General features: G+C 30.0%; 6 protein-coding genes across 24 annotated transcripts; 2 read left to right on the top strand and 4 right to left on the bottom strand.

The window, feature by feature from the left end:
* Positions 1 to 10,742: 10,742 nt before the first annotated feature.
* Positions 10,743 to 27,242, bottom strand: LOC122635737 (hemocytin). 2 transcript variants are annotated; one of them, XM_043826292.1, is made up of 46 exons: positions 27,224 to 27,242; positions 26,684 to 26,827; positions 26,462 to 26,589; positions 26,203 to 26,362; positions 26,000 to 26,127; positions 25,828 to 25,923; positions 25,364 to 25,710; positions 24,692 to 25,274; positions 24,325 to 24,612; positions 23,744 to 24,174; positions 23,378 to 23,639; positions 23,080 to 23,310; positions 22,678 to 22,903; positions 22,382 to 22,587; positions 21,884 to 22,249; positions 21,461 to 21,799; positions 21,047 to 21,385; positions 20,614 to 20,948; positions 20,267 to 20,503; positions 19,950 to 20,178; positions 19,563 to 19,877; positions 19,351 to 19,473; positions 19,032 to 19,263; positions 18,677 to 18,949; positions 18,181 to 18,578; positions 17,659 to 18,099; positions 17,335 to 17,512; positions 16,867 to 17,216; positions 16,531 to 16,744; positions 16,074 to 16,432; positions 15,574 to 15,989; positions 15,167 to 15,465; positions 14,773 to 15,058; positions 14,596 to 14,703; positions 14,258 to 14,509; positions 13,841 to 14,177; positions 13,409 to 13,762; positions 13,209 to 13,319; positions 12,907 to 13,128; positions 12,523 to 12,818; positions 12,139 to 12,417; positions 11,796 to 12,059; positions 11,557 to 11,709; positions 11,345 to 11,459; positions 11,114 to 11,266; positions 10,743 to 10,988 (listed from the first exon to the last, which is right to left on the bottom strand). In XM_043826292.1, exons 2-46 carry the CDS (start codon positions 26,689 to 26,691, stop codon positions 10,834 to 10,836), a joined length of 11,622 nt encoding a protein of 3,873 aa, XP_043682227.1. In that variant the 5' UTR covers positions 26,692 to 26,827; positions 27,224 to 27,242; the 3' UTR covers positions 10,743 to 10,833. The 2 variants fall into 2 exon arrangements, with proteins under 2 accessions (XP_043682227.1, XP_043682225.1); XM_043826290.1 differs by lacking the exon at positions 27,224 to 27,242 and adding an exon at positions 26,955 to 27,176.
* Positions 27,243 to 27,669: 427 nt separating this feature from the next.
* LOC122635730 (glycoprotein-N-acetylgalactosamine 3-beta-galactosyltransferase 1-like) lies at positions 27,670 to 30,330 on the bottom strand. Of its 2 annotated transcripts, XM_043826277.1 has the most exons (5): positions 30,135 to 30,330; positions 29,855 to 29,956; positions 28,874 to 29,752; positions 28,485 to 28,786; positions 27,670 to 28,312 (listed from the first exon to the last, which is right to left on the bottom strand). In XM_043826277.1, the coding sequence occupies exons 3-5, from the start codon at positions 29,727 to 29,729 to the stop codon at positions 28,103 to 28,105; spliced, it is 1,368 nt and encodes a 455-aa protein (XP_043682212.1). In that variant the 5' UTR covers positions 29,730 to 29,752; positions 29,855 to 29,956; positions 30,135 to 30,330; the 3' UTR covers positions 27,670 to 28,102. The 2 variants fall into 2 exon arrangements, with proteins under 2 accessions (XP_043682212.1, XP_043682213.1); XM_043826278.1 differs by having other exon boundaries at positions 29,855 to 30,330.
* Positions 30,331 to 30,740: 410 nt separating this feature from the next.
* On the bottom strand, positions 30,741 to 52,679 carry LOC122635729 (flocculation protein FLO11-like). 16 transcript variants are annotated; one of them, XM_043826269.1, is made up of 8 exons: positions 51,586 to 51,661; positions 43,258 to 43,318; positions 41,325 to 41,381; positions 38,257 to 38,321; positions 37,859 to 37,985; positions 36,487 to 36,655; positions 35,553 to 36,147; positions 30,741 to 35,440 (listed from the first exon to the last, which is right to left on the bottom strand). In XM_043826269.1, exons 5-8 carry the CDS (start codon positions 37,887 to 37,889, stop codon positions 31,241 to 31,243), a joined length of 4,995 nt encoding a protein of 1,664 aa, XP_043682204.1. In that variant the 5' UTR covers positions 37,890 to 37,985; positions 38,257 to 38,321; positions 41,325 to 41,381; positions 43,258 to 43,318; positions 51,586 to 51,661; the 3' UTR covers positions 30,741 to 31,240. The 16 variants fall into 16 exon arrangements, with proteins under 16 accessions (XP_043682204.1, XP_043682207.1, XP_043682205.1 ...); XM_043826272.1 differs by having other exon boundaries at positions 37,859 to 37,982; XM_043826270.1 differs by having other exon boundaries at positions 51,590 to 51,641.
* A 2,472-nt stretch (positions 52,680 to 55,151) lies between these two features.
* Positions 55,152 to 58,436, top strand: LOC122635744 (ATP-binding cassette sub-family F member 2). Of its 2 annotated transcripts, none has more exons than XM_043826311.1 (9): positions 55,152 to 55,303; positions 55,688 to 55,875; positions 56,000 to 56,403; positions 56,523 to 56,686; positions 56,763 to 56,990; positions 57,067 to 57,454; positions 57,527 to 57,718; positions 57,793 to 57,996; positions 58,082 to 58,436. In XM_043826311.1, the coding sequence occupies exons 2-9, from the start codon at positions 55,695 to 55,697 to the stop codon at positions 58,223 to 58,225; spliced, it is 1,905 nt and encodes a 634-aa protein (XP_043682246.1). In that variant the 5' UTR covers positions 55,152 to 55,303; positions 55,688 to 55,694; the 3' UTR covers positions 58,226 to 58,436. The 2 variants fall into 2 exon arrangements, with proteins under 2 accessions (XP_043682246.1, XP_043682247.1); XM_043826312.1 differs by having other exon boundaries at positions 55,188 to 55,303; positions 55,682 to 55,875.
* A 2,206-nt stretch (positions 58,437 to 60,642) lies between these two features.
* On the bottom strand, positions 60,643 to 62,417 carry LOC122635780 (transmembrane protein 98-like). Its single transcript, XM_043826420.1, has 4 exons — positions 61,920 to 62,417; positions 61,741 to 61,850; positions 61,524 to 61,656; positions 60,643 to 61,444 (listed from the first exon to the last, which is right to left on the bottom strand). Exons 1-4 carry the CDS (start codon positions 62,073 to 62,075, stop codon positions 61,169 to 61,171), a joined length of 675 nt encoding a protein of 224 aa, XP_043682355.1. The 5' UTR covers positions 62,076 to 62,417; the 3' UTR covers positions 60,643 to 61,168.
* A 217-nt stretch (positions 62,418 to 62,634) lies between these two features.
* Positions 62,635 to 65,783, top strand: LOC122635745 (ubiquitin-conjugating enzyme E2 J2). The gene is made up of 4 exons (XM_043826313.1): positions 62,635 to 63,208; positions 63,292 to 63,526; positions 63,603 to 63,731; positions 63,834 to 65,783. The coding sequence occupies exons 1-4, from the start codon at positions 63,084 to 63,086 to the stop codon at positions 64,059 to 64,061; spliced, it is 717 nt and encodes a 238-aa protein (XP_043682248.1). The 5' UTR covers positions 62,635 to 63,083; the 3' UTR covers positions 64,062 to 65,783.
* Positions 65,784 to 66,569: the final 786 nt, after the last annotated feature.

The raw sequence follows: 66,569 nt of genomic DNA, 5'->3' as shown, positions 1-66,569 counted from the left end.
CGATAATAGGCTTATTAATAAATAGAAAAATATTTGTTATAGAGTCCTATTGACAAAAGGAATAGTATTTAACTATTTCGTTGATAGTTAATATTTATTAGAAGTTTATTATAGTATCATACGTTTATCATAGCTCTATTAACGAAACCATAAAAATTATTATTAATTATTTACTTCGTAATAAATATTTATTACGGTCCTACAATTGACAATAGATCTACGATAAGACCAAAATAGTACTGATTACTTGAATAGACAATAAATATTGATTACAAGTCCCCATTGATGGAAAAAGACAAATTTCTATGAGAAGAATTCGAAGGAGTTAAATGAAAATGTTATTAAAAAAGGAGATGGAAAAAAATAAAGAAAAAAGTTAATGAAACGAATAACGTCCAATGGTACTTCAACAAGATTTCTAAATAAGGAAATATGAACAAGTTAAAATGAAACAGTTTTACGACGTCGTTATTTACTTAGAGAACAAGAATAAACGTTTCCCCTTCCTTCAGAAGTAAGAATGGATTTTAACGAGCAACGAAGCACACCTGGAATCATTTCCAACCAACTTAGAAAGAAGAAAAAGAGAAAGAAAAGAAAGAGAAAGAAGAAATGATGGGAAAGAAAGAGAAGAGGAGAAAAGAGGAAGGAGAAAGGGAAACGTAAGGTGCCTATCGAGCACCATAAAAAACACATTTCTGTCCTATCGACCATATTTTATTCGATGAAAATAATCTAGAAAGAAGGAAAGAGCGTTAAGATCGATTCTAAGAGTCTTATCTCTCCTCTTTCTCTCTTCTATGTCTCTGTCTCTGTGTCTCTTTCTGTTTAACTCTCGAATGGTCTATTAACAGGATGGTTTTAATCTGGACAACCATAAAAACTTATGTGTTTCACGTCCCATTTTCACGGCTCCATTCTAACTTTCGACCACCTACGCAATTCAACGGCCGGATTCTATCTTCTGATCTAATGGAATTGTTTTATAGGAAGTATTCGCTATTTTTTTTTTTTTTTATTCTTTTTTTGTAAACATATATATATATATATGTGTGTGTGTGTGTGTAAGTATAAATACTGAAGTATAATCTACAGGAATAATTTATACAGAAACGTGCATCTGTATATGTGTAATAAAAATCATGTGTATAAAAAAAAAAAGAAGAAGAAGAAGAAGAAGAAGAAGAATAAAAGATAAAAAGGAAGAAATTATAAAAAGAAAAGAAAGAAAAGTGAATTCCAAGAGAATTGCAATTAGCAATGTCTGTCGATACGAGTATGGTGTAATTGATGTCCAAAAAAAAAAAGAAGAAAAATAAAAAAAATAAAAATAAAAAAGAATTACAACGCGTTAGTTATTCCTCGAAGTTAACAAGGTCGATGGGAGGGAGAGTACGAAGGTTGGGTGGAGGGGTGAAATAGGGTGAAATAGGGTGAGGTGGGGTGAGGAGGAGGAGGAGGAGAAAGGTAAAAAAAAAAAGTGTCATCATCTTGAACACGATCGTCAACGATGTACACGGTGGCTGACGATGTACGGTGCGGTGTAAATAAGCCCGGTGGCTATAACAACGTGGCAGAATGTCGTCCCTTCGACCGGTAACCTGCATTCTACGTGCCGTGCTCGTTACGACCCTGTTGGCCGTGCGATAACTTTCAGGTTACTGCCACCACTTACGCTCTACCCATGAACGACACGCCATTCGTACCACCATTGACCACTGCTGCCGATTTCAAAATGAAACGCGTAACAAGCTTGACCATGATTATAGCAGATCGTTAAACTTATCTCGGATTCTGACGAATATTAAATAATGATGATGATGATGATGATGATGATATAATATATTGTTCTTTTTTATTTCTTGTTCTTCTTCTTCTTCTTTTTTTTTTTTTTTTTTAGGACACACGTACAATTTCTCGTAGTATCGTTACGATGAGTAGGTATAGTAAAATGTTCGTTCGTTTAAATGGAAGTAAAAAATAAATTGAAGATCTTGGTATAATAATCTTGTTTTATAAGTTCATATGTATTATGTTAAAACGTTATAATTTTTAATTAAAATATATATTATATTGTATATTTTTTATTTATTTATGTATATATAAAATAATGAGGAGATCGAAGTTGATCTGATAAATATAATAAATTAACGATAATAAGTATTTATATATATATATATCCTGTACGACACACACACACACACATAAATGTATTAAATTTAGATATAGCGAGATGAAAACGCGAATGGATCGTATAGTGTCACAAACCATCCAAGTCCACGTGCGGTCGTCCACGAGTTCGGTTTAGGCGCGTGCGAGTCGGATTTATGGTCCCCCATTATGACGTTGACGTATCGCCTTCGCGCGCGAAGGGTCCTAAACCAAAACCCAAGGCGTATCTAAGCGCCGTGTATCTAAACCGAAACAGGCTAGCCACAGCTCGGTCACGACCACGAGAATATTCCAATGTGATCCTGCTTTTAACCATTATAACCAACCCTGTGTGTCCCTGACCGATAAAGTTAGATCCGACTTTGACCTATCTATGACGTTTTGACGTCTATCCTTGTTCTCTTATAAACCATTTCTAATCCCCTTAGTACGTAGATCACCACGTAAATTATTCATATTCTAAATATTTGATTTAATCTTCGTCATCTTCGTAAAACGATATTTCAACGTCTAGAATATTTCGTTAGATTTTAATATCGATAAAAATCGAATAAATTTTGATCGTAGTAATGACAATGACAACGATTAGCAAACATTTTCAAAGACTTCTTTCTCTGGCTCGTTATAAATTCGTAGAAATTTTAATCTCGTATATCTCGTAAATAGTTTCGATTATAAAAGAAGATATATATGTATCTCAATTCAATTATCAAATTAGAAAACAACTTACTTATATCTCGCCACGATATGTAAACGATACTTTTAAAAATAAACGATAGAAGTATCGCAAAACAACTCGTAAAGAAGCAAACTCGAATCAAGATCAATGAAGAAGAAATTTTACGACTAAGATTTACAATTATAAAACGATATACCTATGTTCACTCCTGCAATATATAAATGATACTTCTCAAACGCACATAAATAAAAATAATAATTAAAAAAAAAAAAAAAAAAAAAAAAACAACCTCGATTCTGACTCGGACCAAAATCCAAGAAAAACAAAAAAGGAAAAAGAAACGATTTGATGAATAAGATTTACGATAGAAGAGAAACTGTACTAAGTTATATCCATCGAAAACGTGAAATAGAAAAGTAACAGTGGAAAATCGTGAGGGAGAAATTTAAGTGGCCCGTCGCGCCAAAGTTATTGGCATTTTCCGTTCTGTAATGGTTGTCCGGCTTTGCAGTAAAACCAGAATCGAAAAGGGGATGAGAGAAAGAGAGAGAGAGAGAGAGAATGGGTAAGGAAGACAGCAGGAGAGGAGGGGGAAGAAGGAGAGGAGGAGAAGAGAGGGGTGGTCGAAGGGACTTACGTCACGGTCTCGCGTCGACGATTTAAAGGGCGTGCGAAGTTGGTTTTGAACGTTTTCGACGAGTGCAACGAGTGATCCTGATTCAATTTATATTCTTTCTCTCTTTGTCTCTCTCTTTCTCATTGTCTTTCTTTCTCTGTTTGGCGACTTCCGGTTGATGGGACCACTCAGTCTGGTTTCCGTTAAAGATCTCCTCGACTTTTTCTTTCTTCGTACGATGAAATAAGAGAAATGGATTTCGATTGGTTTATATATATATATATATAGGGTGTCCAAAAGATTTGGGACCAAACTAATATAAATACTTGTTACTAAATATAACTATGAGATTTTTTTTTTTTTTCTTTAACATTTCTTATAACGTGCAATAAATTATAAAATCTTCAAATGCATTTTCGAAGATGTTTGTACGAAGTTCTTTTTTTTTTTAATCTATTTGACCTCGCTAATAATAAGTAATATAAGTTTCATCTCAAACTTTTTGAACACCCTGTATGTATATATGTATATATATGGTGTATGTATATATATGGTGTTATTGTAGAACAGTAAAATATTTTCGAAAAAGGGAGAAAATGACGGGGAAAGGACAGAAATAAATCGTCTAGCATAGAGGACAACAAAAATGTATCGTATAGGACGATACGAATGTACCGGAGGCGTTATAAGTGACTAACGTCACGCGTCGCCGATTATAAAAACATCACCGTGTAGAATCAATTAGTTTTGGAATGATAGTAGAAGTTTGTAAAATAAAATCTCGAAGTATCATATATAACCTCCAAGTTAATGGACAAACAAGATTTTTATCAAACCATATCGTTCTATCGTTCTATCTCATTTACCAACTATTATTCATTATTAACAATTATTATTCGTTATTAATCAAGTTCTTCTAATTTTATATTATAAATTATCGTACGCAACCATTCCCATATTTAATAGCCATTATAACAATCACTTTTCAAGATATAAACGTACAAATATTTTAACTTCAACCTTTGTCCTTACAAAAAAATAAAAAGAAAAAAAGAAAGAAAAAAAAGAAAGAAAGAAAGAAAGCAATCAGAAATTAAAAAATAAAATAAAATAAAAACAATGACGAGAAAAATAAAAAGAAAAAAAAAAAAGAAAAAGGAAAAATTACTTCTACTTTCTTGAAACGAAAAAAAAAAAAAACAAAAAAAAAAAAATATGATTATATTTTATTATTTATTTGATATATCGTATAATCGAATAAAACTATTCGCCGTTCAAGATATTATCGAATGCTTCAGTAAATCCATGTAACAATCGAAATAATTTTTTTTTTGTTTCGATCTGTCGATTCGTCTTGCGAGAGAAAGACAGAAAAAAAAAAAAAAAAAAGAAAACGAGAGATTCGAAAGTTGCGGAAAGTGGATAGAAAACGTACGCCGACTCGAAGCCAAATACTCTCAAGGGAGAGAGCTGGGGATATTGAATATCAGATCGCATGTCTCCGACGTGTATCTTCGTTCGACGTCGAATCCCGCGGCCCGGGAAAACAAAATCCAATGCCCGAGGGAATACCACGTTAAAAACTCTACTTTTTAAAAAGGTGTTAAAGAATCGATAATGTATCGTACACATCAAACTCTATAATATCAATTTTTCAACTTACATCTTTTAAATAAAGAATTTTAAATCATTTCTTTTTATCAATTTTCAAAAGTATAAACGTTTTTTCTTCTTCGTTCTTTTCTTTTTTTTTTTTTTTTTTTTTTTTTTATAGTTTAATCAAGTAAATATTCAGACTTTATACCAAACAAAGTTTCATTTCTTTACGCGAATTTTGAATCATCTTTTTTTATCAATTTTCAAAAGGATATAGATGTTTCTTTTTCTTCTTCGTTTTTTTCTTTTTTTTTTTTTTCGTTTAATCGCTGGAATATTCAGGCCATCGTTGTTTCGTAATAAATAAGTATCGAAGAAACGAGACGTTAAGAAAAAAGGAACAACGAGTGGTATTTATATCGGACGAGAATCAATTAAAAGAAAATTTTTTTTAAATAAAAAAAGAAAAAATTGTTCCTTAAACGATACCGATAATCGACAAGATTAAATCCATCCGATTCTACAATTTTCATTGCCGTAATGTAAAAAGAAAAGAAAAGAGAAGAAAATTTCAATTACATAGTTCAAAATTCCAATGCAATTAATAATAAGAAAGAAAGATATAAACGATAAGGCGATTAAACAATTTCGTTCTAGCAAATTATAAGAACGTTTTAGATAAGAATAAAAATAAAGATAAGAACGAAAAGAAGAAGAAGAAAAAAGAAAAAGAATAAGAAAAAGAAGAACAAAGTAGAGTTTCAAAATAAAAAGAGACAGAAAGAAAGAGAAAGAAAGAGAAAGAGAGAAATAAAGAAAGAAATAAAGAAAGAAAGGGGTTAACGCTCGTTCGGTATCGCGGCCGCTAAAAGTCCGTAAAAGGACGAACGTTAAAAGGAACTCACGGTAGTATCGCTTAAGGTAGACTTTTATTCGCCCTCTTCTCGCGGGATCACCGAACAGAAGGACAGAGTTAGTCCTCAAACGATCTCCCGTTGTTGGAATCCAAGCTCTATCGAAAATCGACCCTCTTCGAAAGGCATCAAATCGAGCTTTCTACTACGTTTTTACGGAAAAAAAAGAAAGAAAAGGAAAAAAAAAAAAACGTCCGGTAACTCGCATCTCACCGCTTATAGCTACGTGTAAGTGTATATCTCTGTATGTGTCCATATATATACATGTATATATATATATATATATATATATATATATATATATATATATATAGGGAGAGACAAATGGCACCGGTTATTTCGAAAGGTCGACATGGAAGTAGTAGTATAGTAAAAGAAGGATAGGAATATGAGGATAGTGCGACCACTGAAAGAAAGAGAAAAAGAAAGAGATAGTAGTAGTAGTAATAGTAGTAGTAGTAGTAGTAGTAGTTGTAGTAGTAATAGTAGTAGTAGTAGTAGTAGTAGTAGTAGTAGTAGTAGTAGTAGTAGTAGTAGTAGTAGTAGTAGTAGTAGTAGTAGCAGTAGTAGTAGTTGTAGTAGTAGTAGTTATAGTAGTAGTAGTAGTAGTAGTAGTAGTAGTAGTAGTAGTAGTAGTAGTAGTAATAGTAGTAGTAGTAGAGTAGTAATAATAGTAATAATAATAGTAGTAGTAATAGTAGTAGTAGTAGAGTAGTAATAATAGTAATAATAATAGTAGTAGTAATAGTATTAATAGTAGTAATAATAATAGTAGTAGTAATAGTATTAATAGTAGTAATAATAATAGTAGTAGTAATAGTATTAATAGTAGTAATAATAATAGTAGTAGTAATAGTATTAATAGTAGTAATAATAATAGTTGTAGTAATAGTATTAATAGTAGTAATAATAATAGTTGTAGTAATAGTATTAATAGTAGTAATAATAATAGTAATGATAGTAGTAGTATAGTAGTAGTAATAGTAGTAGTGTAAAAGAAAGAGAAAGAAAGAGAAATAGATAGGGAGAGAGAGAGAGAGAGAGAGAGAGGGAGAGAGAGAGAGATAGAGATAGAGAGAGAGTGAGAGAGTAAATGGAGATAAATAAATAGATAGATAGATAGATAGATAGATAGATAGGTGTGTGTGGGAGGGAGAGGGAGAGAGAAATATTGAAGAAGGAGTAAACGAAGAAGAGAAAGGGCGTGGGCGGAGCTGGGTAAGGAAGATGGGATGAAAACATCGATTGCAGGGACTTGTAACACCGCGGTACGAACAGAGGGATCAGGGCGAACGATAAAGCAACCGGCCTGGAAAATGCCGGATCAGCCGGCCGATGTTTCAGCAAAAACTGTCTCCAATCGAAACGAAGAGACAATGTAATAGACGTTGCTGCTATTCTATTTAGCTTTGCTTTCTAGATTCTAAAGAAAGTATACGATGTAAAGATAAAATTGTATATACGTACTTTTTCGTCTTTAAATTGTTTTCTATGATATCTCTATCTTCAATCGTTATATCGCTAATTCGAAAATAATCCCCGTTCTAATATTGAAGATTTCTATGATGCAACTTTTGTTATGGATGATTAAAAAAGAAAAAGAAAAAGAAAAAAAAAAAAAAAGAAACGATATGATCACGGTGATAAGAATGTTATTAACGTTGATCACTCGATGATGTAAATTGAATAAATGAATGATTGATACTTAATTAAGATTATAAAAGAAAATTAAAAATGTTTTTCTTTGTAAATTATAGAAACTAATTTCTTATATAAAAAAAATATATATATATATATTTTCTTAAGATTTTTTAATTTATATTATATATCTTTATATATCATTGATCTAATCGATAAAATTAATTGCACGATTGAAAGATAAATTGTAGTATAAGAATATGTGAAGATATATAAATAAAAATGAATCGTTGAAACGATAGAAAAAAAAGATCGTAACATTATCAGTAGTTATTGCAGTGACATTTTCATTTGAATAACTTCTTATTCAATAAAATGTTTGATCTCTTGATAACAGTTACGGAGATGAGAAAGAAAAGCACTTCGTACGGAATAAATCTGTACTATATCATTGTTGATCGGTAAATTATCGACTAACGTAAAAAGACTATACGTTCGAAGGATAAAACAGTAATCTGCAACAATTAGAAGATTTACCGATCGAAGATAAACTTCGTTCAACATCTTCCGCTCGAAATATAAGTGATTTCAACGAGGAGTTAGAACAAAAGACGAATTACAAACGCAATGGATAAATACTGTACTACTTCTATAAGATTCTAGAATAAAACTGCGTAGTTTACAACTCTCTCATGCGTATTCTAATCTAATAGAAAATCAATCAGAAAATAAGAAAAATCATTGGCGAATAAATCTCCGAAGTAATTTTTTCATAAATGCTCTTTCAATAATTAATTACAAGCGATCAATCACTCGTTTCGTATGAAACCTTTTGTTCTCGGTATGATTTCAAAATTCACTTACCGTTTAAGAAGTTCTGCGATGGCTGCAAAACACTCGTTCACGATTTAGATTGAAATTGAGGTTGTATAATCCATGGATAGTCGAAAACGAGGTATAAGTTGATATCGCTGTATTTTGAGATCCTCTTCGATAATGCACTGATTCTAATTCGCGATAATTCTTTTTTAACGAATTAATAACCACTGAATTTAATTCACAAAATTTCACTATCTTTTATAAATGCGATATACAAAAAAAAAAAAAAAAAAAAAAAGAACGAATAACGCAAAATAATCTAACGATTGCGTTGCACGATACGGACGATGCAAGAACACTCGTTGTTCAAATCACAAAACACGAACGAACGAACATTGCTTTTATTTCACAATTTTTGGATTTTTCACTTTAATCACACAAACACTGCTTTTATTTCACGATCTTGATTTTTCATTTTAACCACACAAACACTGCTTTTATTATATTCCACGAGCTTGATTTTTCATTTTAACCACAGAAACACTGCTTTTATATTCCACGAGCTTGATTTTTCATTTTAACCACAGAAACACTGCTTTTATATTCCAGGAGCTTGATTTTTCACTTTAATCACACGGACACTCGATTAATTAATTCGTCGTTCACTTCAACGCGAATGCAATGAATTTGTGAATTTGTGAAAAATGAAAAGAGTATTATTGGTATCGTTGTTGCGATAAAAGATCGTTGTATAAATGACTAACGTAAGATATAAAATGATATCTATTCTAATTCTTCGTTAATATTAGCAAGAACGATATTTTACAAGAGCTACGACGCGTACTCGTCGAAATTCGAAAGAAAACTAATCTAATGACCGTCAATATCAATCGAAGGTTTATTTTTGTTGATGTTACGCGTAAGCGAAGCAACACCGATTGAAAATTTAAGTCGAAGGAAAATAAAAAAAAAAATATATATATATATATATATATATATATATGTATTTCATATTTATCACAATTCATTATTACGAATTTACTATTACTTAAATATTCATTTATTTAATTACGAGTACTTTTATATAGTTCAAATAAATCCAGACTTACTAGAAATATTAATATTAAATTTGTCACGTGTAGAAAGGAAAAATTGCGACGTTTACTAAACTGATAACCAACAAAGACAATCGAATTGTTTTCGTTTGAATAATACACGTAATTATCGATCGAATATACAAGATCTTCTTATTATTGAAATATTTCGTTAAAATTATTTTCGCTTTCTCTTGCGCTTTCTAATTTTTCATACGTTCAAACGAATCTACTATTGTTTAAACAATTTATTGAATTACGCGTATCTCTATGTCGATATAAAAAAATTATTCAAAGTATATCTAACGAATAATGAATAAAATTATAATAGAAATAATATAATTATGATATAATGTGATAAATGAAACTAAGCGTATTCACTTTGAAATTCTCGCTCTTGCATGGAGCTACGATCTTAACCCGACGAAAACCGAAAGAAAACTGTTTCAAATAGCCAAACGGTTAAAATTAGTGAAAAGTTCGTTAATGATGACGTCACATTTAACGGACGCCCACTCGAATTTTAACATTGTTTAATCCATTGGAATATTAATTTACTTCAATTTTATATTTAACGTGTATTTTTTATTACGAATTATTTAAATAAATTTGATATCGCTTTAATATTAGTCTATTATACTTCATAAACCTCGAATTACCTAAATATTAACAAAATTATTCGACTTCCGGTCGCCATTGTTTTTTTTATTTATCGAAAGATTCGTTCGAATCGATTTTATATTGACCATGTATTACGATCTTTGAAACGTTTTTCTACGAATGTCCTTGTAATTAAATATTGATTAATTATACCTCACGTATCTCATATATTGTTTAAATATTAATAAAATAATCTCAAAGTATATCATACGTAATGTTTGAACGAATATTATAAATTATTCGATTATTATAAATGATTCGATTATTATAAATGATTATATATATATATATATGTAGTAGAATTTATTATAACGTTACAGATATCTTCGAGCAATGTTAAACAATAAAAGAAATTGTTTATTCTAACTCGCTAATATGAGATAAAAGATCTGTTATGTTTATTTCTTTAAATTCAATAATATATTGATTGTTATCTGTCGAGGTCGTTCAAACGCTTTCTTTCTCGTTATATTGTTTACATGACTCATCGAAAACAAAGAAAATAAAATTCGTATCGCTCGTAACAAATGGTCATAAAAAGGTGTATCAATAGATATGTCATAATTATATTATTTATTTGTTTTATTTTTCACAAGAGAAATATATTATATAAAAATATATTAAATGAGCTTAAATCATTATCAGCTATTTTATCGATGCACACGTATCACAGGAGCACGAAATTGGTAGAAATACTCGTTTAGAAATCTTTTTCCCATTTTCACAAGTAAGCTCGATCGTAGAATCACGATATTCTTTTGGCTGACAACAATTACAATCGCTAGACTGAGTCCATGTCTCTATAATAATAAACATACAAATATATCAAATAAAAATTTTTAATGTTATTGGAAAAAAAATAATATATGAAATTTATTAATAATTGTAATTTGTTCTGTGAATATTTTAAACTTATTTGTTTTACCTTCATCAAAATATGTTTTAGAAGGACATGTTCCAACACAATTTGTAATTCCTTCTATAGGCTCTAAATTTTTACAAATTCCGAGTTCTCTGTGTTTCTCAATAAGAATACCAATAGTATCGCTCAAATTCATTTTGTTTAAAACACAGTTTCCTGTTGAGAAATATTGAAATTATTCAATTAGATATTTCCAAATTATTTCAATTAATAAATTTTCCTTTTTTTACTGACCTGTTTGACTAAGGACTGTTAAGTTACATCGTTTGCAACAACCATCGTTGTATATAGATTCTTTTGGACAATGTGTAATGTCAGGACAATCTACGGAACTCATACTAACCATAAACTGAAATTATTCAAAGAAATATATTATTTTATATTCGTTTATAATAGAACATAATATACTTAATAGATTACACGATATATATTGTACATTATAATACCTGATCATCTTTTTGCATGCATGTATATGTTGTACAATTATCATTCAATGACCACGTTGCACCTGGTTCATAAAGAATATTTTCATCCACGCAATATACTTGTTGACACTCTCCACAACATTTGTTTTCTTTTGATGGTTGATAACTCCAACCCTGTTAGAGATATAAAATCGAATATGAAATTATGTTCATTCGAATGTTTTATTTTTTATGATAATAAAAATAATACATAATCTTACTATAGGACATTCTTTGAGACAAGTTTCAATCTCTTGTTGTTTTGTAAGTCCATTTGTTCCTAGTACGCAAATTTCAGTGATACAATTATTATTTGAATGTTTCCACTTTTCACCTGGCTTATATATCTGATCATTATGACGACAAGCTGTTTTAACGATATCCGGACAACATTTATAAGGTACGGAATATCTCTCAATCTCAAATTCTTGTTCATCCGTTGGATCGATTTGAGGACATTTCTCAGTTACTGAATTTATATACAGCTAAAAATATTATATCAAATTTTCGTTATTTTTCATTATACGAATAAAAGAAAACAAATTACAATTTTGATTCACTTACACTTCCATTTATAGATTGACAAGAATAAGTAATACAATTGTCACTGGAATACCATTGTTCGCCAATATTTTTTATTTCTTCGTTTACGACACAGCCAATAGCTACACACTCTCCGCAACAATAATTGCTTTTATCATTAGATGGTCGATACTCGTAACCATAATCGCAAGAAATATTACAATCTTGTATCTTAATTTGTTTTTGTATGCCACCTGCGATTTCTATACACTCTTTCGTAATACAAGCATCTTCGTGATCAGGTTTCCATGTTTTACCAACCTGTTTAAAAAATAATAAAAATATAATATAATTTATATTAATTAAAAACAGAAATCTGGTTTATTGTAATTTTAATATGGCAAGAAGCATTAACAATGATCTTACGTTATAAATTTGATCTCCTTCCTTGCATGCAACACGTTTCAAGCTTGGACAACATTCGTCGTTCATCAAAACTTCTTCCATTACGAAGTCACTTATATCTGGATGAATTTTAACATCAGGACACTTTATCATTGAACACTTTATCTCAGGACCTGAATTTGTATCATCGCAAATACATGTTCTACAATTATTTTCTTCCCATTCTTCTCCAATTGTTTTTGATATTACGTATTGTGAGCCTGACATATTTTTTATATTTGATGTTACATTGTAAAGACAAATATCTTTTGGTGGATCTAAAATTAATATTATTTTTCATGAATTTATTACACATGTATACATTCTAACGTAAATTCAAAGTGTATAGTTATCATATATACTTACTACACTCATAATGTGGACAGCATGCATTTGTTAATCGATTTTCATTTAATATATAATAATCGGGGCAATCTGGTACCGAAGGACATATCTGTGGATTACAAATATGACCAAGTTTTGGACAACAACCACTTGTATTCATTACTTTCATCATACCAGGCTCCAATATTTCAACTTCTACATCAATGTCCTCAAACGCAGGACATTCTTCCGGTGGTAAACATTCTGTAATAATTTATTCCTCCATTAATATTAAATGTAATAAAATATATACACAAGAATGCATATATATTTGCGTTACGTACCACACACGAATTTTTTACATCCTTTAGAATCAGTATGCAATTTCATAATCTGTCCAAATCCACAATCGGGTTGCTGTACTTCTTCGCATAATGGAGACTCTGTTACTGCGACTAATAGTATTTTATAGAATGAAAAAAAGAGGAGAAATTATGAAGCAATTAAAAAAAGATAATAATAATAATAATTAGTATATACTTACTACACAAATATTTCGGGCAACAATCTGTTTCGGTACCGGGGACAAGTTTAGGCGTCATATTTTCTTCACAAATTGTATCCAACGTCGGACATTCTATCTTCTGACAATTAACTCGATTTTGATGACAACTGCATGTAGTACATTTATCCGAATACCAGATATCACCTTCTATATGACCTTCTTCGTCGCAGACTGAACATTTTTTCTTGTTAACGCAGGTGCTATTATGAAGTACATAATTTTCTGGACAAAAGCATCCTTCTCCAAACTGTACATGACATTTCTCCTTGCTTTCTTTGTTAATATTGTCACAAGTTTCGATACAACCTGAACCGCATGCTTTATATGTTAAATCTATAAACGATAAATAGTACATAAGTCTACAATATGATTAACTATAGTTGTTATATTCACAAATATAAAAAGTCATACATGGTGGACATGTATATGGACATATGTCATCTGTTCTCCAATCAATACATAAACTTGCTTCTGCACACTTCCTTGCATATGCTGCTAAATTAATACAATAATCTCCTCCAATACATAACGTATCTTGACATACAGCTAAATATGGATATGGATCAACAAAATCATGACATTGTGCAAATATTCTACTTAAAATTTGATTACACGGATCTTCTTTTAATATTGCTGAGTTACATATGGGCTCTTGTTTAGAAATGCAATTGTCAATGTTCAGATTAATGTTAAATGGTAAACTATCAACCAACCAACTTTTTCCAAACTGTTCTACGTTATCTGTGATCTAAAAATTGTAAATAATAAAAATTACAAATACCTACGACATGATTATATTAATTTATTATATATATTATTTTTTTGTACCTTGCCATCTTGTTTTTTTAAATCATCTTCTATATCATCATTACAATTTCCACATAAACCTTCAACGGCGTCACCAAATATACGCGAAGGAACTCTAACTGTGAATGCGAAATTAGATTGCATGCTAATAATTTCTAATTGAATAGCTGGTATTAATAATTTCATATCTTTTCCAGGTGTTTCCTCCAATTTCAGCCAATGCGTTTCATAAGGTAATCGTTCCACTTTTGTATTATCAATATGTACTTCAAACTATAAACAAAATAAATAATAAATTTTCTAATAATTTCAATTTGTATGATCGTAATTACATTTCGTAAGTTACAAATATACTATACCATTTTTATAACGGGTGTCCGTTCGATTTGGATAACATGCGCTTCATACAAAACAATAATGGCTTCTGTGCAAATACCAGTATCACAAATACTATTAGAAACTAAGACCTGTTATATAAAGTCGAATTAATTATTAATTATTAATATTTACTTATACATACGTAACAGTTATTTTACCTGATATGTATGATTTTTATGTCGCGAATTTGTCTTGTCGATTACATCTCTTGATAAAATGTATGTACAATTTCCTTGGAATGTGAAATTTTTTCTATCGAAGCTAATAAACTTTGAATTACCGAATCCTTCACAAATACAGTCACGACATTCAGTTGTAACAACGCAATCGTCACCATTGCGTACTGTACCCTCTGGACAAAAGCAACCCGAAAAACATACACCTTCCATAATTGGACAAGGATCGGCTTCTTGCAAATCATTGCAACTACGTTCGCATTTATTCCTATTTTTTTTTTTATAAATAAATAATTAATAAAAATTATATATATATATATATATATATATATAATTAAGAAATATTCAACGCTTTACAATATATCCAAATTTTTACCGGAAACAATCTCTATGTACGAATGGTGCCAAACAATTATCAGGACAATCATAAATATTTCTCCAAGTTGACAAATCAATATCTTGATCGTTAGCCTGACATTCCGTAACGAAAGTCGTTAATGTCCGGCAACGACAATTATCGTAAGTAGAATTACTACGTAAACAAGTGCAGGTAGTCTCTAAACATCTCGAAAGGAATTTTTCCAAATCTACCACACCAGAACAAACAGCTAAAGATCTATCTTTTATCGTATTACAAATTGTCCATCCCTGTGCTTGAATATCATGTGGACATACCTGTAAAATAAGAAGAAATAGAAAATTATAACGATTCGTTATAATAAATTTATTATTAAATTTTTAAATAATAAACGATAGCATTAAGAGTGTATTATTAATACAAACTTGAGATTCACATTGCGATGCACCTTCCATTACCCAACTATTTCCAAATTCAATTGTACTTTTAGATTGTCTTCCATTAGGCATTTGTTTATCGTTTAATGTATACCCATCAAAGTAACCACAAAGTCCATCGACCTGACTATGCAATTTTTTATTAATACCAATCTTAACATTTGTATCTGCATTCCACATAACCCAAAATCCATAATGCTTGCAAATAAGATATATAGTGTCACCGATACGTGACACTTTAAATAACTTAAATTTTTCACCAATATATCCAACTTGATTCGATGTAAAAGTATAATCATTGATGTCCATATGCATATCTGAATATAAAACTATTATTTCACCGTCAATAAATATTACTAAATTTCGTGAACATTGGATACCATATTTGTCACATTCTTTTTCCACTGAAAGCAAACAAATGTAATATAAAAATTAGAGAAATCAAATGATCATGAAATAAATATATAATTAAGATATTGTCTACTTACACGTAATATACCATTTATTTTCATACATTTCTCTTGCTAAAATATGATTGCAGACATCATATTTATATTCTAAATCATCAAATGTATTAAAGGTTCTGCCTGTAACGTTGCAAATAGCTTCCAATGGTAGTGGAGGTTCACACGTGTACTTTCGACATTTTTCAATCTTATACATACTCATTTTTTCATATTTTATTGCATAATTTGGAGGACATACTACTTTTGGACAATTCTCCATTTCTGTTTCGTTAAATAATAATGGTGGATTTATCGGGACGCAGGTAAAATGTGGACAAATCATACTTTCACGACTGTTATAGTTATTATAATCAACTGTATGATGGCGTGTCCATGATTTTCTAAAGAATATCATCATTTATAATTCCGTAAAATTAAATGGATTAACAAAAATAGAAATCACTTGATACGATGTATATCCTGATAAATTTATATTTACCTGTTATAATTTTTTTTTGTTGACTGTTTCGTAGGTTTTCGTCTACCTTTTGTATAAATATCATGATTACTTTTCGTCTCGACAATGTAATTATTTTCTTGACGAGTACTGCTTTTGCTATAAGATTTAGATGTATAATGTGAATTCCACGTGTCTCGTATAACTACCTTGTATCTTGGAGGACATTTTGGATCTTCGCATTGTACTAAAGGAACTAAATATATTTCTCTTATTATTTATCTTAAATACACGTCTGTGAATATATATATATATATATATATATATATATATATATATAAGATCACAAGGTTTAAAAATAAATAATTAATAGATTACCTGAAACAGTGCTTGTCGTAATAGAAATTGGAGTGGTTGTATATTTAATCGTGGATTCGAAATGTGCAGTAGATGATGTTTCAATTTTCGTACAATTCTTCTCGTCGTCAGGACAATCTTGAACTCCGTTACACCATAACGTTTCGTTTAAGCAAATGTTACTAGTTGGACAGTGTCTTGTACCAAGTGGACAAGGTTTACAAACGCAGCTACATAATTCTGTGACAACTACTTGCATTCCTGACTCAGGACATGGTTCACATTTTTTTGGTATACAAGAAGATATACCACCTAAGGTACAAGAACATTGCTGACAATCTTCTGATTCATAGATCGATCCAACATCATACCTAATATAATCAAAAAAAAAAAAAATATATATATATATATACGATAAAATAATCGTGTGCAGAGACGTTATTAGACTCTCTGTTAAGTTATTAATATGCTTTTTTTTTTTTTGCTTACGAAATATGACCAACAACGCATGGACAATTCTGTTTTGAAACGCAAGTTTCTCCATTCCACCAAAATGATCGATCACATTTACATTTAATATCGTTCTCCGTTAATATACCCTCGCATATGTTACATACAGATATATTCGGTTCTGTCGTTGATTCAGGCAATTCCGTTGTTACTATAGCTGAAAGAAAAATATTAATTCGTGATATTCAAAGATTGTTTTACTTTGACAATACAAATAGTCATTAATTTTTTATAACAAACGTTTGTAAAAAAATTAATAAAAAAAAAAAAACAAATAATAATGATAAAGAAAAAAAGACTTACGATACGGTAAGAAACATCCAAGTACTTCAACTTTTAATCCTATATGATCATGCCACTTCACCGGTTGTATTCGTAAAAATCTTGTTCGCAATGGTTTCTCAAATAAATTAGTCTTAGCGTTGCTGGAATCGAAATTTCCTAAAAATTCTACTTCGTTACCATTGTCATCAATGATTGGATTCCATTGACGACCATCGATACTATAAGAAACTTTGTAAACAGTTGTCCATATATTATTATCTCCTTTTGTTATAATTCCTGTTACATTTCGTGCTTCCAAAAAGTCAAATTGAATGTATTGATTCAAATTATCCAATCTTGGCCTCCATACACCTGGTGCTGATAATCTGATATTTGGTAATAAATTATCGAAAGAAGAGGATGCTGAGATTTGTGTATCTGACAATAATCCATCGTCCAATCCCATAGGATCATCGCAAACTGTTACACGATTCAAATTAATTTTCTTTTCGTAAATATAGGAATAAAATGGTAACAACATTTAATAAAAATATTTATTACCTGGTTTTATAACTTTATCGGTATATCCAATGGTCGTTGATCCAAGAAATTCTTTTACAGTTGTAAATAATTTCTCGGATATAGTTGTACCTTTAACTATATTTTCCTCGCAACCAAGTATTTCGGCTTTAATAGCAATACCATTGTGCCAAGTCAACGGATTTATTCGAATAATTTTTGCTTCGATAGGTTCATAAAATTTCTGTTCAACAGTCTTGATACCGTCGACAGGACCTCTAAATATACGTGGTTGGTTTGTATTATCCATTACATATGAAAATGCGTGACCATCGTCAGAGAAAAGAATTTGATAACTTGTTACAAATTTGTCATCGATGGGTGAACCTTTCAAAATGATACCATAAATTGGTAGAGCATGTTGAAATTCTATAGCAAGCCTAAAAAATATATCGTTATACAAGGATCTTTAGATTTTAAGAAATAAAAGAAAAACAAATATTTTTAAACATATTTGAAAACAAAGCATATATCGAACCATTGATTTTTGTCAACAAATTGTGGTTGCCAACTTTGAACAGACTCCTTTGATATTTGGCCATCAAATAATGCATTTTCAGGTTGAAATTCAACGCCATTACTACTACTAGCGTAAAGAGAAATTTTATTTGGTTCAGATTGTTGAATGAGTGGTATGTATCTATCGCTATGACATAGTTCGGGTGGAGTTACAGTACTGGATACAATAATTATATGCTTTTCTGTAGTCGTAGAAGTTGAAGACTCCGTTTCGTAATCGAACATAAGTGTGCTAAAAATCAATTATATTTCACTAATAAAATATTATTTCCTTTTATAAAAATAATAAAATTTTGCGATATGAATTTACTCACGACGATGATGGTTCGACTTGATGATTAACATTCGTACAGAACGTTTTATCGCAAGTATAATAATTATTAATACATTGACATATTTCACATTCGGTTTCTTTAACGACGGTACCTGGTTTGATACTCTGTCCGTTGTGAGATTTACAAGTGCAATCGATTTGATCAACGCACGTTTCGAAATCCTTCCAAAATTTATATAAAGGACATTCTGTTCGTTTTAACGATACACATCCTATTTATGAAAATTTCAAAAATAATATTTCTCTGTTAACAAACGATAGTTTCAAATAAGAATAATTTATAGTCAAATTTTCTTCACCTGGAATGCAATCTGTGTCTCCCTTACAAAGGCCTTGCTCTAATAAAGTATAATGATAATATTGACAAGTTTGACTACATTTAATAGCACAATCGTTCCATTTCTCATCAACTTCACATAATCCTATAGTATGAATAGATTTTAATAAAATAATATGAATAAAAATAAAAGTAAATTATATACGCATTTTATATAATTAGTATCGATCATACTTGTAGTAGTAACTTTTTTTCTATAAGTTGTCATCAACGTATTTTCATAAGATGTAGTTGTATTTGTTATAAACTCAGTTTCTTTGCTTAGAGTTGTTTCTTTGAGAGAACATTCAGGTCTAATAAGTCTAACATTTGCTGGCCAATCACATGTTTTAAAGTTTGGATTGTAAAACATATCTGGGCCACACGTTTTTTCAACCCATACATTTTGAGTAATTGTAGGAGTGCAATGGTAGAAAATGTAACAATCTGTTGGATGTGCTTTATAAGAATTTGCCAATTCGCACACGTTGTCTGGTGCTTTGGTAGATGCTAAAAATTATATTATTTTACAAAATTTGATATACACTGACTTTACACGTATCAATCATTAATGTTACTTACTTGGAATCGTTATTGATGATTCTGTAGTTTTTGATGGACACTGGCACAAAACGCTAATTTCAAAATCTATGCATGGAAGATCTGGTTGAGATTTGCAGTAAAGGCCACGTTCCAAACTACATTCAACGTCTAAACCACTTTCTTTTGGAGTTAAGTGACTCTTTACGGATCGACATTTTATATCGATCATTCGTTCCTTCGTACAAACGGCTGAACCCTCGATCGGTGCCTTTAATATATTACAATATAAATTATACTTCAAATTTTTTAATTGAGAGATATATAAATATAATAATAATATCGTCTTTATGTTTTACCAAATCAGTCCAATTTGGTAATTGTTCAATGTCGTTGAGTTTCCGGCCTTTTACGTTTTTATCTTTATTTATCCAAGCTGACCAGCCGTCGATACATTTTTGTGGCTCTTCCATAAGAATTGTAGGTAATGTTGAAGTAGTTGAACACGGTCCACCTTGGCATATTATTTTACCGCGACTGCAGAAACAAGTTTTGCAATTATCATTGCTAACTTCATCACCTTCGAAGAAAACAGTCTGAAATATTAATTATTATAAGTAGAGATATAGATCCCTCGCGTCAACTTCAAATATATATAAGAAAATTTTTATTATTATTTAAAAAAAAAAAAAATTAATTAACATACCCCATTAATTTCTAGACATATTGGCTTACATGTTGATTTAGGAACACATTCTGTATAATTAGTATCTTTATAGACACGATCATCCGCGCATGCTTTAAATAAACAACCTTCGATACAAGCGTCTTGTGAACATAAATGTAAATTATCTTTAATAGTTAAAAGATTGTCACAAGTTTCATGTGGACATGTTGAAATACACGGAGAATAGCTACTACATTCTTTATCACATTGTATTGGACAAAGATCTTGGGAACGCCATTTTATAGGAACACCTTTTGCATTACATTGTTGAGCATACGCTGCTAATGATGTGCAAAGACATTCACAGTCGCCACCTAAATTAAATAATCATTATTTAATACGTTTTACATTCTTTTTTTCTTCATTTTTTCGATTTTAAAAATATGATAATTAATAAAATAAATAAAATTACCTGTATCACAACTGCATGTATCGAAAATACAATTTTGTATATAAAATTCAATATCCACCTCGGAGTGACATGGTCGGAAAAGATCAGATTTCAAAATATTACATTTTTCAATGGCCCATAATTTACGTTCTGAATGCTGTTCGCAGGGATCTTTAATATCTTTAGGTTCGGGACAAAAATCGTTTATTTTCCATGAGTCTCCAAACAAGTTAGAAGAAACTTCAGAAATGCCACCAGAAGGTGTTTTAAAATCATCCTTGCTATTATCATTATAATCACCGCAAAGACCTTTTGTATGTCCTTTCCATTTTGGATCTAATCTTATATAAACCCTAGTACCTAAATTGAAATAACAATTTATAATTAAAATTATAATAAACCGTAATAATAAGAAAAATATATATATATATCTACCTTTATCCCATTGTAGAACTAAACCTAAATCAGGCACATCAAGAAACACGAATAAACCTATTGTCCTAATAGCAATCCTTTTAAAATTTCCTTTAGGCAATGCTTTTCCTCTTGTTAATGTAATTATTTCTTGATTAACACCATGTCCTACTTTAAGTGTTATGGACTTAGAACAGGATACTCCAGTTGTTCCACAAGGAACATTTTGTGTAGAAATATAGAATGTTTCTTCTTTGCTCAAAACACCTTTTGCTAAAATATAATCGCACACACCTTGGAAATTAAACAATTTGCCATCGAAAGTTTCATAGTGAGAATCACCCCACGCAGAACAAACGCCTGGAAAAAAAATATTATTGTATAGTTTTGACTATTTAACATATCTCAAATACAATATAATATTAAACATTCTAAAATAATTACCTGCGCATATTCTGTCCGTGCAATTCCATTTACCACTTGTACATTTACATGTATTACAATCACTTTGTATAATCGATCCTTCTTTATAACTTTTTCCTCCATGATGACAAGGACAATCCTCTTCTTTGATGCAAACACCATTTATTACATCCAAAACATAACCAGATTTACAAATGCATCCTGGTTTACAAGTAATACTACTTTCTGTAATTGGTATATGCATATTATGACATGTTCTCGATCGTACTGGCTCACAATCCGTTAATTCTAAATTCTTAGTTACAGAACAACTAACTGATGCATTATTAAATAATTGATATTTTTGAATCTCTTTTGATGTAGCAAGTCTGCAATTCCATTTGCCACCTGTAGAAAAATAATATTTATATTTACAAAAATTCATCCTTACAATTATTATATATCAATTTATTGTATATATATATATATATATATATATATATATATATGTATGTATGTATGTATACATAATCAATATACCTGTACAAGTACATAAATCCTGTCCTTTTTGTCCAGGTCGTAATTCTTGATAACCAGCTTTAAATTCTATATTTGAATGAATACAAGGACATTGACCAATTGGGATACATTCACCCATAATATCTAATGTCTGACCCTCAGGACAATTACAACCTTCTACACATTCTTCTTTACAATCTGGATTGAAAGATATGTCTCCACATGATCTAAAAATAATATCATTTTATATTTCAAATATACGTACTTTCACTTCATTTTCGATTCATTTCAAACCAAATGTATATATAAGTAAGCACCTTTTACAACTATTTCCACAAATTTGATATTCTTGACCTCCAGAGCATTGAATGCTACATTCTTGAATTTCGTGACGCCATAATAATTTTATTTCTGCTGCTGCACAATCTTTTGCATATGCCGATAACACAGGACAGAAACATGTCTTAATATCAGTTGTACATGCACACATATCATATAAACAATCTTTGTAAAATACTTCAGGTTCAACATACCAATGGCAACCTACAATCATATTTAATTATCATTATCATTTTTATCATTATCATTATTATTATTATTATTATTATTATTATTATTATTATTATTATTATTATTATTATTATTATGTTTGTGCACTTATAAATATTATTTTTCATAAATCAAAATACACAGAAATAATAAAGAAAAAGAAAAATTACCAGAAAATATATCAGTATACAGCTTAGAACAATACTCTTCTGCTAAAGCACGTTTTTGTGGATTTAAATCACAAGGATGTTTTGGTTCTCTATCATGAACATCTAAACATTGTTCATTTGTTTTCCATTTATTAGCAAACAAAGTTACTACCTGTTCAATATCACCATCTGGTGTTATAAAATCATCTTTTTGATTATTAGAAAATGTTCCACAAAGTCCTCTTGTATTACCTAATAAGTAAAATTAAAAAGTTATTCTAATAAAAAACAAAAAGTAAAAGAAATTAGATAAACATACTATGAAATTCTGCTGGTGCATTAATATAAACACGCGATATGCCATCCCACCACACTTCTAAACCATTTGACATACGAACTACAAGAAATATACTACTTGCGGCTTGTATTTTTATTCCATTAACCAAAAGTGGCAATTTATTTACATCTTCCCCATTGATTACTATTTGCCTATTTTGTTTCAATTTGACAATAGCTTGTTCTGTTTTTATTGTTACTGTTTTTGTACAAGAAGGTGTATCTGACGTACTGAAGCCTAAATACTGTAGAAAAAAATATATAAAAAATGTTTTATTTAAAAAGGAAAATATTTATATAACTGCATGAATGAGGTATGTAATATTCATTTATATAAAAATGCACTAACCTCTGATATTGCTCCAGAGCATGGAACATTTTCACTTTCAATGCTATAATTCTCTCCTTTCAACAGATAATATTTACATTTACCCATGAAATCATAGTGTTTACCATCAAAAGTTGTATAATGTGGATCACCGATGATAGCACATCTAGCACTACACTGAATTTGCGTACATATCCATTTTCCAGAAGTACAAGTGCAAGTATTACAATCTTTTGCCACACTTGCTCCAGGTTGAAATAATTTTCCTCTTAATCTACAAGGACATTCTTCTTGTAGTATACACTTATCTTCATGCATCAAAAAACCTTTCGGACAGAAACAACCTTCTTCGCAATCCTCATCATTTATATTAGAATCAATATCAAAACCGCAAGAAGGTTGTGTCCTTGGTCCACATGGCATATACACACGTCCTTTTGTGCATTGCATTGCTATGTAGATAAACATTTTAACATAATAAAATATATATTTTCAATAACAATAATTAATATAGAATATGATATAGAATATTAATCTGTATTTGAATCTATTTATAATTGTGATAAAAATATAGATTTATTTTAATTACAATAATTACTTACGACAAAGATCTTCATTTCTCCAGCCAGCCAAAGGAACAATATCTTTATGAGCACATTGTCTTACATAAACATTCATTGTATTACATGCACACATCCTTCTATCTAAATCATTACAAGTACAATAATCCCAGAAGCAAGCTAATTCCATATCTGAAATCTTTAATGTACTGGAACAACTTCGAAATTTATTATCCGACAATAATTTTGTACAAAATTCATAAGCTTCTTGAGCATATTGCGGATGAGATGTGCAAGAATGCTCTACTTTTGGATATTCATTGCATGTTTCTAGAAAAACAATATACAAAAATTATATAATATATTATATTTCATGTGTATTTTGATTATCGAGAATATCTAAACTCACCACCGATATTTTCAAGTTGCCAACTATTTGCCAGTACTTCAATATTAGTTGGATGATTTCCAGTTTTGCTTATCAAATCATCGTTAGCATCGCCATTCATTCTTCCACATAATCCTGCTGTTTTATTCCACATAGTTTCAGAAGCATCTATCTGTAATAATAGAGCTCCATCCCACTTCAATTTGACTCCTAATGAGTCTACATAAACAATAACGAAATGCGCTGACATCTCAACACGTAAGCCTGGTAAACGAACTGGTATTGGAAATATTTTTTTAATGCTACGAAATTCAAGTATGTCTCTCTCATTCCGTGAAAGAGTGTATTCCTTCCCACCAACGAAAAGCTTAATAATTCTAAAGCAACGATTTTCCGTTCTACAGCTTGGACTATTTTGTACAGTTATTGTTATAAGGGCATTGTTCATCTCTTGCAACATAATGTGGCTGCAATCACTTTCGAAACTAAAAATTTTATCATCAAAAGTTTTATAATGTGCACCACCCCAAGTAAAACATGTCTTTGGTTCAGGTCTTTTTTCTTCAATAAAAGCATAGTTATTATCCAATGTTCCAAATAAATTCTAAAAATATATATATATATATATATATATGTTTATATATATATCAATATAAGTTATTTTTTCTAGCAAAATATTAAAATATATTTTACCTCTGCCATTTGGTCACCTCTATATAATTTAAAAAAGTCAGTAATGTTATTTCCTCCTATGGATTCAAAACTACTTTCAATGGACCACGTACGATTAGACTTATGAAGATATGAATTATATGAAGTATCAACAGTCAAAACATTTATATTATCATCAAATTTGCATTGAGGAATTGGCTGTGGTAAGAAAACTCCTGTATCATAATTACAAGTATAAGCAGCTGCTGGTAAAAATTCAAAATCGATGCCTAATGGACAATTTAAGGTACAGGAATTTATATATCCAGAGCTAGTACAATAAATACCGCCATTGAAGTTCAATTTTTCAGCACTACAGACATCCGTTGCTATAAAAAATATAATTAATGTAAAAAACATACAGATTGTATGTATTTGCGAAATTAATGTTTAATTTTTAAAATAATATTAGTAAAATTTTGTAAAAATATAAAAAAAGTTCTTACTATATTGACATTGAGGTCCTCTGAATTCTTGTGGACATTGACATACATTTCTAGGCAAACAATTACCACCATTCTGACAAGGTGGATTGCAAACAGCTGTAAAATTAAATTAAAATCTAATATAGAAAATATTTAAATATGTAACAAATAATACAATCTTTTGCAAACTTACGTATGCAATCTGGAATTGATACCCAATCTGTCCTAGTTGGTACCCAGTTACCATTTTTACAAACTAGATTAGCGACTGCTGATCCATCTGGATATACAAAATTTTCCAAACAAGATATAGTACAAAATCTAAAAGTAAAATTTGTATATAAATATTTTCTATTTAACGAATGAATAAAAGTGAATAAAGTAGAGGTCACCTACTTAGAATTACAACGTTTATGAGAATTAAGAATAAGTGGTATAAAATCCAAACATGGTTTATTTTCAAATTGGCATTGTGGGCCAGAAAAATTTTCAGGACAGTCACATTGATGAGGTGCAACGCAAATTCCGTTGTTTTGACAATCAGGCATACATATTGCTGAAATAAAAAAAAAATAAAAAAATTACATTTTCATTATCAAAACATAAATTTTATAAAAAACAATTGTATCAAAGAAATTAGGAAAAAAAAACATACGTTCACAATGTGGTATTGTACTCCATTCTGTACCAACAACGTGCCACTTTGCATCATTACATATTACAGCCAGTTGATCTACACCATTTGGAAAGTTATAATCATATTCACAGCTGGCAATACATCCACTATAAAGAATAATATATTATAAATAACTTTACATTTACTATTACATTTTCATATGATAGATATAATATATACATTTGCTAATTAAAAACATACCTGTCCATAGAACATTTTATTTTCCCATTAGTTGGTGGATCTGGGCTTGCAATACAACCACCGGCATATATTATCTTTCTTCCACCTTTTTTAGTTTTGACATTTGTAAAATCAATATTTTTGTCATCTTTATGAATTACATTTCTAAATAAATAAATTTTATTCGATTATTATATTTAATTATCATGTTGGAAAAGTCATGAGCAAACTAAATGAGTTTAATACAAAAGAAAAGAATAATAAGAAGAATTTTCACTCTATAGATACTGACTTGTTTGCTTGAAAAGATTTTGTAGATCTATCTTCTTGTTTTGATATACTTGTAGCAGTTACTATTGCTATAGAAAGTAATACTAAATGCCACATCTTTTCAATATTTATGACATTTAATTAATGATGCTTTACTTTTGATATAATAATCAAAATTTAACATTCATTATGAAGATGAAGAAAGATTATGTAACAACAGTACGCAACACTATGCAGTAAGAAAACTTTTTTAATAGCTACAATAATATTTTTCTTCCTTTATATACCTACCTCTAAAGGAAACGGATAAATGATAAGTTCAAGACTATCATCCTGACGAATCAAAAGATTAAAAATTAGGCCAGGAAAGTAGAACAGAGAATTGAGAAATAATTATTATTTAGAATCACTACATTCATCCTTATCTAATCCTATCAAGAACAAAAAACACAAAAAGACATTAGTAAATGTATTGCTTTCTTTGATTTAAGAAATATTATTACCTCTTATTTTAATAGTATATTTCTATTGCTTTTATGCAATAAAAAATAAAGCTAAGTTTAGACTATTTTATAATTTCAAAATATAAACTATATCCATCTATGTTTCTTTCTCTTAGACTACTTATTCATGTTTATGTGATATCATGTTTATGTGTAATAAGAAACATTTTCATTATCATGATCATTATGGTCACTAATTAGGTAGATAAGACAATATTAAAATACCACAACGGATATTTTTATCAAATAATTACGACCATTTAATTCATAATACAGTAACACTTTGACTTATCACTCTTGATATTGGTACAGTGGCTGCATTAAATTAAACATATATATTTAAAATGTTTTTTTTTTGAGAAGAAAAAAACGTGATATAAAATACATGGAATACATTCTGAAAGTAACAAGTATTTATTAAATATTTTTTATTATTATTATTAATATTATTATTATTATTATTTGTCGTTGTATTGAATAATACTATATAACATATTAACATATTTTTTAAGACAATATTATAAAATAGTACTTAAATTTATAAATTAATACAATAACAGTTATCATTCTTATAGAAACTTATTTAATATGTTATTAGAAAAAATATATATAATCTCTTTTTTCACATAGAAAATAACAAAATACAAACCTAGCCTTTCTCTACTTCTTATTTTAATGATAACTTATCAGATGCTTGACTTCTAGATTCATAAGCTGTTAAGATAGAAGTTAATACATTTGAATTATTTCGATAATTTTTAAAAATTAATTGCTCAGGTTCAGAATATTTTGAATGCCATATTTCATAATATGCATCACTAGAAATTTCATTCAAGTGAGTGATATTAAATTCTTCTTTCAATGCGATCTTCCATACCTATAATCAATAATAAGTATGATAAGTTTTATTTAATAAAAATATTGTTATAATATCTACATGCAATGTTATGAAATCTACAGATAACTATATTCGTATGAATAAATATTCTTAATCATAAAATTAAAAAAATATATATATATAAGTAAATTATTAATCCAATAAGTCTTACATCTTCTTCTGGAAAAGATGTAGGAGCATGTTTATTTCCAAAAACTCCTTTCTTGGTAAAGATATGTAAATTGTATAACAAATAATTGAAAGTAAACATTTTATCAGCTTCAGTAGCACTGAATGTCACAGACATAGAAGAGCAACATTCTTTTTGTGGAGGATATAAAGCATGTGTCCAATAACTACCAGGTTTTGCAATTCCCCATAATAAATTATTTAAAGCATAACCATGAAAAGTTCCTCTTAAATATTCATCCCGTGTATCCATAGGAAGAATACCCATAGATGACAGATGTTTTCCTGTATATGACATTAAAATATATATATATAATATATGTAATTAGCACTCATTTTTAATGAAATGATATTTTTAATTATCTTATTTACCAAGATAATAATCCTCTTTTTTCCAGTATTTTCCACCAGCAGCACATTTTTGGGACGTATTGAACATTTCCGTCATTTTTCTAAGCGATCCTTTGCTTAATACATAACCTGCTTGAGCAACATTATACGGTTGACCCCACATTACAACAGCATGACCCAAATAATAATTTTCTTCATAGTTTAATGGAGCAACTATATAACGTAAGTTTTCCAAAATCACCATCATATCATCTTTTACAAAAAGTATCCATTGCTTGACCTCATCATCTTTCCATATATAATTCATAATTTCACATAAAAAATGCCAAGAAGATTGAAATTTTATTGTAAAATTTATGATTGGTATTTGGGAATCTTGTATTCGCTGTCCAAAAAAATAAATTCGATTGCAATGACTACCCCAAGTGTCTTTTATGGATCTGCCTAATTTAACTTTCTCCACAAAAACAATACATGTAATAAATATTTTGGATTTTAACCAATCTGATTCCAATGTTACAAGTTTCTGTGAAATATTTGCTGATTCTGGTTCATATAAATAACGATCCATATCTATTGCATTTCTTTGTAAATTATACATTGCAAACCACTTATTGTACGATACATTTTCTAATCCCTTTGTCCAATTGCTTTTGACCCAATTACGAAACTTAATTCCTCGAGAGAACAAATTTATAGGTGTCATCCACACTATAGATAAATCGTCCGAATAATGTTGATACTGCCATTTTTTCTCATTATAGATAGCATTTTCATTAACAAAACTTCCTATGAAGTAAAATAACGAGGCTAGAAAAAAGCCAATTCCAAATCCAATTAGAAATGTAGATCTTCGTTGTAATGGATAGAAGGACATGGTAACAATAAATTGTTATTTAGCTGCAAATCATAAATTTCTATCTATAAATACTCTAACACTATCACTATAACTGTCATAAGAAATTATCAATCAAGGATATATGAATTTAATGAGACAATAACCTTTAGTCAATGTTAATGTCAATCCATCTGGTTGTATATCACAGGATATATATATAAATATAATTGCAAATAATAATTCGTAACACCATCATGTAACTGAAACTTAAAAATGATTACGTTTATTGTAAACCGGTTTGGTATGAATCATACACAAAGTAGAGCCAATTAATCAATTAATAATCATAATAATTGAGTTATTATTCATTTTATAGATTAAAGTTATGAATTTATTACGTCTCATTAAGAACTTGGTTTTGAGATAAGTGAAAAGATTACTTACAATAACAAATACAGATATCTATTCGTTCTAACTTTTTCAATCTCATGTCATTACCGATCATTATTGGTCTTATCTACGTATCAAACATGTAAGTCGTATCCAAGCAGGCTCCCCAAACTTCTATATACAAAAAAAAACAGCTTACAACTTCAACCATGTACCTGCAAAACTAGATGGCGCAGTGATATATCAGTGTAGTTTCTTCATTTGTGTGTGTGTAAATACTCATCAACATACACACATTGGAAGATCATCCGTTTATGCTAAATATATGTAAGTGTATACATAATATATAAACAAGTAGATTATTGGGAACAAATCTTTATTTATGAATATTATCATCATTGCAAACGATGTGTATGACACGTGACATAATAATGTTTGCATATTTATAATAGCATTTTAAAAACTTCATTATTAATTCCATGAATTAGTATCTACAATGAATCCAAACATATAGTTTATGATAATTAAATCTAATAATAGCTTTTCTCAAGATAAAAAAATAAAACTTTCAATTATATCTGCATATTGCAGTCAGTATTCTATTTATTTTTATGGTCAATTAAAAAAAAAAAAAGAAAAAAAAAGAAAGAAAGAAAAAAGGAAAAGATAATAGTATTCTTTAATAAGGCAATTATGTTATCACATGACTCACATATTCATAAATATCAAATATAAACAATTTTACATCCTTTTACAAACCATTGCCTATGCAACATAGGAACCGATATCCTTCAGTCATTAACCTAAAATCTCATGAATATTTTTCCTGATCAAAAGTCAGGTAAAATCTCATTAATGGTATTATATCACGTCTTACTCTGGAATTTGATATGGTGTTTTTTTTTTTTTTTTTTTTTTTTTATGATTATATAATTTATAAACGCATATCAGAAATCGCATTAATTTTAATAAGTGTGAATCCATTGCATTTACTCACAGTTATGGCAATGCTTAGAAGAAGGATTCTCCTTCTAGGGATCTTACATATTAAATTAAAATTATAAATATATTAAGGAGTCCTAGGATTCACGAATTACTAAAATCAATAGCACAAGATAATATGGGACGGAGAAGTATTGACAAATTAAAAATGTTCTTATTTACCACAGTCTATTAGGGCACTTGGTACTTCTAATGTCATGTCGACAACTTTGACTTTCTTCATCGAAAATAGTACCTTCTTCACAAACAAAGCGAAAATCTAAGACTTGCTTTGGAGTAAAACCAGGAGAGCAGTAATGAAATAGTCGACAATCTCTCATGTCACCATAAAATCTATACATTTCTCTTTCCAGACAATTAAAGCTGCCATATATTTTTGAAATGGAGAACGACTTGTCTTTCAATCGTCGATTCGATTCTAAAGATGGAATTTTATCCACATTTTCAATTATAGTTGAACTAGGTGTAGAGATTGGATGATTACTAGAATGTACATTTTCAGTTGTAGTAACTGTTACATCGTTAAAATAATAGCCAGTAGTCACAGAAGTTGTAATTTCTGCTGTCTCTGTATGCTTCTTTTCATCTATGTATTCTTTATCTGTCACAGTGGGAATAACCGTTGGTATAGTCGATATATCCATGATATCTTCGTTTATTATATCTTTTGTAATTGTACTTGTTTCTGTAGTATCTGAAATATTATTTGTATCACTGTTGTAGGAAGTAACATCTGTTACAGCGGGGAGTGTTGATAATCTTGATAATGGATATGAAGTGAAATTTTCAATATTTGAATTTAAAGATTGTGAATCTGTACTATCAGTAGATGATGTGACAATTTGAGTTCCGCTTAAATTTTCTACATATTTAATCGTCGTACTTTCAATATTTAATTCTTCATTCTTTTTTACAGTGCTTGTAGGCACAGTAGTAGGTGGTCTTCGAGTTGGTAGAGTAAGTTTCCTAATAACTGGCTTTGGTACTAACTCATTATAAGATTTTGGCGGTTTCGCTGGTTTTGGATTAAACAGAGGTAGTCTCGATTTTATGATCACTGGATTTGGTGTTGTTGTTGGAGGAATATAATTGTAATTTTTTCTAAGTGAAAAAGGTTTAAAGAGATTGGGTACAGAACGAGTAGTTGTGGTTGAAGTTGTTGTTGGTACAGTCGTAGTTGGTATAGTCATTGTTGGTACAATTGTTGGTACAGTTGTTGTTGATACAGTCACTGTTGGTACAGTTATTGTTGGCATTGTTGTTGGTGGTAAAGATGATATTGATAACGTAGTTGGTGACGTTGATGGCAAAGATGTTAGTGATAATGTAGTTGATGACATTGTTGATGATATCAACGTTGATAATGTCAACGCCTCTATTGTGCTCTTTGAAGTTGATTCGATAGTCAATTGCTGTTCATTACTTTCAATCAATTTTGAAAAATCTTTAGTGTCCTTTTCTTGTGCTAGTTCTTCTTTCTCCAATTTAATATTATCCGTTTTAATATCATCTATATTCTTTGATAACTTTTCATTAATACTTACAACTTTAATATCTTTTTCCATCTTATCGTCATTTGGATTCTCAGTATTTATCAGAGGCTCTTGTTCCTTATAATTATGTGGCTCATAATTATCATCAACGTAATCTTGTATAGAAGGTTCAACAGAGACTATCTCTTTTTCCGTATTACTTTCCGTTTTACTTATCCTTGGTAACTCGTCAATAAATTTTAAAACACCTGTCGTACTATCTTCCTGTTCAACTGATTCAGAATTTTCCATTTCTGCAGAATTAGTTGCAGTTTCATATGACTCTGTTACTTGTTCATGATCGTTGGATTCTATCGAAGCGGTAAAATCTTCTATACTACCAGATTCTTTATAATCGTCTATATTATCCCAGTTATAATCTGATTGATTCATAGGATAATCATATTCAGGAAAATCTTCACTTAAAACTGTACTTTCTATATTTTTAATCGTAGGATGTTCATGCGAGTGAAATTCTTCTTTATCCGTATGTGTAATATTATTATCTTTGCTTTTGTGGTATACTTCTTCAGACGAATAATTTTCTTCTAACTTCGTCAGAATTGCTCCTTCGTGAGAATGTTTTTCATTTTCTAAACGATCACGTTCGTTATCGTCAGAAATTTCACTTGAAGTTTTCTCAAATTCTTTATCCTTACCATTCGTCGTTGATACATCATTTGTAGTTTGATATTGTTCCACTGAAATCTCTTCTGTATAAGAATTGACTTTCTTATTAGTAATATCTACTTTTTCTTCAGAATTTTCTAAAGAAACATACGTTGCTTCCGTAGTTTCTCCATTTTCTGTATTAGATTCATCTTTATTCTCTATACTTTCATTTGATGATTCTAATGCTTTCTGATCATTTAGTAATTGATACCTACTAGAATTATTTATTTTTCCTAAATTATCTACATTCGTTTTTTCGGAATCATATTTGACTACGTTATTAATTTGCGTACGTTTCTTTCCAACATTTTCTTTATTCGATGTTATATCTTTTGCAAATTTAGAACTATACTTTATCACAGAATCGATTGCTTTTACGTCTCGTATATTAGACTTATTAGAATCATAATTGTCTATCTGTTCTTCAACTTCTGTTTCAAAATGAGAGGTAGATATATTTGTCGTTAGTTCAGTATCTTCAGAATCAATAATTTCAATCTCACTATCATTTTCTTTTTGATGCTTTCTTTTTGCAGACATTTTTCTTCTAGATATCCTCGAATGAAGTTTCTTTGTTGGAGTATCAATTCTAGAAGTATCAACAATCTCAGTAGTAGTAATTAAATCTTCCATTATCTTGGAAGAAATTATCTTCTCGTTATTAGATTTTTTGTCAGTTCTTTCTGAATGATTTTCCACTTCATCATCCTCCTCATCATATAAATAATCTTTATTATCATTTATTATTTTATCTTCTGGATTACCATAACTTGTTGTTTCTGGTTCTTTTTTATCCACAGAAGAGATATTAGAATTTCTAACGATACTAAGAGGTTTAGCTATTTTATTTGTAGATGATTTTTTATCTACATTTTTATTACTATCTTCTTCCGACGTAAATATATCACTATTCGTAATACGTTTAATTCCCATATCAGAAACTATTTTAATTTCTCTTTCCTGTTCATTTTTATTGAACTTATCTGAATCGTTATATGAAACTATATCTGAATCTACATCTGGAGTTTTAGTAGTATTACTATTCAAAAACCATGTTACCTCAAAACTATTATCATCATTCGTATTGGTATTATTAATTGATGCAGCTAACTCAGTTGTTGTATCTACGTTGGAATCTGTTTCAGAATCTGTATATTCATTGAGATCCAATACTTCTATACTAGAACTATGAATATTTTCTACATTTTCTTCAGATTCTTTTTGTACGTGTTCAAATATTTTTTCATCCTGATCCTTCTCCTCCTCCTCCTCCTCTTCCTCTTCCTCCTCCTCCTCCTCCTCCTCCTCTTCTTCTTCTTCATCCGAATTTAAATTTATATGACGAGAAGCTTTCGTTTCTAAATCTTCAAGAGTATGACCATTTTTAATTCTAACACGCGACTCGGAATTTTTCTCGGCATTTTTATTACCATCGCTATTTCTTATATCGATTTTTCTATCTTCTTTCAATCGTTTATCATCAAATATACTGGTACGTTTCAAGCGTCTTAAATTTCTATCTACTGAATCTACACCATGAACTCTCGAGTTTAAATTCGTTTCTTTATAAGTTGTAGAAGAATCGTCGAGTTCCGTTAAAAATCTTTTTCTTCTATGACCTTTTTCAACTTTACGTAAAATAGCACGACGATGATTGCGAAGTTTAGGTACGTCGCGATAAAACGGATCAAACGATTCATCTCCTTCCTTGTAATCGTCATAAGTAGCCGGAATCGTAGGAAGAGGTATAGTTACTAATTGCGTAGTGTTAAGAGGTCTTCCTGTTTCATCGCTAACACTAGCTTTAGCTGTAACAATCACCCTAGATTGGGAAGGTAGCAAGGGTGGTGGTGGATTTTGTATAATCCTTTGAATATCTGGCGGTGGTAGATTTATGGTTATATGATGTGGCTTTAACTGTGGAACTGGAATAGGAGGTGGAACATGAATGTGTTGAATAATTTGTCCATTAGAAGATGTCGATGGTAAAGGTTTCGGCGATGTCCTTGGAGTTGGATAAAAAGATTTAATCGTTGTTTCAACGCTAGCCGGAGTAGGAAGTATGTTCGAAGAAATTCTTTGCTGGGACGAAGTTTGACTATCTTTCTGTTCCTCTTGTTGTGAGGGTACTGGAGATATCGATAATTTAGAAACCTACAAAACAAATCAATGTTAGATTCTTCTTCTTCTTTTCTTTTTTTTTAAATAAAAAAGAAGTCTTAACTACGATATAAAAATGTTAATAATCCATAGATAATAGTATCACCTTTCCTTTGTTGGTTGATTGGATAGCTTCTAAAGGAGTTATACTATGCTTACGATGTTCATTGTCACGATACTCGGACGTATCTCGTGGATTATGCACGTTAAAAGATTCTGTAGTACTGACAATTCCATGATTATTATAAATTGGATTTATCAATGCCGGATTACTCGGATTTCTATCCAATAAAGTTTGAATAGTCGATGATGTAATATGAAAGAGTGGCGATATAGTTGATGGTTCGTTACGAATAATTTGTGGACTTGCAGTAGAACTGAATCTAATTTGATGAGCCTGAGGTACTTCTTGGACGGTTGTAGAACTAACACCTTGATTACTAAACAATTGATAGGAAGTCGCTTGATTATCGTTTCTCTCATCATTGTGAAGGATGTATTGATGATGATATCCTTGTCTAAACTGTTGTTGTGGATATCCAGTTGAGTGTTGATATGAACCTCTAGCCGTTGTAGTAGATGGTTTACTTGGTCGTGATGTTGTAGTCGTTGTAGTGCCAGCTGTAGGATGTACCGAGGTAGTACGTTGATTATTTTCCACGGATTCTGAAGGATTATCTTCGTCGTCGCTCTCGTGTAAGCTGCGTCAAGATATTCACGATATTATTATAGGAACAATAAGTTTTATCATTTCTTGTTTTACTTATATCATTCTTCGTAATAATAAAAATATTTCTCTTCTTGTTTATGTATATACATATTACATATCATTTTATTAAATATTATTGATTATAATCGATACTTCTTATTGTTAATATTAATATAAATGTAATATATTTTAATATTAACGTTAATATAGTATATTATAATTGTAATTTGATGCTTCTTACACTTAATATCAATATAAATGATATTATTAATCTTAATTTAATTGATATATTATTAATATAAATGATATTTCTTACATTTCTCTATCTTACCCAAATGTGACGGCATTGTTGCCATAGAGCTCCAAATTCAGATTATAAAACTGCTCGCTCTTACTGCAATCAACCTCGTCGACACGTTCACAGACTCTAGTCTCCTGATCGAAGATGGTTCCATTCAAACAAAGGAACCTTATGTCCATAATCTCGTCTGAAACCAAGTCTCACGGTGAAGAAGAGGAACATTATTCGGGGATGCTCATATATGTATACTTGGGTGGTAGATAGATAGGTGTTCAATCGATCGACACCGTTCTTTCTCTCTTTTTTTTTTTTTTTTAATCCATTATTATTATTATTTTTATTATTATCATTATTATAAATCTCAGATATCATTAAACGTACCTTCATAGTAATCATACAAGACAAACAAAAAAATGTAATAATTTCTTTTAACTTTTTACTTTTGACTGAAAACTAGTTATACAAATTATTGAGAAACTCCTCTTCGGAAGGTCATAAGTTCATTAATCTTCTCTATGTTGAAAAAATAGCTCATAATTTACCGTCGAAACTTTCAAACAACATTACTCACAAGTGATTGTGCAAAGCAATTTAAACGTCAGCAATTTGCGTGGACAGATAGATATCTCGCGGAATACGTTTATTCTGTACGAAGGAGAACGATAGTTGTTTTAATTAGATTAAACGATATCATAACAAATTATTGGAACAAATGTTAATTTCAAATTATAGTAGAAATACAAAGTTATCGATTTCATCGAATGCAATCGAATACGATCGAATGTAATCGAAAAGGTCCCCTCTTAATGGCTCCTCAAGCGCAAAGCTAAAGTTTTGTAATAGATCGAGAGATCACCCGCAGAGAATGTCACGGTCGTTGAGGAACGTTTACTGACCTAAGTCGAGACTCAAGAGTGTCTGGCACTACCGTCTCGTCGCGAGAGTCTTATCTCTCTCACCCTATTACTTTACATATATATGTATATATGTATACATATAGATGTACATCAATTATCAATGTTTTTCGATATATCAATCGAGACCATTCTATTATATATCGAAGAATAAAATTTACATATATATACATATATATATATATATATATATATATATAAATCTATTCACAAAATATGCACAAACATTGATTTGTTAATTGATTTCTAATTAAAAAAAAAATAAATAAGTCAGTAAGAATTCCTTCCATCGACGAATAGATCTTAAAAATAAAGGATTGATTTGATTAATAATGATCGACAAGTATCAGCTATGCTGATAGAGGTGTGGCATTAATCGGAGTAACTTATCTACTAACTTATCTGCATATAGAAACAGATATATATATATATATATATATATATATATATAAATCTATTAGGAGATCGAAAAAAATATTCTAAATTACCTTTCTGACCGATCGTGCATACATGAAACATTTGACATCCAGTTTCGAGATCCGCATAATAACCACCGATCACTTTTCCTTGGCACGAAAAGTTAGTATCCGGCAGATTATGGAAGTCCAAATACTTCTAAGAACATTGAGACAATTAAAAACTATCATCGAGATTTTTTTTTTTTTTTTTTTTTTTTTTAAATTATCGATTCTAATATCTAACAGTCTGAATTTCTTATATAATTCCTTATAATCCAATATTTCTGTGATCTCTATACTAAAATATAACATAAAAAAGAAATTATGTTACATAGCTTGTATTAATATTATTATATTGTAATAATTAATCTCATATGTAAATTATTACATGACATTATATATAAATAATTATGATTTATAACACTCACGATAGCTTCGCTTGCGCTGCACGGAGGTAGTAAGCCATGTTGGAAATTTAGAACTGACAAGAAAGCTAAAACAAAAATATGCGAGAAGTGACATATATATATATATATATATATATATATATATCTTTATATATTTGTTTAATATATCACAGGTAATAATATTTATGATATAAAGTTGAAAATCATAGGTATTGAATTTACATAAAACAATTCAATGATTTTCTTGAACGATACATTAGTTTCTTAGTGACAATAGTTATCCTTTATCATTTTCTCTGGTTGAACTGATTTACACAGCGTTATGTGTGGTATGCAAGCATTTATGAGTTACATGTAAAGATATATATATTCATATATACATATATATATATATATATATAATATATATGTGTATATATATTATATGTAAGAAAGTACACGCAAGAGACGAATACACGTAGTCATTGTTATTCGAGGCCTGCCACGGGAAACGGAAGTCCTCCATTATCCTCAAGATACCCGGTATATACCGAGACTACAAGACATTCTACATTCACGTTGATCCCGAAAAAAAAAAAAAAGAAAATTTTTTTATCACTAAATATCGACAATGAATCGTTAGAAAAATAATCATTTCCTCCTTTCGCATATACATGTACTTTTTTTTTTTTTTTTTTTTTTTTTTTTTTTTCCTTAAATACGAATACAAGTAGTATATAAATTTCCCAACTTCTTCGATATATTTCTTCATTTCTTTTTATAATTATTAAAAGATCAATTATTTTATTTTTATTTTTTACCAGATTAATTTCTCTCTCTTTCTCTTTCTTTGAATCTCTCTCTTTCTCTAACTCTCTCAATGAATTAATTATTATCGAATAAAATAATCTTACTTCATTATTTAATAATTTTAAGTTTATATGCATGCCACTTTAATATAAATTTAATGTACTATTCTTAAAATGAAATCTCATGAATAAATATTCATAAATAATGAATTGTTCCTTCGAATAACGTTTATCTAAATATTTTAATTCTTTTGTATTATTAATTAGTCGAATATCTATTACTAAAATCTGTTTAATTAATGATAAACCTATAATGGAAAGTTTCTTATTGTTATAAATGAAATATATATGTACGTATTCGTTGATCGGTGAAAGCTCAACGAGTTAGACCTTTAGACGAGGAAATCATTAGAAAAAACCATAAAAAAAAAAAAAAAGAAAGAAAGAAAAAAATAATTACTTAATTGTATGTCACACATACATACATTCGTATATTCACATTGAAAAATTGAATTCTCTTGGTATGTGTAGAACATTCGCGATGCATATGTAACATATGCAACGAATGCCCTATATCGACTCGCGTGAAAGGCAAACGGTAGCACAAGATATTTCCTTTGATTCGTTTTAATTAAGAAACGCCCGAGATAGCGATCAACACTTCGATGGAAAATAATATTATATCTTGTTTTTACTTATGTACTAAGAATAGAAATAATAATAATAATAATAATAATAATAATAATAATAATAATAATAATAATAATAATAAATATATCTGATTTTACTGAATATAATTTTTATAAATCGTTATATACTTCTCTTTTTATTATTATTTTTTTTTAAACAATTTTCATTCTTCATACTTACATGTTAATCCTATATAAATCAACTTTTTTCATATCTACATAAAAATTATATGATATCTAAATCAGAAATGTTTTTCCTTTTCTACTTCAAAAACTTTGATAATAAAAATCTTGATAGTTACCTATACTAATATAATTATACTATAACAAACATAACACTTGTATAATCGTATTAAAAAAAAAAAAGACAAAAAAAAAGATATGATAAATGAAAAGAAAAATATATATATATATAGCGACATGTCTGTGACTTCGAATATTCAATGGCATTATCGAAAATCAATTTGCGATTTATTATCATATAAATAATGAGGAAGTTTTCATGTTGATAAGTATCATGTACTCTTCCTCTTGTTAATCATCACGATCATTTAAATTCAGCTCATTACAATAGGTTCAATGAATGACGTAAGATGTAAAAAAAAAAAAAAAGAAGATAAAAAAGAAGAAGAAGAAGAGTCAACCTTCCATCGTATTAATTAGTCGACAAATGATACAACTTAGAGAAGTGTCTCCACGCGTACGTACGTACGTACGTACGTACGTATGCGAACGAATGAATTTCTGTATTTCCTAGCTTTGCATCTGTGAATTGTAAGAAGGAAAGTAGCGTTAGTAAGTAGCTATGAATTGCGAGAAAACATAGTGAACCGTGACGAAATTTCCTCGAACAAGAAAATTCTCTTACGGAAAGCGAGTCGTACTTTCTGGTAAACTCGTGATATGCAAAAAAGAAACGAAAGAAAAAAAAATTAGAATACGTCTGCGTGAAAGGAGGTTTGCAAAAGTAGCAACGTGGGCGATACTTCGTTAGATTTTTATTTCTAAGTAATAACCGATGATTGAAAATCTTTCGTCTCTTGGATTGACGTACGAACTGTGTGATTTACGAGTATCGAGTATGAAATATAAAAGGAGAAAAATAGATGTGTCCCTCTCTCTCTTTCTCTCTCTCTCTCTCTCTTTCTTGGTGGGATATTTATTCTCATGGATAAATAACTCAATACGAGTCATGCGTTGTATTTTCATTTCTAACGAAGAGAAATTGAAATTGCCGAACGACGAGAAATTCCCATTGTCTTTCATGAGTTAAACATTAATTAGTACTGGCCTAGATAGCGTGAAATTTTCATAGCGACCACCAAAGTGATATCTTCGATTCATAACGGTGTCAAACGAGATTCAATGGAATACCGCACGCGTGCACACAAAACCATAATGTTTAAAACCATAATAATATAGATAATATATACGTATACTTATCTCAATTTTAATCTTATATATAAATTAAATGAGAAATTTCACGATATATATATATATAGTATGTATGTAGTAGACAAATTTTCTATACTAAACATCCTATTATCATTGAAATGAATACCGTGTTCGTTATACCGTTCTAACGTATAGAACCTGATGATTAAATCCTTACCCTGATATTCCCGGAAGCCCGATTACCCGGCTCTTGATTCACCGTAACTCCGATTATCTGGACAGACAACATGCAAATCTTGTAATCGAATGTACAAAGTTCGAAAATAATTATGCTAAATGAGAAAGTGTGAGATTTCAAAAGTGAAAGTTTATTCAAAATAGTTCTTTCGAGAGATCCGATTTATTAATTCTCTCTAAATAAAAATAATTTTCCCGCGAAATTATCTCTCTTTTCAACAAGGATATATATATACACACACACATGTATATATATATATATAAATAAATGTATATAGACATAAATGAATTATTAATTTTCATCTGTTCTCTGTTGTATGTGCACGCGCGCATGCATCTTCTTTTATTAAAGTAATAAGTTTGAAAGATGATAGAGATCATTCGTCCATTAGGAATAAATGAAATGCGATGAGAAAAATGAATGAAGGGAGAGAATGTAGAGAAGAGAAAATATTGTCGCGAATATAAACGCAAGTACTTACAAACGCCTCTTCTCTGTCTCTTTCGTTCTCCAAGTTCAATCGCTAGCTAAACTCGCGTTGTTACTTGCACGTTCGAAAATAGTAACGCGCGTCACCAAGGTTTGCCATCCGGTATGAGACCGGTTTAAGGATGAAACTAACGATACCGAGCCTTTCATTCCTTTGGAAGGTCGCTTCAAGGATGAAAGTAAAGATCGAAGATGTAGAAAAGTAGTGTAGTCAGGTAAACAACAATTTTTAACTGACTAACTAAATCAAAATAAATTCGAGATAGGATAATCTTGATGAAATGTTTCATAAGAGAATCAACGTATGACATCAGCTAATAAAAAGCCACCATTAATTCAGTCGTTTTAAATGTAACGACGAGTGATGGGTTAGAATGGATCTAAAAAAAGAAAAAAAGAAAAAAGAAAGATACAAAAAAAAAAAAAAGAAACGAGAGTGACTTTCGGAGTCATCGTCGCTGTCAGTTCTTTTTTATTTTTATTTTTATTTTTATTTTTGTTTTCTTTTCTTTTGCTCGCGTATAAAGTAATTATTCGGCCAACGTGAGAGAGTGAAATTAAGATCGTGACTGAGTAATGTGCGTCTTACGTGACTTCGGCACCAAGAGACACGCTTCGAAAGGTCTAACCGCATCCTTGCGCCGGAGTCACGCGATTACATAAGGAGAAAAGTCAGTAGAGAAAGAAATGTATAGAGTACATATATAGATGGAACACTGATTTTGAATCAAATAGTAGATATACGCGTAGAACGGTAGATCGATAAATTTTATGAAGTTCCCTTCTCTTCTTAACGATCTTAACAACGTTCTTCTAAGAATGAACACCATTTGGTACCACATGTATATCTATCAAGAATATACGTTTCTTAATCTAATCTATAAGAATAAAAAATAATTAACAAGACAAAAATAAACGATAAATCACAATTAACATATACATGAGATGACGTAAGAGATTAATCATTAGATTTATACTTATATTCAAAAGCCATTGAACTTTTGTAAGTAAATGAATTCGATAATAACTTTCAAAGAGATTCTGATCGATCTTATTCCGCTGATCGTTTCGAATTGTACTAATCTACGAGTTTACAAGATAAAAAAAGAAAAGAAAGAAGGAAAGAAAGAAATAATAAAACGTATCTAGATAAAATATTATACATGATTATTAGCTTTAGTAGTAACGCAGAAGTCATCGACACAAGCAAATCAATTCGATCATAATTTACGAGGTGTGGCCTCCAGTCATTCTAATCATATTGTTTTCTCGTTTCGATCGATCCGTACGTTTCTTACAGCTAGAAATTTGTTAAGGATTAGAACCTATTAACAATGAACAATCCATTGATCTGTCAGTTCCAATGGATAAATCATAAAATGATCGAAAGTTTTGAAGCATGTGTAATCTCGTTTTGTCTTACCCTGTAGTAGAAGTCCATGCAGCGCAAAGTTCATGGCTGCGCTATAATCGATTCCTTCGACCTATAAAATAAAAAGAAAAAAATACAAAATAAAACAAATACAAAATAAAAAAATGTTAGTAAAAATTATTATTAACATTCTATGTGCATTGTTATATTTATAAATATATAAATATATATATATATATATGTATATAAAACTAAGTTTCTCCAAAAAAAAAAAAAAAAATAATAATAATCTTGGTATTTTACAAAAAACATTCTTTCGATTATTTCGACAACTTCCTTTTCTTTCTTTCTTTCTTCCTTTCTTTCTTTCTTTCTTTTTTTAGCTGTCCACTCAAAGTCTCTGGCAAATGTGGAATTATTCACGGGTATACCGTGATTTGAATTGAGCAAGGAACGTGACCTGAAATCGTTTCAAACGAAAGCGACGCAGTTGATTTGTTGCTTCGTTTCGTTAAGAAACATCGGAAATTTTTGGAAGAGTATACACGAGGATAAAAAAAATTTGTCGAGCGAAAAGTTTCTCGAGTATTATTTTCATCAACGATTTCTGTGTTATCTCCCATGTGTTATTTTCCTTATTGATTATTTTTTTCTTCTTGTTTATCTTGTTTCTAACATTGATATTTCGACGTATTACCGAACACTTTAAAATAAAATAAAGTGGTGAAAGTAGTTGTTCGCTCGCGGGTACAATCGGCCGATGAGAGTAACTATGATTTAACGATGACAGGGATTAAGCAATCGTTTCAACCTTCTTAAACCCTCCCATCGTAGAGCTGTACGATTAAAATGCATCCTCTAAAGTGAAACCTCTGTGATCTCTAAATAGACTTTATTTCTTAAACGAAATGAAAAGACACTCTTATTTAATCGCAAAATAGATTAGATATAATAATAACAAATAAAATCTATATCTAATCCGTTTATAGCAAAAGGAAAAAAACAGTTAATAAATATTATAAGAAAAACGATCGGATCGGTTTCGTTCTTTCTCTCTCTCTCTCTCTCTTTTTTCTTTTCCCTTCTCATTATCTTAATTTTTTAATTTTTTGACATCTTTTTTCTTTTTCTTTTTTGTCAATTTCTTTAACTCACGAAGTTGATTTCACTTTGTTGAAGCGCAACACGTGTGAAAGAGAAAGGCGTTTCCACATCTTGTGCTTGATTCCAGAATAGTACTACTTATACTATTCAAACGAAATTTGTACATACATACTTTGCCGATGGCTCATAGAATTAAACACATTCAGACAATTCTAATCTATGTATACAATAATCGCTACCAATTTGCATACACAGTTATCTTATAAGTGGTCCTCGAAACACCAATACACTTAGTTAACTACGGCACAAATGTTCTTTACGAAAGCTACTCACGTTTGATGTTGCTGCTTCTTACCGGCGGTGTAAATAATGAAATACCGAAGGTTAGCGCATAAACACGTGCATGCGTTATCCGTCATTGTAAATGTCAAGTTCAAAATATTAAGGACACGCTAGGAGGCATTAATAAATAAACTTGATATTTATTTAAGGGAATATCAAAGAAGAGAGAGAAAGAAAAAAAAGAGTATACGATCGAGACAAAAATATTTACGTTGAAATTATTACGTACGAAAGAGAGAGAGAAAAGAGAGAGAGAGAGAGAGAGAGAGAGAGAGAGAGAGAGAGATGTCGCATCGTTAGAAAATTTGCATTACGCTTTCACTGCTCTAAAAAAAGAAAGAAAGAAAGAAAGAAAGAAAGAAAAAATATGTATATACCGTCGTACACACGTATTCGTTTTCTCCAGAAAGCGATCGATTCTCACGGCGATATTTGGAGTCATCCATACGTAAAACCGGCACATCGCGTCCGCGATTTGTTTCGAAGCAGCTACTAACAGAGACACGACGACCACGACAACGACGACTACGACACACGGCTTTCCCCCGATTCTGTGTCGTGAATGAAAGATACGTGCTCGCTGGAAAGCGCCGCGCCTTTAACCGACTATATTTATCAAACAAATGTAACGATGAGAAAACAGAAAACTTCTTAAGCAATTTAACTATATTATAAATACATAGTTTCGGTTAACGATTTCTTATATTACGATTTATTATTATAATACATTTCAACGACGTGTTTTCCATAGTTATCATAATTATCTAATTATAATTTAACGATAAGAAAGTGTATCTATTTTCGATCTATTGTCCATTTCACAATTGCTAATAGTAATAATAATATATCTAACCATACGGGGTGTCCAATTATTTTTGTAATACCACAAGTAGGTACACCGCAAACTCGTGTGGTTAAAAGAAACGTAGGTAAATACGTACGTACCCTTTTATAAGTACGTATGTATTGTACATACATATGTATTGATACATACTCTTTTCGAACGATCTTCTTTGATCACTAATTACATGTTGCAACGCAACGAATTCGGACGTTTAACGTAAACAGTATCATCCTTGACACACTTTGCGCTACTAAAGAAAAAGAAAAAGAAAAAAAAAAAAGAAAGAAAAAGAAAAAAGAACGGAAAACATCGATGGACTAATAATGAGTTGGTTAGCTTTCGAGTCGTCAAGAGGATCGTTAAAAAATAAAACTAAAGGGAACAAAAAAAGAAATCGAAATACGGAAGCGTAACGTTTCCAAAAAAAAAATAATAATAATAAAATAAAATAAAATAAATAAATTAATTAATTAATTAGTGAATAAAAAAAAGAAATGAGACAAAAAGAACGAATCTTCGCAAAAAATGTATCGATGAAAGAAGAACAAAATAATTTTGTTTCGCGACACCCAATTTAGAATTAAAGCAACTAGAAACGTTCATAATCGGCAGCGCCTGAAGCGCATCCTGAACTTTCTAAACCTATCACGGTTGCAGCAATGCGATCGTCCAATCGACCATAGCAGTTCATTCCCTTTCATGGTGAGTCACGACCGTCTTCTTCTTTGCTCCTCTCCTCTTGCGCATCTTCATTTCTGAGAAAACTATTTTCCGACTCCATTAAACCCCGATGATCAGACATATCTTACGTATCATGAATACGATCGTTCGCGATTACGTTAACGTAACAAGACATTTTCTTATTTCCGTCTCATCAATCTGTTATATCAATTTTATATCGTATTATAGTCATGAATTGCACACGTCAGTCACACAACGCCATTAGTAGCATTCACGAACAGTCATGAACTATTTCTTTCAAATACATCATATTTGACCCTAATCGTATATACATATACACAGAAAAAGAGAGAGAGAGAGAGAGAGAGAGAGTCAAAAGCTTAACACAAATACGAATTAATCGTGTAGACTTAGAAAAGGATTGAAGTAAATAAGTAGGTAACTAATTAACTTTATCATGACATCGATTATTTAAAAAAAAAAAAAAAAGTGAGTTCATTAAAATTGTTTCTTTTGAAAGTAAAGTAATAAATCAACGTCTCGAATTCCAAGTAAATTTCTTTTTATTTTTTATTTTTTTGTTTTTTTAGGAAGTTGACTCAATGTTTTACAGGAACCATTTAGCATACTCGTGGTAACGCATTATCATCATTTTCACCTAATAAATCATCTCGTTTGTCGGCTCATTCGTATTGTTAAAACGGTATCATACTTGTTCCTCGCAAACATAGTCAGTGTTAAAATTTTAAATCGTGTTCTCATAGGTTAAATAGGCTCAGTTCAATTAGCGATTTAAATGGTAAACGTTAAATGATATAAGAGAACACACGAATTCTTTTCATTTTCGCGATTTGCCATGGTTGAGCAAGATTTATAGTTTCAAGCGTGGGCAACACGTTGTAAAGGCAAAGTTACGTAATATGCTTTCGATTATTGATCCTGTTCAACCGGTGACAGAATATAACTATTAACAGAAGAGTCATATCTTTTTTAAGATAATGATTAAATTGATTAACGATATCAAACAAGTTCGATTTTAAACGATTTTTTCTAATCAAATTTTTTTTTTTAGAAGTTAAGAAAAAGCAATTAACAATGTACAATTATACATAATTTCTTTTTATTATTACCCTTTTTATTTCATTTTATTTTTTTGTTTAATTAATCCAAAACCATTTTTATTATTTAATTTATTATTTAATTACTTTTGTTTTGTTCATTATTAATTTTAATTATTCCAAAACAATTTGTCCTTTCAACGATGAATGACGCTCCCTTTTTGAAAGGTAATATTTTTTTTTCGTTGCAAAAGAAAACGTGAAATCGATACAAAGTAATCGACACTAGATCGACAATACTTTCCGGATCGTAGATACGATAAAGTAAGGTATGGATTTTCTACAAATTATTATCTAACGCATACCTCTGTGTACTTTTAAAATATCGAAGTTGAATCTCGAGGATCGACTTATAAAATGAACGAGAAAATATGATTGACCTTCGTTTAAATTAAACGCCATAATTAATGCAGATACACGAGGATCGATAATAATGTTAATTATATTTTAACTTTAACGAGACCGATACATACACACTATATATATATATATATATATATATATATATATATATGCTTTATCAATGAATTTCAATAATTTCATCCGATTATGTATTGCAAATCATCTTAACATTTGAAACATCATTATAGATCATTAATATCGATTATATAATAACAATTATAAAAACAAGAGAGATCAAATCTGAAAGAATCGATATCATTGAAATATCCTCAAACGTTCTATGTAAACTTGCATAACGTTACTAGAAATGATAATTTTAAATGCAACGATTATTGAACGTTGGAGTGTGCACGTTGATTTTTCTAAGATACGAAGTGGTTTTCGATAGCAACCTACGAGTTTCGCTTTCTCGAGTTAGATAACTTCGTGAAATACAAGTATACAAGTAATTATTTTACCGTAAGTAAGTAAATAAATCATTCGAACGTTAAATAATTCAAATGTTTCGATTCATCTTCCGAAAAAAAAAGAAAGAAAGAAAGAAAGAATAAAGAGATTCATATACGAATGTACATATGTAAATCTGTAAATATGTAATTCGAAAAATTTCTGATTTATATATTTGATATTTTATTTTATAATATTACGAGATGATAAAACTTTGTGTCAATTAGAAAGGTATTACATAAACGAGTTTAATGGAACACTAGAAGTAAAATAAATACGACCTATCGTAGTTCCGCTTGTTAGTATAGGACAGAACCAAAGGAGAGGACGAGAAATAGCGGTACTCGCTGGTCAAGTCACCGTCCAGTTAGTTAGCTTTCATTTTCGATAAGTGGCGTTTCGTTCGAACGCTTGAATTCTTCATAAAGGTCAGTAATCGTTCGTAAAACCCGTCGTTGATAAAAAAAAAAAGAAGGACATTAAAAAAAGAAAAAGGAAAAGAAAAAAAGAAGAAGAAAAAAAAGTAATATCCACGCTTTATTACAGCTTTGTCGGATTAAAACTGAAATGGTAAAAACTTTTCAGTAGAATTATTCATACGCTATAGTACGAATATACATATATGTAAATATTTAAGATAAAATTGAAAAAGAAAAAGAAAGAAAGAAAGAAAGAAAAAGAAAATTCAAGAACGGACAAGTACGAATTTAAATCAATCGAATTTCCTCGCGTTTCGACGGAGAAACAAAACGAAATAAAACAAAACAAGAAAAAAAGAATAAGAAGAAGGAAAAAAAAATAAAAGAAAAATTCGAGAGCGAATAAGAATGAATTTCATTTTCCCGCTCGTTGTTCGAAAAGTAATACGTATATACGTATCAATAGGAAAATATTCAAATACAATAGTCGACACCATGGAAAATAAATTCTACGTGAGCTCGTATAATCGCTATTTATATTTAACGATTTAAGCAACGCATTATTCTATTCCACGATTGGAAACTTTCGTTGCGACATGAATCGCGTTGGAACGTTGATTATCGAAGATATGAGAAAAAAAAAAAAAAAAAGCTTTCCTACGAAGCTGACGAACGACATTATAAAGAGAATAAATAAAACAAAAGAATAACTAATATACTAAGGGTTATTGTAACATTACCTTAACAATAATAAAATATTACAATCCATAAATCAGATATTTCAAATGACGCGCCGTTTTACGCTCGGCCAACTGTCCGATGGTATTTGAAACTTGCCGCGGTGAAAGTTAGACGCTAAACATGTGTTTTTATATTGGCTGATACAATTTTACGATAGTATTGCATATTTATAAGGAGTTAACACGCGATTTCCTTACGAAGTAGTTCCTCTGCGTATAACCTCCAATCGTCACTTCAAATCACGATCTACGATCTTTCAAATATTTTTACTCGACCGAGCATGAATTTTCCTTCCCTAATTTTCTCTCTTTTCCTGTCTCTATCTATCTCTTTCTCTCTATCAATTTAAAACATTAATACATAAAGATTGTAGAAAAGACGAAGTAAAAAACATAGCTATAAGATTTTCCTCTATTCTCTCTCTTTCTCTCTCTCTCTCTCTCCTTTTATACTTTCATTTGCACACGTGCCATGCTCGCATAGTACGCCTACGGAAAGTGCAGTACGGCTGCCTTGTAGAATCGTGTCCAAGTATTTGTTGTTATCCTCGACGTAATCGAGAACTTTGAATGAGAAGAAAGTGGATACCGTTCGATTTCTATATATCTCTTGCGAATAGCGAGGCTAACGAGCGAAGATCTTTCTCGAGGAACGAGGAAATCGATGTGTCTACGATTGTATATGATGTGTGTATGTGTGTGTTTGTGTTTGTGTGTGGAGAGAGAAAAGAGAGAGAGAGAGAGAGAGAGAGAGAGAAAGAGAGGTTAGGAAAGACACGACATAACAAAGGAAGATTTCTTATCGCGTAATATTCAAACATCTTCTTTTGCTTTTTAAATTGATTCGATTACGTATACGAACGAACGTGTTACGATGAAAAATTTTCAATCCGGTTATTCCTTTCCCTTCAGTCAGTCAGTCAGTCAGTCAGTCAGTTAGTTAGTTAATTAGTTCTCTCTCTCTCTCTCTCTCTCTCTCTCTCTCTTTCTCTCTTTCTATCTGTCTGTCTGTCTCTGTCTTTCTTTTTCTTTTTTCTTATTGTCAATTTACGTTTCTCCAAATAATAGTAATAGTAGTAGTTTAATCGCATAGTAAAACTCGACGATGAAAAAGAAAAGAATTCACGTTTGATCGTAAGGCGAGAGTAAATCGAGCCACCGCGTTCGACTTTCGTTTAGGTTGACAACAGTGCTAAGCCCTTTCACCTATATCACAACTATATCACTCGTTACGCCACTGGACGTAATACTAGGATTCGAATGGGCGTTTTAAAATAAATAGGCCGAGGACGTCTAGATATATATATATATATATATATATATATATATATATATGTATGTATGTATGTATGTATGTATATATGCAATTCTTGTTACAAACTTAATGTGTCTCTAATAATGATATATTTAATGTTCTTGACTAATCGTTAGAGATCATTCGATAGTTAATTATTTATTTATATACTATCCTTTTCTTTCATTCGCGAGATAAACATTCGCAATATCCAACGATTCGTCTTTTCCTATGTACCGATCAGAAAAATAACTTTCTAAAAATTCGTTCTAAAAAAATGTAAGTATGACTGCTAAATCGAAACTCCAATATGTGTGATATATGTATATATGTATGTGTATGTGTATATATATATATATATATATATATATATATATATATATGCATCTACGTATGTATACGTTTAATAACAGTAACGATTTACCGTTACGTCGACTGACCTTATATGAAGATAACATTCCATATTGCTTTACAAGATATGTAACATGATACTTGTACTCTTTCTACTATTATCATTATTATTTATTATTATCATTATTACTATTATAAAATTCCAAATAGCAATTTTATAAACACCCTATATAAGAAAGCATTCCCGTATCGTTACCTAACGGCGAGAAATCCGAGGCCCGTTTCACTTCACAGCTGTCCGATATAACAGCACTATCGATAATGACGCGTATTTCTGATTTTACCGTATTAAAATGCTATTTGTAATGAACATTTGGCAATACGCCATATGATGTATACTTTTCAATGTTATAAATGTTAAATATCATTTCTACAATATATATATATATATATATATATATATATATATATATTCGTATAATCTTTAATAAAACGTAGTAGGAAATATAATAAAAGGTCATTGTAATCTTATTTCCATCGAAAATTATTATCTAATAACTTTCAACGCGGATGCGTTTGTCTTAATAAATCATCAAACGAATAATTTTTATAATACAAGTAATAAAATAATACGTACCTACCCGTGGCTCGTATTCCAATGACGATCAGAGAACTTCTCGAGATGTATCCTCGATCGTTGATGTTTCTTGCGAAAGTATCCTCTTCTTCAACAGATATCGTTTTGTTATTCGTCGAACTATCATTCTCCATCGAGACCCGTCAACTCGCACACGTTGATCGACCGATCCACATCGCACATACGAGCTCTCATTCTGAATTCTTCCGGATCTTCTGAAGATCGAACGAAACGTTTCAAAAAATAACGCGATCCGATCTCCCAATGGAGACAATTTCAAATATTTTCAAAATTTCACGAATTTCGCGCGTAATCGTGACTCGAAGCGCCCCCCTCCTCCCCACTCCTTCGTCTTAACGGCACTTTGAAAAGTAGCCACGAGATTGGACGACGATTAATATCATCAAAACGAAATTATATTTCGATTCTTGTTTGATTTACGTTTTCTTTTCTCTCTCTCTATCTCTCTCTCTCTCTTTCTTCTTTAAAAATTTGATATCCCTTGTAATATCTCCGATCTGCCTCTTTCTATCTTTCTTTATCTCTTTTTACGTTCCTTGAATTAATTTTCTTTTCTTCTTCTTCTTTTTTTATTCTTTCTCTCTTTTCTCTTTCTTTCGTTTTTCTTTTGTTTCGACGATAGTTTTACGAACACAACATAACTGCGTAATACGTTTTGTCTGTCGGCTTTCTTTTTAATTCGATTTCTTTCTTTCTTTCTTTCTTTTTTATTCTCTTTTTCTTTCTTTCAATCGATCATCGACATTCAAAACACGTACGATGACTCGACCGTTAGCCGAAACACATAAAAAATCATGCTAACCTACCGCTTTGGATGCCTTCGTAAGACTGAAGTCGTCGTCCCTCTAGTGACCGAGTAGGTGCACGGCTTTCTCATCCCTTCTCTCTCTCTCTCTCTTTCTCTCTCTCTCTCTCTCTTTCTCTCTTTTTCTCTTCCTTTTTCTTCATCCTTTCTCTCCGTTCCTTTTTCGCGCGATCTCTCTTAACAACGTCGTGTTGAACATGTCGAATGCAAGGATACCGGAAGGCCACCAAAAAAACGAATTGGAAGAACCTTCGAAGAATAAAACATTCGCACGATGAAAAATATGTTATTATTTTCACACTTGAAATTTTTATATATATATATATATATATATATATATATATATAAGAATAATTGTATTAATAAAACAATAACGTATTATAGAAATATACATATTTGTCAATGATATAATTATTTCTGATCGAAAGTTCTAGTCGATGACCGTTGATACACTTTTCATAATATCTTACAAACTCGACACTCCACTCCACTTCACTTCACTTCGTTCGTTTCATTTTTCCTATTAATCGTTTCGAAGAAGAAAAAAAAGGAAAAGAAGAAAGACAGAAAAAAAAAAGGAACGAGACTATAAAATACTGTTACTTTCAGCTCTATCTTTAAGGCGTAAGAGAGAATGTAGACAAAAATAAAGAAAACCAGACTGGATGTGGATCGGTTGGTAGTATCGTATACCAGTGTGCATAAGTAGTTGGCCAATGATCGTCTGTTACGCAAGTTACAAGATAGATGGGGTATATAATATTATTGACAGGAGTATATAATATAGAAATAATACTAAAGTCAAAGAATTATCTTGCGAAGATCCCTGTCGGTAAAATAAAATAAAAAAAAAAAAAAAAAAAGAAAAAGGTTATGTACAAATCAGTAATGAAAAAACGTTTCCACGTTGTAATATGATTTTCGTTCTTTTACGTATAATCCATAAGAAGAGTTTTCTCAAGGACTTAAAGGACCATACTATCGAATCCGTAGATTGTTACTGTGCTCGATCGAAAATGAAACTTTCGGAAAAAGAAAGGTAAGAGGGAAGCTGTGTCGAAAGAAAAATATACAGAAGCAAAAAAAAAAAAAAAATGAGCGTCGACCTTCACGACAATTCACCGGTTGGTAGTTACACCTCTTGTTCCCTTTGCTCGAATTTACTTTGAAGTAAGAGTACAAGTCAACTTTCGATCGACTCTGACCGATGGAGAGTAAAAGTGGTGCACGTACAAATTCCTTCGAAGAAAAAGAGAACAATTACATACGTCGTTTGACTTTATCTCGTCGCGAAACTTTTTCAAAATCATTCTTCCATTTCAGCCAATAAAAACGAAGCGCGACTAAAGGATCTGATTTTGTTTTGTTTTGTTCTGTTTTTCTGTTGTTTTTTCTTTTCTTTTCTTTTCTTTTCTTTTTTTTTTTTTAATTCCATCGAATCCTGAATTGAATTCTTGAAAATCATACTCGTTCTAGATATGTACATATGTATATGTGTGCGTGTGTGTATGTATATGTATATAATAGCTACATTAAAGCTAGCTATAGTAGAGAAAGGCAACCACCCACTGAATTACACAACTTCTCGCTTTAGTTATTAGTATGTGACGTTTACTAAGTTATTCAACCAGACAAACTGTATCGCGATAAAATTGTCACACGCTTAACGTTACCTTTAAAGCTCTATAATTTAAAACTAATTCAATTTCGTAATAATCTAATCACGATCACGAAATCTTATCTCTCTTTCTCTTTCTCTATCCCTCCCTTTCTCTCTCTCTCTCTCTCTCTCTCTCTCTCTCTCTCTCTCTCTCTTTCTCTCTCTCAAACACTTTAGATATTAATAGAAAATTATTCGTTCGAGATTAATTCAGTTTAATTCTTTTTATCTTAATCGTACGATGTATGTCGATGTGTGATTTCATTGCTTCATTAAAGATAATAACGAAGGCGAATTATTCTTAAATCTACGATGACACATTCGTACGTAGGCAACACAGAAATGCATTGCTAATGTATCCTTGCTACATGCGGAGGCTGTAGCAGAGAATTGCAAATTATTGGCTGAGGAAATGTAAGAGCGATTTTCCTTTTGCGGTTTATGCCATTTCTACTTGTTACTTTTGCGTAAAAAATATCAATAGAGTTTCACCGTAGGTCTCTATTATTTTTATTATATTATTTCATGAAACCGTTCTATTCTAAACCTTTATAAAGCTAACCCATGATTACATCGTTATTTATATTGATTACTACATTTCTTTATTATTCGGTTCATAAATTATTTTTTTTCCATTGGTATTTTTACAAATAAATGTTTTTTTAATGCAAATACGTATTCGCATATGTATTCCAAGCATGTACAAGGAATACATTATATATATATATATATATATATATCGTACGGTAATGTTCTACTTTATCGACAGTGCTTGGTCAGATGACGTATGAGTATTTAAATAATGAAAGAAAGGTTAATTGATAAGTTACTCTTTTTTAATGTGTAAATAAAATAATATATGATTACAGGAATATTGAATAAATATTTGAATTAAACTAGTTGCACGAATAATTTCTAAATGAAGATACATCACGTTTAGAAGAATCGTTACTGACGTTTATTTGACGTTTATGAGAAACGTCATTGCGTTTCAACGAAAAAGTAATCCATACGATTAACTATCGATATTCATTTTTTTTTTTTTAATATCTTATCAAACTTTTTTTTTTTTAATTATACCCCTTCCAAGTTTTGTTGAAAATTTATACGGATCAGGTACTACCATCTGTGAGTCGATCTAACAACTTATTCTTCCACTTGATGGCTTTGCCTTTATCCGTGCACGTGTGTTCTGTGTCGCAAGAATCGTTCATTTTTTGGCGCACAATTAGGTGAGCTTTCTAAAATCTTTCGGAAAACGAGTACTTCTAGAAATATTTGAATATCATAGTTTTGAAAAATATCGATTATACGTTGATACCTTATAATTAATACTTCGGCCGAAGAAGTAAAAGCTTCTTTTTTCATGACAAGACGTACTTTGTCCTTCTCGATACCGTATCGTGTCTCTTGCTTCCACAAACGAGCCGTTTAAGACGATAGAGAATTTTTAAAATACCCTATTTAGCTATATTCTCTTCCACGTTTCTCGTACATGTGCTATCACTTTTCTAACCTACGTCTTACATAACGAATTTTCAAGAAGAAAGAAATTGTAATTTATTGCGATTAACGTTTTTTGATATTACTAAAGAAATTATTCTTCTGAGTTACAGATAAAACATGCCGTCCGACGCAAAAAAGAAACAACAACAGAAAAAGAAAGAAGCTGCTAAGGCTAGACAATCTGGCAAGAAACCAACTACCAATCAAACAAAATCTACAGAAGATGGAAAAGATTTAAATACTGCGTCGGAAGAACCTGTTCAAAATGGAACTAATGGAACGGCTATTAGTGTAGAAGGTAAAGACGTAATAACGTATTCTATTGTTTTAGTTACAAATTAATAATCATGTATGTTAAAAAAAGAAAAGAAAAAATTTGTTATAAATTTACGTTAAATTTTATATCTATATGTTTTCCGTAGAGGCATTATGCTTAAAGCTAGAAGCAGATGCAAGGCTCAATGCTGAAGCACGTTCATGCACTGGATCTCTGGCTTCGCATCCACGAAGTAGAGACATAAAAATATCTAATTTTTCTATTACCTTTCATGGTTGCGAATTGCTACAAGATACTATGCTTGAATTAAATTGTGGAAGACGTTATGGTTTACTCGGTCTTAATGGTTCTGGAAAGTCTACTTTGTTGGCAGTACTTGGAAATAGAGAAGTTCCTATACCAGATCAAATTGATATTTTTCACTTGACTAGAGAAATGCCTGCTAGCAATAAAACTGCTTTAGAATGTGTTATGGAAGTTGATGAAGAAAGAGTAAGACTTGAGAAACTCGCTGAAGAATTGATTGATTGCGAAGAGGAAGATGCTCAGGTCTGAAAAATTCTTTTTCGATTATTAAATTTCAAAAAAAAAAAAAAAAAAAAAAAAAAAAAAGAAAGAAAGAAAGAAAGAGTAAATTCTTTTTTATCTCTATCTTCATATTTTTATAGGAACAACTAATGGATGTATATGAACGATTAGATGATATGGCTGCTGACACTGCAGAAGCTCGTGCTGCGCATATTTTACATGGTTTAGGTTTCACTCCCCAAATGCAAAAAACTGCCACCAAGGATTTTTCAGGAGGATGGCGTATGCGTATAGCTCTTGCTAGGTATATGACAGTATAAAACTAATGTTTGCATTATTAATATATATATATATATATTCTAATCATTGAATATATATAGAGCACTCTATGTGAAACCTCATCTATTATTGCTCGATGAACCAACCAATCATTTGGATCTGGACGCATGCGTTTGGCTGGAGGAAGAATTGAAAACGTATAAACGAATTTTGGTTATCATCTCCCATTCTCAAGACTTTCTTAATGGCATTTGTACAAACATTATACATGTCAATAAGAAACAATTAAAATATTACACAGGAAATTATGAAGCATTTGTGAAAACAAGGTAAAGATAAATGTTTGATTTTTCATAACGACGTAGTAATTTGTATATCATAATTTTTACCCAATTACGTTATCAGAATGGAATTATTGGAGAATCAAGCGAAACAGTACAATTGGGAGCAAGATCAAATCGCCCATATGAAGAATTATATTGCACGATTTGGACATGGTTCTGCTAAATTAGCAAGACAAGCTCAATCGAAAGAGAAAACTTTAGCAAAAATGGTAGCGCAAGGTCTTACAGAAAAAGTTGTCAATGATAAAGTATTAAATTTCTATTTTCCATCTTGTGGAACTATTCCACCTCCTGTTATAATGGTGCAGAACGTGAGTTTTCGTTACAATGAAAATTCTCCCTGGATATATAAAAATTTGGAGTTCGGTATTGATTTAGATACTAGATTAGCTTTAGTTGGTCCTAACGGTGCAGGAAAGAGTACATTATTAAAATTACTTTATGGGGATGTAAGTTGAAAATTTTAAATCGTATCTTGATATTTAAAATACATATTGCTAATAGATATTACGTTGTTTCAGTTGGTGCCTACAAGTGGTATGATTCGTAAAAATAGTCATCTACGTATAGGAAGATATCATCAGCATTTACATGAACTTTTAGATTTGGATATCTCTCCTTTGGATTATATGATGAAAGCTTTTCCAGATGTTAAAGAACGAGAAGAAATGCGAAAAATTATCGGTCGTTATGGACTTACCGGGCGTCAACAAGTATGCATAAACTTTAAGATTAAAAAAAGTTTATGTTATAAAATGATTATATAAACTATATAATATTTTTATAGGTCTGTCCAATTCGTCAACTATCTGATGGACAACGTTGTCGCGTAGTATTTGCTTGGTTAGCTTGGCAAGTCCCACATTTATTACTTCTTGACGAACCTACAAATCATCTTGACATGGAAACAATAGATGCACTTGCAGAAGCAATTAATGATTTTGATGGAGGAATGGTGCTAGTATCTCACGATTTCAGATTGATAAATCAGGTAAGTATTATAGATAAAAAAGTTTCTATGAGAAATAAGATTAAAACATATATATATAGAATAATTTATTATATTTTTCTTTTAGGTTGCAGAAGAGATATGGGTATGTGAAAATGGAACAGTTACAAAGTGGAGTGGTAATATTTTGAATTACAAGGAACATCTCAAAAACAAAGTTCTTAATGATAATCAGAAAAGACAAAAGGATTTTATCAATAGAGGAAAATAATGCAAGGCCCGTTATTCAATATATATTACATTTCTCGTTTTATTCAGAGCACTCTCTATTACTTTAAAATTTTACCTATGGTCTTGATCGTTAAATGTCACTGCACTTATGCTGCTGTGTAGCGTACCGGTGACACGAGATTACCTAGTTAATTTATTTAAATAATACGTCATTAAATATACCACAAATGTACACATCTTATGGCCATGAATTTCTAACGATGAAAATTTTCTCTATCCATGCAGTTTCCTTTTCCATCAATCATAAGTTATCCGTCAATGTTTCTCCTAGAGCGAAGTATCATTATTTGTGTGATTATTAAAAATAAATTTAATTTTATGTCTGAACGATTAAAACGATTTAAAGAAAAGAGAAAAAGAAGATATGCACGTTTTTGCAAAATTGTGACGTGTAACTTATACGTACAAAAAAAAAAAAAAAAGAAAAAGGGAAAAAACTTGTAATATCTAAATATTTAAAATTGATGTTTAAATTTATATATATATATATATATATATATGTATATATATATATATATAAATTATATTCTTAATAATCCATACTTATCTTAGAGAGTATAATTAATTATAAAATTATATAATGAATACTTTCAAATTTAATCCATTCTCTTTTTAGTAAAACCTGTTGATAAACTTAAGGATTCCAAAATGTTACAAACGATATCACATGGCAATATCAAAAACAGTGAAAAAGACAAATAATTTTTAATAGGTATCGATCTTTTCTCTCTATCTTTGTCAAAAGCATGCTTTATCAATAATAACTTATTTTAATCAGCCATAAACTCGATATTATTTTCAATGGAAAGTATATAATGTAATTAAGAAAGTGTACGAAGCATAATATATACAATGCCATAACTATGATCAGTATTTATAAAAATATAAAAGAGCTTCGTTAATTCTTACAAATACATGATATACGTTATATCGAATGTAATATCGATTGCTTGGGTCTTATCACTTAGAGATTTTTGAAGATCCATAGGCTAACGACGACTCTACTTTTATATTATACTAATCATTGTCAGTCAATGTATGTATATATGTATGTATATGAAAGAAAGTTTAAGAAAAACAAAAGTAGAATTTTTCTACTTTTCATGGAATCGAAAAACTTTCTCTTTTCCCATATAAAAATCTAAATCAATTATCTAAAATTTGTAATCAAAAGATCTTATCAATAGAATTAAATGATCAACGAAATTGAATTATTCAACTGAACACTTGTGTTAAAAAAAAAAAAGAAAAAAAAAAAAAAAAAACTAAATAACTACTTAGAACTAAATAATCATTAATGACTACTTACTTATAATTAAATAATCATGAATAACTATTTATAAAGCTAAATGTTTCTTATTCTTAAAACCTTATAACTAAATAGCCATTAATTATGAATTATTAATTATATAATTGAATGTTTCATGTTATTAAGGCTGTTCATCAACCCCTACTTTTACAAAAACCTTTAAAACGAAATTGTTCGTCAAAATTTTTCATGAATTATGTCTGGATTAATCGCTGATGTAAACACTGTTTTCGACAATTTTCATAAAAAATAAGTTTCGTATACTAACATTTTTTAAACTGTACGATGAAAGAGACGATTATATACCTACAATTGATTTTTATTTCACGTTCGAATGACCGTGAACTAGACCATGAAAAAAGCGTTTCTCGATGCTCGCACAGCATAAAAAACTATTACAGTGAACTTACTCGGTGATTTCGTAGTTTAATTTATTAAAAATAATAATAATCGAATATTTATACATTATATATTACTTTAATAAAAATAAAATATGAATTCATTCTCGAATTATCTACTTGTACGCTAAAACTCCCAGCACCGTTTTTTTTTGTTATTTCTCTCTAGAGTTAGATTCATTTTATATTATTACTATTATTAATATTACTATTATTTGAATTAGATATTTGCAGCAGGTGGTAATAGCAGGTGATAGCTTATGATATATGATCATAGATTTTTTAAGTAGTAAAGTAGGGATCTACATTATAAACAGATATCTTTTTGACCGATGATAAACAGGTATCTTCTTTATCATCAGTTGATAAATGAATATACAATGTTTCACTTTTTATTAAGATGTATGTATATATATATGTATATATATATGTATATATGATTCATTATATAACGTAAATATGGTAGTTTCATATATACATTGTATTGCGAAAAATGAAGTAAGTTATACATAAATCAATGTTATGTATTTTTATAAAAAAAGTGTGTTATAACGTTTATTTAAAACATAATTTGATTTATTCAATATCATGTTGCAACAGTATGAAGTAGCACAATGTAAATTGTTATAAAATATATATCTAATATGGAAGACGTTACGATTATGTATAAATCTTAACTGCGATATATCATTTATCAATTTTTATATAAGAATACTTATTATTTTTCATTTCCGATATTTCTTCTAATGTCATGTATATTTCTAGCCATAATCTCTTCTGTAATGCATTAAAAGAATTCATGTGTAACATGTATTTATATCGTATATATAAAAGTTTTATATAATAAACTATAATACTATCAGATTACTATTATATATTTCGTTTTAAATGTAAATTAGAACGAAGTAATTTGCGATGATAAATTCGTTCCTAGAAATATCCTAGATGGCGTTACAAACCGTTTTTCATGGGAATTTACCATCGCAGATTATTCTCAGTTGATCGATACAGGAAGATTTAAGTTGTACTTAAACGAATTATTAGCCGATATCAAAAATATAATAGTTAATCTATAAAGTAGATTATTTCTATAAAACATTTATATAAGAAATCTCTAAAATATCTTAATATCGTTATAAAATAAAATAAAGGCAACAGCGAGAGAGCCTTTATATAAATACTGTTAATTTTGTGTTCTCCATTGAAGAAAAATAATTTATACCGATGTAGAAGCTGGGATAGAACATACAGCCTCTTGCGCTAACGCAGCATTTCTTAAAATTAACAAATGTGAATCCATGTCGTTCAATGCCTGATCTATGAATGTTAATTTTCTAGCTTGACTTTTGGGAACACCATGTTTAGTCACTAATGCTAAATGAGTAACAGCTAATACCAATGCAGCTACTCTGGCTTCCAATAGTCTTGCATCCAAAGGTGGATATAAACTTCGAACTACGTCATCAACACGAGGTGGAATCCTTCTAGCGACCTAAATAATAAGAAAATATAATACGATATATAATGATAATAAATTATAAAAATTGAAAGAATAAAGAAATTATACAGACGTCTACTATTTCCAACGGTACTGTATTACTATTCACTGTTCCTGCAATAGCAGTAAGACTTGCTGCCAAAGCATGACAAGAACGAAGTACCGCGATACAAGGAGGTGCTAAGCCAGTAGCATCGTCAACCCATCTAAGATATTTTAATAATAATATTTTTCAAGTGATACTTTTTAATAGACTTAATGAATTTAGTTTACAAGCTAATATATTATACCTTTCAGCACCAGCGAGCCATTCTTCACTTTCCCAAGTACCCAAACCTAATCCAGGATTATTCTCTCCTTCTAACAAATCGGAACTGAGATCTGGCGAATCTTTTTGATTCTAAAATATTTACAAATTATACCTTTCCTTAATCGTACGTATAAAAGCTTAACAAAAGAATCAACTAACATAATAACAACGTTGTCTACGACAAATGACAAGGAGTACCAAAAGAGCACCAAGAAAAACAGCAGCAAGCGCGCCAAGTGCTACTGCTACTACTGTTTCCATTCCATTAGTACCAGTCAGGGAAGCAGAATTACTTATTGACACTGGTGAACTCATTTTAAAAAAGAAATATAATAATTACCAATAATTATAAACATGTAATTGACATATAACATTGAATGAATTTCAAGTCTATCACGTTATGTTTTGCAGGAAAACATTCAAAGTAATACGTTTTATGCTTGAACTATCAACAATGCTATCCATTCTCTTCAGTGACAGACGGTGGGAGGCGGAGACTGTCACGGATCTTATGCTCAATTCACCAGTAACAAACATTTCATTATTGGACGCATCAAACATTATATAAGATCATATATTGTTTTGCTTTTTAATACATAATATACATATATCTCTTATATGTCAAATGATTCATAATATCATAAGTGTCATCATATCGAATGTATTAAAAACAAAAGGGAGAGAAATAATGTATAGATAAGATCGATGCGGTCTATTGTATGCTCGAATCTTTACACGTTCGAAGTCATATATATATATATATACATATAACTATATGTATGATATATATATATATATATATGTACCTATCTGTATATGCGTACATGTATATATATTTTCTAAAATTCTACAACGTGGCAGCACTGCATAGAATACTCTGGTACAAGTATTACAGAGTCATATGTTTCTCTTACGAAAGTAGTGTGAGACGGTACTGTCAAATCCAGTGTCATTCAGTATTATTCATAAACGGGTATAGTTTCATTAAAAGAACGCAGCGAGTTCTAACTTTCGAATGATTTTCATTTTATCGTTAAATCATTTTTTGATATTCATACTTTCTCATGACAATTCGTTTTATTACACTTCGAAGGATAAGTCTTAAACTAACAAGTTCTAACCTTATTCTGACAAATTATTTATACGCAAATTTGTCCTTCAAATGATACATTAATACTTTCTCATTGGGATAAAGTTCAAAGTTTATAAAAACTATTGGAATATTCTTCATGTTCATTTATTCTTGAAATTATTGTATATAACAAGAAAGATTAGCAAAGAAAATTAAGGATTGCCGAAGACTCGCATTAAGTTATAGCATATATGGTAAGAATGAATAAAAAACCTAACAGTGCAACAGCTCGCTTAAAGCAGGATTACTTACGTCTTAAAAAGGATCCTGTCCCATATGTTTTGGCAGAACCGGTACCTTCTAATATATTAGAATGGTAATAGATAATAATATTTTTAATTATTTTCAAAAGTTTGCTTCTTGAAGAATAACAAAGGTCTTTTATTTCTATTTTTATAGGCACTATGTAGTTAAAGGACCAGAAAAGACACCGTACGAAGGAGGATTTTATCACGGAAAGCTTATATTTCCTGGAGAATTTCCATTCCAACCTCCTAGCATTTATATGACTACTCCAAATGGTCGATTTAAAGTTAATACAAAACTTTGTTTATCAAACACCGATTTTCATCCTGATACATGGAATCCTGCTTGGAGTGTATCTACCATTCTTACAGGATTGCTTAGTTTTATGGTATATAAAATGAAAAATATTATATGTTAAAAAGTGTATACTAGATTATGATTTTAATTTTTTTCTTTAATTACAGATTGAAAAGAGCCCGACTTTCGGCAGTATTACTACAACAGATTATGAAAAAAGGGAGTTAGCAATGCAAAGTTTGGAATATAACCTACGCGACAAAATGTTTTGCGAATTATTTCCAGAAACGGTTGAAGTAATATTCTTTCTTTTTTTTTTTTTGTTTCTTTTAGTAGGCAAGTGATAAAAACACTGAAGGAATAAAATTATTTCTTTCTAATATTCTGTTATATCTTAGGTTATAAAAGCGGAATTAGAACGCAGAAAAGAATTAGAGAAACAAGCAAGGCATCAGTCTACCGCTTCAGAAGTTTCTTCCTTAATACGAGATCAACTACATAGAGAACAAAGTCCGTTACATGGTGCGATTACTAATCTCGTCGTTTTGATCGGTTTTGCAGCATTTGCTTTCATAGTAAAATATGTATTGAGGAGCATTGCCACAGAATATAGTAAAAGTGAGTAAATCAGGTTTCAAAGAATTCTGTAAGAAAAGAAGGTAGGAAGATGACCACATGCATCTTACTTAAGGCTTCTCAAAACTTTGATATTTTGTATGAATAATACTGAATCTTAGAACATAAGAAGAATTTTATTTATATCATTTTTTCCTACTTTGGTTTGCGTTGGCACTTTTTCCAAATAATTTTGTAAAGCTTGTAACAAAGTGCAAACTAATATTCTGACTGCCTAATATCTTTACATATAATGCCTTTATATAACTTGTTGTTACATGAAGATACGTTATTATTCATACTACCAAATATAAATTATTTTTGAATATATACATTTATATTTGCGATGATTCTACGATTGAAAATAGTGAAGCCTTAAGGGGGAAAAAAAAAAGAATAAATAAATAAAAAGGAAAGAAAAAGATACAAAAAAAAAAAAAAAGAGAATTTATCGAAAAATGTAAGCTACATTGACTTGCCTATTGATCTATGCCGAATTTGTGTGGAAATCTTTATTCACTTTGATCAATATGTTAGTAATGGACATTTAATAGATTTTTATATCAAGGGTAATTGTAAGATGCAAGTTGTACTATAATTCCTAATTTTAATGATGATGATTGCAGTTAGCTGCAATAACAGTCTTTCTACTTTAACAATTACCACTCTTGATATAGGTATGAAATCATTTTGCATATACTTAGAATATGAAATATCATTAATCGTTGCGACTTCGCAACTTTTAATGAACATTCAAATTTTCATTCTAATGTTATTATTTAAACTTCCAAAGGATAGCTGTTGATGAACTAGATATAATCGTAATTCTTTTCGAAACGATATTATTAAAATCATTCGAATCGTAGAGATTTATTATTATTCATGAATTCTTAAAAAATTTTTTTAAAAATAATCCGTGCTCTTTCCTCCAACTCTTCGTCGTGAAAGCTTGTTGCAAAAAAATTTTATTTGTTTGTTAATGCTGATTTCGTTGAATTCGTTCGTTTTAATTATCATTGAATTTAGGTGTATATTTGGAATTTTATATAATTAAGTAAATGCACAAATTTAATTGAACAAGTGATCTTTGCCTCTTCGATGTGCCAATATAGAACGGATTATATATTTTACGAACGTATTAGTCAACTACACATTTGATTCATTCAATTATTAGAAATGAAATGTAAATATAACTTATATTAGATCGATGAGGAGATAATTGATAGAGGCAAAGTCGATTCATTTTGTTTTCATATTATATTTATTATAATTATTAATATAATAATTTCTTCCACTTAACAAGAGTAAAGTATAATCTAATCTATCGCTTTAATCAAATATTATCTATCTATCTTCCTTCAAAATCCATGAATTTATATAGAAACATTTTTCTGCTATAGTTTCGAATATGTGATTTTGCTAATAATGTATATCTATATCGTCGTTACTATTACGTATGTAAATTTTTTAGTTATATACTTTTTTTTCTCTCTCTCCATATAAGGCACACTTCGTTGATAAGACTTATTTCAGCTGTACACAAAACCGTTCAAATTTGATTAGATCCATATCCAAAGATAATCAATGCTGCTTTCTCTCTGTTTAAATATAGATACAGATTTTTAATGAAATTAAATCCCTCATTCAAAATTGTACCATCGAACTTTGTAATCTTTGGAAATCACACATTAAAAACACATAACATTAATAAATTTCTATCGAAAATATTTAAACGAACGTCGTAAGATCGTTGAATCGATGAAATAGGATTGATTTTCTAAAGAACATCAAAAATAAAATAATTTACGTAGAATTGACGATAATAATATTATATGATAAAGGGTAAAACACACGATAGCAGAAAAAAAGAAAGGAAAGGAAAAAATACGTCTATGTAATAATATAAACGAGCCAATATAAAATAGCACAGAAATATTTTCAAACATATCAACAAAAGAATAAAGAAAAAAATAAATAAATAAATAAAAAAGAAAAAAAAGAAAGAAAGAAAGGAAAAAGAAAAAGAATGATGATTTAATTATAAATCTAATACGTGCACGTTCGTGAGAATGTTAAGGCATTCTCTAATATAGAAAGTAAAAAGTAAGAAAGAAATGAAATAGAATAAAATTAGATAAAATAGAAATATCGATATCGTGATTAGAATGATATATATATATATATATACATCTAACAAAAAAATTGGATCATTTAATTTGACTTGATAAAATGTTTACATCGAGTTTAACCGATCTAAAATATATAAAGAGTAAGACACGGTATTCTTGGAGACAGTGTATGGTGTTTGTAACGATAAACTGTTAGTTTTCTCTGAATGCTTCGTTGTCCAAGTGCTCTCGGGAGGAAGGACACATCCTGTGAACCAGCTTTAGTTTTCTTGTCTGTCCCTTGTAACCATCTTATAAGTAAAAAAAAAAAAAAAAAAGAAAGAAAAAAAAAGAAAGAAAAAAAGAACAAAAAAGGAAAAATAAGAAAAAAAAAATCTTAGCTTTTGCTGT

Source organism: Vespula pensylvanica, chromosome 19, assembly GCF_014466175.1.
Source record: "Vespula pensylvanica isolate Volc-1 chromosome 19, ASM1446617v1, whole genome shotgun sequence".
In the NCBI taxonomy this organism is placed as follows: Eukaryota; Metazoa; Arthropoda; class Insecta; order Hymenoptera; family Vespidae; genus Vespula; species Vespula pensylvanica.
This window is presented reverse-complemented; position numbering and strand designations above follow the sequence as displayed.

Excerpts from the sequence above, each read along its gene's own strand:
- LOC122635737 (XM_043826290.1), bottom strand. The coding sequence starts at position 27,049 with ATGTGGCATTTAGTATTACTTTCTATAGCAATAGTAACTGCTACAAGT. Across the intron at positions 16,745-16,866 it reads TACGACAAGCACTGTTTCAG|TTCCTTTAGTACAATGCGAA; the intron begins GTAATCTATTAA and ends AAATATATTTAG. Across the intron at positions 12,060-12,138 it reads GTCAATCTATAAATGGAAGT|CTGTATATAAATTCAGTAAC; the intron begins GTAAGTGAATCA and ends TAATATTTTTAG.
- LOC122635730 (XM_043826278.1), bottom strand. The coding sequence starts at position 29,729 with ATGTCCTTCTATCCATTACAACGAAGATCTACATTTCTAATTGGATTT. Across the intron at positions 28,787-28,873 it reads AAAAGAGGATTATTATCTTG|GAAAACATCTGTCATCTATG; the intron begins GTAAATAAGATA and ends TGTCATATACAG. Across the intron at positions 28,313-28,484 it reads CATCTTTTCCAGAAGAAGAT|GTATGGAAGATCGCATTGAA; the intron begins GTAAGACTTATT and ends TATTGATTATAG.
- LOC122635729 (XM_043826260.1), bottom strand. The coding sequence starts at position 51,719 with ATGGAGAATGATAGTTCGACGAATAACAAAACGATATCTGTTGAAGAA. Across the intron at positions 38,322-51,589 it reads CATTGGAATACGAGCCACGG|CTTTCTTGTCAGTTCTAAAT; the intron begins GTAGGTACGTAT and ends TTTTTGTTTTAG. Across the intron at positions 36,656-37,858 it reads ATGCACGATCGGTCAGAAAG|ACTTGGTTTCAGACGAGATT; the intron begins GTAATTTAGAAT and ends CTTCACCGTGAG.
- LOC122635744 (XM_043826311.1), top strand. The coding sequence starts at position 55,695 with ATGCCGTCCGACGCAAAAAAGAAACAACAACAGAAAAAGAAAGAAGCT. Across the intron at positions 56,687-56,762 it reads ATGCGTATAGCTCTTGCTAG|AGCACTCTATGTGAAACCTC; the intron begins GTATATGACAGT and ends GAATATATATAG. Across the intron at positions 56,991-57,066 it reads GAAGCATTTGTGAAAACAAG|AATGGAATTATTGGAGAATC; the intron begins GTAAAGATAAAT and ends TTACGTTATCAG.
- LOC122635780 (XM_043826420.1), bottom strand. The coding sequence starts at position 62,075 with ATGAGTTCACCAGTGTCAATAAGTAATTCTGCTTCCCTGACTGGTACT. Across the intron at positions 61,657-61,740 it reads TGGCTCGCTGGTGCTGAAAG|ATGGGTTGACGATGCTACTG; the intron begins GTATAATATATT and ends AAAATATCTTAG. Across the intron at positions 61,445-61,523 it reads TACCGTTGGAAATAGTAGAC|GTCGCTAGAAGGATTCCACC; the intron begins GTCTGTATAATT and ends CTTATTATTTAG.
- LOC122635745 (XM_043826313.1), top strand. The coding sequence starts at position 63,084 with ATGGTAAGAATGAATAAAAAACCTAACAGTGCAACAGCTCGCTTAAAG. Across the intron at positions 63,209-63,291 it reads CCTTCTAATATATTAGAATG|GCACTATGTAGTTAAAGGAC; the intron begins GTAATAGATAAT and ends CTATTTTTATAG. Across the intron at positions 63,527-63,602 it reads CAGGATTGCTTAGTTTTATG|ATTGAAAAGAGCCCGACTTT; the intron begins GTATATAAAATG and ends CTTTAATTACAG.